The sequence below is a fragment of the Uloborus diversus genome, unplaced genomic scaffold (genome assembly GCF_026930045.1).
Source record: "Uloborus diversus isolate 005 unplaced genomic scaffold, Udiv.v.3.1 scaffold_16, whole genome shotgun sequence".
NCBI lineage: Eukaryota > Metazoa > Arthropoda > Arachnida > Araneae > Uloboridae > Uloborus > Uloborus diversus.
The window spans coordinates 2,151,783-2,223,871 of record NW_026558307.1 but is presented as its reverse complement, the minus strand read 5'-3'; positions in this window follow the sequence as shown (position 1 = coordinate 2,223,871).

Below are 72,089 nucleotides of genomic sequence, written 5' to 3'. Positions count from 1 at the left end.
TCTATTTCAATCTTCAAATTTTTTTTTCAAAAAAAAAAAATATGCACAAATATCTAAGCTTTAATTTTTATTCAACGATTTAAAAATTTTAATTCAATAAAAAGTAGAAAATATGTAAAGAAATATTTCAAATTTTTTCTGCAAAAGCTTTTTTTTCTTTTCAAATTTGCCGAATAAAAATTAATTTGTTTGAAAAAGATTTGCTCCAAATTTCATTACTTTATTTTTATCAGTTCTTGCCTTATAAGAATTTGAATGTAAAAAATAAGGAAAATTTGCATCATGGGGAAAAACGCATTCAGCGTTTTAAAGTTAAGTAGAATATTTAGTTAAATGCATGCAACAAAAATAATTACATCTTTCGTTCTAATTAAGATAGAATCGAGACTCAAACGTCCTTTTAAGCAGAAAAAAACCGAGCAGTTTTTTAAGAGATAAAAAAAAATCGCAAAATTTGACGATCTGTGTCCCGGACCACCTAAAAAATAGAAATGATTGCTGACTGTCGCCACTTTGCCTGCTTCCAAGAACCGATTCCTGCAGGTATTTTAGAATATCTCATTTTATTTCATGCACGACAATATCTATAAAGGTTTTTTTCCTTTACATGTTGAAAAGCAGATTTATCTAAACATTGTTCAACACAACTCCAAAATTATCCATTTATGGGTAAAAAAGGAGAACGCAAGAAAAGGATTTTTTTTTCTTGTCAAGCGCCATTTACTGCCAGCCTTTTTTTTTCTCTTTTTTTAATTTATTTTTTCTTTTTTTTTTTTTCAATATTTCTTTTTTTTTTTTTTTTTTTTAAATTTTTTTTTTTGTCTTTTTTTAAATTTTTTTTTTTTTTTTTTGTCTTTTTTTAAATTTTTTTTTTCACTATTTCATTTCTCTTTTTTTTTTTTTTTGAATTCTATTTTTTTTCCTTCTTTTAACTGGATTTTTTTTTTTTTTTTTTTTTTGACGCTTGACACGAATACATTGCACAACTATTCTCTCACAAAAGCTACAATCTGACTTAATACAGAATTTTTCATGTTGGAGAATGGCAAGAATAACAGCAGTTTCATTACAAATACTAAAATATACTTCTAGGCTTTTAGAAATTTAAAAATTTCACAACAAGACATTAACATCAACAACAAAATACAGGAAATGAAAAAATTTTCCAACTACACAAAATTATTTAACCTGCAGGAAAAGATCTCAGATAATCTTCAAATATTAATGTTAAAAGCTCTTATTTTAAAGTTATCAAAATTTTAATACTTTAATATTATTAAAGCTTTCATTTTAAAAATTGATTAACGTTTATTAAACGGAAATTTAAAACTTTCCAGCCACAAACGAAAGAGGAGTGTTTTTCTATAAACACCTTGCCCTAATGATTTGAAATGTAGTGGAAACGGATTGAAATGTAAACAGATGATCAGAGTTTGAAAATGATCAGACAACTTTTTTTCTTTTTTTTTAATATCTTTCAAATTTGATCATCCAATTCAAAACATACCCCTTAAAATACTTACAAATGCATTCTGGGACTTCAAAAAGTGATTTTAAGAAAGAGGGGGAATTTAATTTACGAGAACGAGGGCGAATTTAATTTACGAGAACGAGGGAAAATATTTTATCTGAAATTTATGCTCAAGAATTTCTTAAGAATCAAGAGTTTAATCCCACCGATTGTGATCAGCTCATTAATTGATACTAAGGTGCAACACCTTAGAGAAGGAATTAATAAATGGAGGGAGCAAGTTCAAGCCTCAGCGTTTGCTTAGCAAAAGCTGAGGCAAAGGCCTCAAGTCACGTGACTCTACAACGAATGATTGACTCATTTTGCGTGAAACAAAAAAAAAAAAAGAATTTTTATTTTTTCCGATGTTTCGCTTTAAAATATATCACGTGACTTGTGATCTTTGCTTCACGAATGCAATTGTTCACTCCCTCCCTCCATTTAATCCCTTCTCAATAACCTAAACTGTATGGCTGAACCACACGATTATCACACCAGTGAGTTAAACCAGTTTAATTTTTTAAAAGCTTTTTTCATTTTAATGCCTCTGCTGAACCTTAATCTGAAGAAGCAACTTTTTTAAGCACTTTTTAGTAGCAAGAGAAGAAACAGTCATTTACTATTTGGCGAATACAGTAAACTCCCGATTATCCGCCAGCGGATAATCCGCAAGTCGTCTAGCAATCAGGAACATGTTTTTCGTAGAAAAAAAAATGATTTTTTTTTTAAATTGTAAATGTAAACTCAGTTGTTTGTTTTAGCTATTGATTTATTGCTCTTTCTTCATCGTACATACTTGTTTTTTTTATTAGTGTTAAGTTCTGCTGGGTAAAAATATTTTCACTGTTTGTAGGAAGTATTACATACTTATTATAGTCAAGTTTTCGAAGGAACAACACTTTTTCTCTCATTAGTCCTTCATTTTAGCCTTTTTGCGGTTTATCCGCGATTTTTATTATCTGTGGCACTTGTGCCACTCGATATGGATAATCGGGAGTTTTCTGCAGAAAATTTGGAAAACCATCAAAAAATTTCCAATAACAAATTCCATGAAATTTCGTAAAGTCTTTGCATGATTCTAACCAGAAAATCATACGATAATGTAATAACGAAAATAAATGTAAATAAGCAGCAATAAAAAGATCAAAGTAAAACATGTTTTTTTGATGCAAAAATTATTTGCCCTGAATCCCCGTTATCGAAACATGAGGTTTTAAAGTCTGCCAAAGTTTTAAGATAAGTCGCCAAATTTATGCGAATTGCGGCGAATAATGGAAGACAGCTTTCACACGTTTTACAGATAGATGTCCTGGTGCCTTCCATTTCTCGCCATGATTTAAAATTTTGGCAGATTGACTATCTAATATCTCGGTAACGGGGGCACAAGAGAAAATAATTTCTGCGCCAAAAATTTCTAAATGTTCTGTTTCGATGGCTACCTTTTTTGATCTTCATTATTACACAGTTTGTGTGGTTCTCTGGTGAGCAGCACGCAATACTGTAAAAGCACGTATTTTTGCTTTCGGCTCAGCTCATATGAAATTCGAGCAATTTCCAGTTCTGGAATCACACAACTTTACTTTCGTGAAAAATAAGGATCGCGAAAATAGGCGATTATGCAGAAACTGGTTATTTTAAGCCATTGAGTCGAATATTCTGCAAAACTCAGATAAAGTAGCAGTATTGGGCCTGTGTAACGTGAAAGTTTTAAAAATAAACCTCCTCAAATAAACGTCTCAGCTTGAAAGTAAAGTTCAAGCATCCATAAGACCTCCATGAATTAGAGAAGTTTAACACAAGAAAAATAAGACAATGCGTTTTTTTCCCACAAATACTAATGATCAAAAAAAGTCTTATGTTCAAATATATTTATTTAAATTGATAATCGCGGTCTTAAAAAATAATTTGGCTCTTTAGAATGTTGTGTGTGTAAAGCTACGGCTTTAATCGTAGTCAACAGGTAGTAACGGATCTATAAATTGAACTAGGGGGAGGTACGATCAACATAAGTGCGGGCTCATGGCACTAACTCCGCTATTGATATTTTTGGAGAGAGTGTTTTAGGCAATTCTTTTCCTCCACGGTTGCGAGGATTCGCATTCTTGGGAGGAGGGGTGCTCCATCAATTTTGAGGGGGTGTGCCACTCTTCGTGTACAGACACCCCTGTCTAAGCAAAATGAACTTTTCTCTGTAAGAAATGATACCGTCCCCTTCCCCTACCCACAAAAAAGTTAGGACTTTAATTATTAAAAATATTTATCTAGGTTTCTTTTTTTACATATGAGACTTATATAGTAAACTAAAAAACAAACATAGTTTGGAAACGATAGTTGCATAGGAAGCTACTAATTGCCACCCCGTAGACAAAATGTCACTTGGAATTGTAAGCAAACACCGAAATAGTCATTCACAGCACCCAGATACGGCAATTGCGCTATTTCTGTTTCCAAAATCGAGTAGCAGGCGAAGACTCTATAGAACCGAGTACATCTTCACATTGGTAAGTGATAAGGTTTTTAGTACATCAGAAAGGGCATATGTGGTATAGCTCCATAGTTTTGCACCCTAGTTTAAACAGCGTGTCATTAGGAAAAGAGGATGCGAGAAGGGGGTCAAGTATCCTCTTGGGGGAAAAATAGTTCAAAATTGATGTCAAAACCGCAGTTTTAGGAGGCACATTTTGGTGGTAGCGTTGAAGGAAAGGCGTTGATGTTCCCAAAAGTGTTGAGAATTAATGTCCACTTCTGTCAATAGTTGAGGGTTGGAGGCTCCTCCCAGAAATTTGCCGAAACAAAATTTTTAAAAACGCAATTATGAGCTATTGTTAATGATGTTGAGGGAATAGAGAAAATTCTGGAGATATTGAACTTTGAACAACACAGTTGTACGCTATATTTGGTGTCATTAGGTCAGGCAGGCAGCTTAGGGGGTGTATTTTAGAAATTTTTCATAATTGAAGTCTTTAAGAAGCAATTTTACAGTAAGCTGGTAACATTAAGGGCCTGGCCTACGCATCTCTCCTTCGGAAATTTTCGACATCGACAACCCTAATTTTAGGCTATCATTCATGACGTTACAGGAAGGATAGTTCGACTGTAATTTTCGACATAGAAGTCTGAAAAATACAATTTTAGGTCATATTTTGTAATTTTTAGAGTGGCAAAGGCTTAGAGGCTTTCTTTGAAAACGTTTCAACGTTGAAGTCGTGCAACCGGAATATTTTGACTATCTTTGAGAGATTTAGAAAATGACGGAAGTTCGGAGGTTCTCCCTGGAAATCTTTTGACGTAAAAAACTCAAATGAAACTTTTATTTGAAAAACTCATCGAGTTAAAAAACCGAAATGGAAGATTTAGTTGAAAAACTCAAATGAACGTTTTATTTTCCGACGTCTCCTAATGTCACAAAAATGAAAGTTGGAGGCCTTTACTCCGGAAATGTTTCGAAATATACGTCCAAAAGAAGAGCCTTCAGGTGCAAGTTAGAGAAATATAGAGGAAACGGGAGAGGTTCCCTCCCGAATTTTTTTCGAAATTGAAGTCGATTTTATTTTTTGTATCAAAAAAGGAAAGGCTTGAGGGTTCTACCGCGAAACTTTCAAAAAGGTAATTTAAGGCTATCTGTAGTGATATTAGAGAAGGGGAGGGGAAATGCTCGGAGGTTCCTACCCGGGGAAGTTCTCCGAACGAATCGGGAGCTGTCTTCACCTTCAGTAATGTCTGTTTTTTTAATTTTTGTACTCAATTTAGGTTCTATTTTAAAGTAGTGGGTTGTATCTCTCGGAAATGTTTCGAGATTAAAAGCTTGAAAATGCACTTCTGTCTGGAAATGCAAGGGGAACGGAGAGTGTTTGGGGTCATGCTCTGGAAAATTTGGAGATTGAGTTTCTAGAATGATATGTTAGTATACTGAGTTAGAGTTTCAAAAGCTCTTTTCCCTCCTTAAAGCACATTTTGAAACTATCTTAAGCGACGTTAGAAAAAAAAAAAAAAAAAAAAAAAAAAAAAAGAGGACGGAGAGGGGAAAATTGAATCGCCACAAGCACCAAGGTATTCTATTTTTGGCTAAGTTTTACAGTGAATTATTGAACTGAAGGAATCTTGTAAGGAATCTTGTAGAAAAGTCACACAAATTAACACCTCAACAGTATGGAGTGTTTTAATGCACTTTTGTACGTTATCTATACAGTTAATGATGCTTAAAAATAATATTTTTAAACAACAGCCATTTGGTTTTAGGAAAAGAAAGCACAGTGGCACTGTTAATGAATTAATCCGTAAATTTACTGAAGTCCTACAGAAGTTGGCAGCTTTGCACCAGGGGCATGTTCATTTAAATCATAGTTAAAATTACGATTCAAATCAAGCGATTTTTTTTTAAATCATCGATTTAAATCGATTTGAAGCAAGTTATTTTTTTAACAAAATCAATTAAAATCAGTTGATTTTATTTTTAAAAATTAATTTTGCATTTTTAGAATGTGTTGCTCTAAATTTTACTACACTGCATTATACAATCTTAACTTCAACAGGCAAAGATTCCTCTTTCTGTGTGTGAAACAGATTTTTTACTCTTGCAATATTGTTTTTACTCCAAAATTACAGTTCAATTCAGCACAGAACCAAATAAAGATTTGCAGTTTTTCTTATACACCATCACTAATACAGTTAAGAGAAGTAATTACTCAACTTAGTCTTTTATACTAAAACGTGCATGATGATGAAAACCTCGTTTTTGAGCAAAGCATCAAACAAAATCACTTCTTATCTAAATATTATAACGTATTTATAAATCTTTAAAATATATTGAAGTAGAAAGGGAACTCAGTTTTAAAAGCAAGCTGAACGGACTCATCTACTGTAGAAATATATTATGTTTATAAATGTTAAAGTACTTACTAAAATTTTTGAAGATTTAAAAAACATCATTTAAATTTAAAAAAAATGCGATTTAAATTTTAAAAAATCTGACTTTTTTGATTTAAAAAAAAATTACGAATCTTGCTTTGCACATACCGTGGTCAACATACATCTGGCAAGCATCTTTAACTATTTTAAAGAAGGAAATGCAAAAAACTGTTTTACACATAAACAAAAGAAACTGTTGAACTGCTTACGTCATTGACTGACAGTTCTTTATTGACAAGTACCTTCCCACACTTATCGTGAACTTTTTGAAAAGGAATTACAGCAGATCCTCATTTTACGCGGTGGTTACGTTCCACGGAAATGCCGCGTCAATTGAGACCTAATTACTCGTGTTAAAATAGGGGTTTGGTTCCGTAGTTAACAAAATACGTCATTCTAGTGATGACTAATTGTATCATTTGTTTAATGTGTACTGATATCGACTTTTATGCACAACATGCACAAAGAAAACAAATTAATTTCGTGTTCTGTTTATAAAGAAGAGTTGGCTATGATAGTCTTTTGGCAGCCATTAACAATTTTTCTCTGTAATTCTTTGCAGAGCATTAACGCATCCATGATGCTTGCATCATTTCCATGATGGAATCTTCCTTCACTAACAAATCCGAAAAATCATTTCCATTGTCTAGGAATGACTCGACATTTTCAATGTGAACGTTTTTGGTTGTGTGTCACCGACATCGGTATCCTCGTTGGTTTTGGCCTCCTTTGTCACTCCTAAAGGCTTTTCTTCCAGTGAGTTCTGAACTGTGTGAGTTGAATAATTTTACTTCTGGGAAGAGCTCTGGAACCAATCGTCTCCAGTGGCCCAAGCTCGATGATTAGCACGCCAAAATGCAGTTGATTACGCGTCATCTGCAATCTTAAGGAGTTCAGATTTTGGGAGAGGGAAAAATGTTATCTGTTTGCATTGCCGCATCCGCGTAAAACCGAAACTGATCCGCGTAAAATAAAAGCGTATAATCGAAACCGCGTGAAATAAACCCGCGTAAAACAAGGGTCTACTGTACTAGATTGCCGGTATGTGTAAAAATTCAATTTTCCATGCTTTTTTCTCCTCGCAAAACGGAACATACAAATAAAATTGTGAATGAAAGTTTTTGATCATATTTTCACTTACTTTTTTTCGTCTTTAGAAATTAGGCGAACAATTGTTTTATTTTTTTCTCACTCTTTTAACATGTATGAAGTGAATGAAAATTGCAGAACATTTCAGAATGCAAGCGAACTGGATTAGAACTGGTAAAAGAAATAATGCAATTACGACAAGTAATGTGTTCATTTTCTATTTAGACGAGAACACCACCTACTACAGGGCATATGTAACTTTTTACAACTTATTTTTGAACTTCATCGAAAAGTGCTCCACACGCATTTGTATTGGTAAGATTCACCACGTTGGCCACTAAAAGCCTGTGACCAACCCTCTGCTTGGCCTAAAACATCATCATTTACATCTCTGCAGAATTGTATGCGATCAGTTATACAGTCAAAATTTTACTCTTAATTGAGGAGTCATTCATCAAAAGGGAACAGATCCACTTTTTAGATTGAGAAAAACTCATTTTATGACATTTTCTAACTTTTTCAGGAGACCTTAATCAAATCACTTGCCCTCAAGAAGTCTAAACGAGGAAAATCATATTTCTTTAAGGAAGGTAATCATATTTTTAATCATGAAAGGTAGGAAAATTATATTTTCATTTAAATCATATTTTTTTAAGGGGGGGGGGTATTTTAAGTTTGACTTTTTGATTAAAAGGTCAAAAACTGTCCTCTACCCATTTTATTTTGAACAAAAGAACACAGCCTGAATGAACCTGTAGTACGAAGACTACAAAAGAACACATGTCCTCAAATTTTAATCCACTAGTTTTGGGTTCAAATACGCAGCACTTCCATAAGATACGAAGGTGAAACATGAGGGCTTTGGTGAAATTTGAATTCTCAACATTCAGGTTTTCCTTCAAAAGGGTTACATATCCCAAATTAAGATGGCGATATCTTTTTTTTTTACACACAAACATTTCTTGCTCTGAGCCATGATTGGCTGTGATTTTGCACTCAATTCTAAAGAGAAGGTGATAAAACTATTTTGCTCTCCCCCTATATATATAGATATATAAATTCTCTTTTTTTTTCCCGCCTCCTGAACATTCTTAAAAAATGGATAAATAAGTCCTCAATTGCAAGTCTTAGAAGCAAGAAATATTTGAAACTGCACTTTCAAGTCTCATGGCTAAAAAAACAATAAGAAGCAATTTTTATTGTAAAGTCGAAAATGTTTAAAAAAAGTTAAGCTGATGTAGTAAGCGATTGTGTTTAAAAGTGTTACAGGTAATTGGTATAAGGTTGATGAAGAACAAACACAATTTAAATGGTTTTTTTCCCCTCTCTTTTTTTAACGCCATGGGTGTTTTAGACATCAACAAAACTCGATGTTCCAATTTCAGTTTTATTAGCTTCAATTGTAGGCTGTTAAGGAAAATTTCACTTCCAATTTTTAAAAATTTAGAATAAAATTTCCACACAATTCAGTATATCACAACTCATGACGCGTATTCACGACTACGATCTCCATCTGATAAAGCAGTAGGAAGACAGCTTTTTAGTTTTAAAAAATGTAATTAAAAATTCCATGAAGAATCTTTTTCGGTGAAATTTATTGTTTCTTGAATTTAACAAGAAGTTCTGTCTAGAACTAAACGAACCTACTTTCCCATATACCCATACTATTTTCTAGTACTTGATCAATATTCTCAAACATAGCTAAAAATAAAGGAACAAATGAAATAGCAGCACCTTTTGAACAAAGCAGCTAATACACTTTTTTCCATTAAAAAAAATTCTTTAGCAGTTTTCAAAACGAAAAAATAATAAAACTAATAAGCTCATTAAAATAAATACATCATATAAAAAAAAAGTTTCTTTTTCCCCTGTTGCCAAAAATTTTTTTAATGAATTAATCCACTTTCCAAAATAAAAACAATAAAATGTCAACTTGAAAAAATAATTTTCATTCTCAAAAAAAAAAAAAAAAATCGTCGGCGCATATCTTTATGTAGAAACATCCATATTATGCAGCCCATAATGCCTATGCAGAACCTACGATGCGATGCCTATGCAAATGCCTACTATGCAATGCCTATGCAGAAACCTACCTATGCAGAAACCATATTATGCAGACTTCGAGTTTATTCGCCGAAAACTGAATACTTAAATTAAAATTTGAGCGTGAAAATAAAAACAAATCATATCAACAATAAATATTTCAGTTAAAACCATAGCTGCGGAGTCGGAGTCAATCTCATTTTGAGATAAAGGAGTCCGAATCGAATATCCAAGAATCGGAGTCGGTCATTTGTCCTCCGTGTATAAATTTTTGCCAAAGCTACGAAGTCAGAGTCGAAGTCCGATTAATTGTCGGGCACAGGAATCTGAGTCAGGTGCCCCTAAATTCTCGGAGTTTGGCGTCAAGAGCTATTTCTAACAAAATTTGTTTGAAGTAAATCAGCCTACAAGTACGGAATCGACATTGACTCAGTTCCCCGTAGGCGCTAATGTTAAGGGATTTGAACTGTTCGAAATTGAACGGAAAATTGTTCAAATCCAAAAGATATTTTATATATAAGTTTTTCATCAAAAGCTTTTTCCTACAAAATTTGTTTGAAGCAAATTCGCCTCACAGTTCGGAATTGCCTTGAATTTCCCCGTAGGCGCTAGTGTTAAGTTTTTTTCGAACTGTTCAAAATTGAACAAAAAATAGTTCAGATCAAAAAGTGAAATATAGGAATGAGGTTTCCTCGCCGAGATCTTTCTAACAAAAAAAGTTTGTTCAAATTTCGATATTTATTTAATTATTTTATTTATTTTTGACTTTGTTTTTCGCGATATTTTTAAGATGCATTAAGCTTTCTTTCATGTTTTTTTTTTTTTCTTTCTCTGACTTTTACAGGGAAAGTAGGCTAAAAACGCAAAAATTATGTAGGTAACTTCATACAGTCATATTAGTAAGATAAAGTTTACTAACGCGAGTACGAGCAAAAAAAAAAAAACTCAACTGAAATGCAAAAGGCACTGCCTTTTAATGCATTAAATACAAAGGAATCCCCTGCACTAAAAGGCAATGCCCATCGTATTCCAGTAGATTTGCTTTTATTATCCACTATAATATTAAAATCTGTTCGCGTCCGTCTGTCTGAAGATCGATCTTTTCGAGAACCGCTGCGAAACGAGATAAGGATCAATTCGAAATTTTCCAAAGAAAACAATAGGACCAATCTCGTAATTGTGCGACTTTAATTAGCGGAGACATTAATTAAAACGTTAATTAACCTAACATTATTCAGGAATTTTTATTCCTTTCCTGTTGCCATCTTGCATATGGGTGAGCAAGTAAAATTCTAATAATCGTTTTAGAAGAGATTTCTTTTGGCTGCTGTCCAAATCTTAAAACAACGTTTCCATCTAGAATTTCATTTTAAATTAGTTTAAAATGGGTTGCCCTATTCGGACATAGCCTTTATTTTATCGTCTGTCTTTTTTTATTTTTCACATTCAACGTTCTTAACTCTTTTCAGCATATGAAAGTTGTTTCTTTAGCTATGTTTATTGATTGTAGTGTAAGTTTATCATTCACCGGCCTCATATTCTGGTACATTTAGGATGTGCGACAAATTATGTTTATTTTGTTGGACTTTTTCCCGGTCACATGGGTGAGTTTTCGAATTGTAATAACTCTTTTTCCTTCCTGTTTCTATTTTTGAAATACAGTTTGTATCGTTAAAAGAACATGTTAAATTAAGATTGTTTGGATTTCTTTAAGTGAAACAGAGTTGAACAAAAAAGATTGTTTTTAAGGATTTTAACTAAAGCTAAACTGGAATCGGATGACTTGGAATTAAATTAATGCTTACTGGTATTTATAGTCTTGGTGTTTTAGTTTCACGTAATCAACCAAAAAGTGTGTGTCATTTTATGTAAAAAGCTGATTGTAATTGTACATAAATATTTCAGATAGTCTGTAATTCATTTTAACGTGAGCACAGATTATAGTTGATAATGCATATATTTTCATCTTTTGTGCTAGTTGAAAATACTCATAACTTGTATCATTGATATCTATGATTAACGTTAAAGAGATTTTTGCCAAACGCATGCTGTAACTGGTGTTTTGCAAACCTTGCATTAAGCGTATTTATTTACTCCTTAGCGCTTTAGAAACTGATGTCAGAGTAATACAAAACCCATCAATTGGACATCTCTTATTTTTTAAGTAGCCCATGCAATGCGGGGCACGCAGCTAGTTATAATTATTATTCGTTACGTTGGCGTCTTCATCCAAAAGCTCACAATCTGCAATCAAAAAGAGGTTCCCTGAGGCCTTGAAACACTTGTATGTAGTAATCTGCTAATTTTGTGCGTCAAAACGTTGGTTGTGCACCATATACTACTCCGCACTAAAGTATTCATTTATTTCTAACATTATTTTAGTTGCTCTGACTAATTTATGACAATTATTGGTGTTAGGGCATAGAGAATTTCAAATTTATGCTCTTTTTTGGCTTTCGATAATTCTAAATACTGAAATTCTAAACTAAAAAAGATAGTTACTTTTCTTTTGAAGGGTTGGTTGTAGCGTTTGCCCATGAAAAATATCTGCTAGATATCCATTTTATTTGGATCCCTCAGAAGTTCCTGGTAGAATGCCCCCTCCCCCTATGGGCAAGGGCGCATCCCCTAAATTTTGCTACCCTCCCTCCCAAAAGCAAGAGCCCCCCTAAAATAATTTGAATACCCCTCAAAATAACCCCTCCCCCTTAAAAATTCCAATGGCAATCCCGTCTGCGCCATGACTCTCCATAGGTGGGCACCCCTGTAGAATCAATGACCATTTAGCGGACAGCCGTCAAAAGGTTCTACTATCCATTTGATTCTAGGAGCCTGAACTTTAAAATATTTCCCTGTCAGTATTATATCTTTCAAACAATTTCCGTTAAAGATGGTTTGGGTTATGAGCCAAGTTCAGTGTTTCTCCTGTCGCTTTAAGTTGGCTTCTATACTTCTAACATGTATTTTTGCAATTATTCATTACAGTTGCATTATTTTATAGTTGTGCCACGAGGAAGTGGCGGATGGACACTTCCTTTTGTAAAAGGTAGGATCAGGAAAAACGTGCAAGCAGTCAAGTTTCAAACGTTTCGCTCCAGTTCCACAACGACAGAGGAGCGTGGTGTTTATCTATTTTAATTGAAGGCCAACTTCAAATCAAGCACAATTCCATCAAATCAAACACAACTGAGCTGCATGAACCCCTAAGTCTGAAGCTTCGTCAAAATGGACCCTTGAGCTAATGATTAGTATAGCCTAAATCATTTTCCTAAACCACATTTTCACTATAAATATTAAAACATAAAATAATAACTAGGAATATTAGACTTCAACACACACTCATCCAACCAAGAACACCAGGATTGCTCAACATTTTTCAAAAGGGGGAGGAAGTACCTCTACCTCCGTTAGTGCATCAATTCTTACAAACAATAGGATCCTGCATCCACATACATGTAGAGTGAAATCCTTTACGTAAATTAAAGAAATTCTGAACTAAGGGTTTTTTTCTATCATTTCTGCATCATAGTCAAAAAATATCTGAAACAGAATGTTTGAAATTGCAGATCATAACCATTTCTCTGACGAGATCTCCATTCAACAAACTGAAGTCAATGTGGGGCATATTCGGCACACATTTCGTTTCTCTCTGCTGAGCAATCCCAGATTACCATATCAAAAACACATTCAAAACAATATGAAATTCTACAGTACGTGTCTAAGGAATATCTCGTACGTAACACTAAATCCATTTATTAATATGTTTTTCCTGCAATAGGGTGGTCCCGCGTTCAAATCCCGGCTCGGGCATGGATGTTCTTTCTCTCTCTCCTGTCCTTCCCTTGTGTGAATGGTTGCGTACCCTATAAACGGGTCCTTATGGCACTGTGGAGAAGTCTGACTTCACACCAAATTAAGGCACAGCTGGAAACGCACCCCAAATGGCCAGCCCAACTGGCAAGAGACAGTCATTTTTTCGCAATAAAATTATAGATAACTAAGTATTTTAAATCTCAAATCTCATCTGTATTTTTATAGTGAACGAAATGTAAGTACAGCGAAACCCCGATTTTACGTCTCCCGAACCTGTGTCATTCCCACATTTCACGTTCTTTTCATCAAGTCCCCGTTTTTCCATGAACTAATGATGTTAGCTGAACCAGGACTGTAAGTTTAGGGGTGCCCACCAGGGGGAGGGTTATGGCACAGACTGTGCGACTCAAGTTTTTAGAGGGGGTATTTCTCATTTTTGGGGAGGCTCTTGCTTGTGGGGAGGTCTTCACGATATTTAGGGGGCGCCCTTGCTCTTTGGGGTGGGCAACCCTGGTAAGTTTATTTATGAATTTCATACGTTTTACGTTTCCCTGGAAACAAAATATGTTCTAAAATGAACAATGAATTTTATTTGTGCTTTTCTGGAGATAATTCACGCTGTTGGAAGTTTACTTATGAAAACAGAAATTCCTTTTTTCCTTGTCCTACGCCCACCAATGAAGATGAACAAGGAGAACTGCCCGTCCCTTCTTCCAGCATTGAATTCAAGAGCTTACAAATCTTGAAAGACTTTTTATAAAGACCAGAACTTGCAAAGCATTTCAGCCTTCGAAAAAGCTCATTCACTTTGAATTCAATGACTTAAAAAACAATCTCCTATTACGGACTATTTCCAACCCGAAGGCCCGGATTCGCAATTAAATGTCCTGAAATGATCTAAAATAGTATGTAAAATACTATTTTTTGTAAAGTGTATTGCACCTTTTGAAAGAGATTTTTACTACTTTTAGGTTTTTTTTATTTCTTTTTCATTATTCTTTTTACAATGTTCCAATTTTACATTTGTTGATTCTACCTTTTTCATATTATTTTTATAGTTTACTTTGTTGCCTTTTTATATTTTACTCTCTCCATGTGCACTCTAGTTCATGAATTCATACGTTCAAGTGCTACTGCTAAAAATAAATTTAAAGGTTTTTTTATATATATATTTGATATTTCGCCTAGTTTTTTTTCTATTCTATTGTTTCCTGTTCAATGTTTTCCTGTGTATGCCGCTTTTTTCAATCCGTCCCTCGAGAAACATAAAATCGGGGTTACCCTGCATTTCGAGATTTAGTGTTAAGTACGGAACATTTCATAGCCAAATACTGTAGAATCACCCCTTTTCAACTTTTCCAATGAGTCATACTCCGCTTCGAATTTCAACCTTCATGCGTTGGACTCTTCGACTCCCCCCCCCCCCCCTTGCCGATTGTTCCATCGACTCCACCCCCCAAACCACGGCCCCGAGACCCGGACACCCACCTGTGGGCACAGCTCACCGGGTCCGGAGGGTATTCGAATCTCCATGCTTGAAAAATGTCAACCAGCACAGAAAAAAACACATCCGTTATTTTCCCGCAAATCACAAATTTGATCCCAGCTCGGCCGAAGTACTTTTTGATCCATCACGAAAAGAGGCTTTGAACCATGGCCAGGGACATTTTGCATTCACTCGCGTGTGTGATCAGTGTGCACAAATGAGAGTGTGCGGCAAAAAGGTAGAATGTAGCTTGGGATATAAGAAACGTGTTAGTGCATGTTGTGTGCCTGATATATGTTATGGCAAGGAGTGTGTAGTGATGAAGGTTGGAGAAACTGTGTAAGATACTTGTTATATATAAAAATAGGAAGTGTATGAGAATTGTTTGTGCGAATGATGCAAGATGGCTTTACGCAATGAAAGAGTAAAATGTTATTGTGAAGGGTACAGTATAAGCTTCAATGATTGGCAAGAAGTAATCAAATGGTAATGTTTTTATAAGTGGGAAAATTATTGAGTGAATAAATACTCGGAAAGCGTGTATTTTTGTACGTGTCTAGAATGTTGTATTTAGTGCCCCTTCCCTCTCTAAATGCGAATAAATACTCGGAAAGCGTGTATTTTTGTACGTGTCTAGAATGTTGTATTTAGTGCCCCTTCCCTCTCTAAATGCAAAATACCCCTGGCTCTGAATAAGCAGTCCAAACAAATGGACCCCCATGAACCTTAAGTGTAAAAAAAATGTGTTGACACATACCAGTATTAAATGTGAATGGTCGGAGGAAATCTGAATTGAACAAGCAGACGATAACCTACATTGTCTTCGAAAGTTTAAGTTCTAATATTTTGCTCGAAGCACCTTTCATGCTCTAAATACAAACTAAATAAAACTATTTGGTAAAGACGCTTTACAATAACGAATATAATACTGATGAAACCATATAATACTGATGAAACCATTAAGACACTTCATGTTACCTCAATTAGAACAACAAAAACCATTAAAGGCTGCTCAATATATCTGCACTCAGTTAAATGTTTAATGAAAAACTTCAGAAGAAATTTGGAAAGGAAGATGCAGTTGATTGAAAGTGAATTTCGAGGTAAGTCAAATGGTAAATCTTGACCATTAAGAATTTCATCGACGACAAACCGGAGACTTCTCAAAAAAAAAAAAAAAAAAACGGGGGGGGGGGGCACCTAAAGGGCGTCATGGCACAGACTGTGCCATTGAAATTTTTATGGGGTCTTTTTTTCCTTTTTTTGAGGGGGGCTATAGCTTTTGGGAAGGTTTTTGTGATATTTAGGGGGATGCGCCCTTGCTCTTAGGGAGGGGGCACCCCTGAATAAAGTTTTTTCCGAAACGGATGGATTTTCAGCCATCTAGGCGAGATATAAAGAGGCAAAGTTAGGGGAAACTAGGGAGACTTGATCCATGAGGATTTTTTCCATGAAAAGAATATTTAGGAAAAATTATATTCATATTATTGGTTGACCAATCACACAACAGCATTTTGCAGGGACAAGCCATTTCGGAATTATCAGTGCTTTTCAAGAAATTTAGTCTTTATTGATACTGCACCCTTCAAGTAAAATTTGAAGATTTTGGGATTTTTTAGATTTTAACCTCTAGTTTTGAGGGAAGTGAAGTTTAAAAGTTTCCCTGTTTTAGTCACATTTCCAGTTATATATTGATATGTAGTTTTATGTAACATTAATCCAAGTTGCTAAAAATTTAAGGTTGACAAAAGCTACCTAGGGATCTTAGACCTAAGATAAGTAGCGAAACTTTACCCAAAGACCAATTTGAGGTTTTTATTTCATTTGATGTTTTTTTAATGAATTTTTATTTTGGAATCAATATAATATTGCGATTTAGGCTTAATGATTTTATTTTATTTAAGCAATAACTCTAATATTGTGAATATGAAGGCCCTTTTAAAAAAAAAAATGAATTTACTATTGCAAACTATGCCGCTTTTCCAACCAAAATGCGTAATATTCAGCTTCTTGAACCATCGCATCCTTGTTTATATAAACTCACAGCTTCATGAATATCCCACCTTTAAAAATCGCTTTCAGGGCCTGATTACTAAATAGGCCAACTAGATCCTGGCCTAGGGTCCCCGAGATTGAGGGGTACCCAAAATGGCTGAAATTACTTTAGTCTATGGCTAAAATTGTTTTTGCCAACGGCTTAAGTTAGAAAGTTTGAATACTGGAGCCCCAAAAAAGTATTTGGCCCAGGGCCCCTCGATATCTTAATCGGGCCCTGCGCATCATTTGCAGATGACTAAAAACTACTTTTTATGGGCACTAAAAAGGATACTTTTGGTTGATTGTTTTAGTTTCCTGAAGGTTTTTAAAAACCACATCCAAGATTACGTTAGAATTTGCAGTGTATTTTTCTTCAGAAATCTAACGGCAAAATTTTTATCAACAAGAAAAGAACTGCATGCATGATTTTAATTTATTTTAGTCTTTGGGACTAAAATAGAAAAAAAAAGATCCTAAATAGTACTAAATTGTACTATTTAGTATAATTGTACTAATACTGTACTAAATTGATCGACTCATTTAATTTCGCAAGTTCAACCCCATTCACCTAAAGTAGGGTGCTTTTCATTAGTAAAGGACACAAAAATGTATGTTCCCCCTTAGGTTCGGTATCATATATATATTGAATTTCCCCTTTAATTAAGCTCTAAAATATCTTTCTCCCACATTCGTTATCTTAGAAATCGAAAAAAACTTTAATAGTTCCTACTTAAAACCGAAATTCATTAAGAATTGGCACTCACTCAAATAAAGGGTGTCCCAAAATTAACGCAAGATTTGAATTTGCCACAATTTTTGCTGTGAATTGTTGGCAGCCACGGAAAAAGAACAATTTGACAGCTGGGAGTTTAGGGTTAGTAAAAATGGAGTGTTATGCTATTATACAGCCAGCAAAACAATTCAATCACTGCATAAGGAATTTCCTGTTCGTGTACTCTCTCGTTTCGGTAACGTACCCTAGATCGTGTGATTTTACATCATTAGACTTCTCCCTATGGGGTTATTTGAAGTCAAACGTCTATGTCAGCAATCCCACAACCACCTGCGCATTACCTAATTGCGATATCGAGCGCCAATAACAGTAAACTGCTTGACCCCCCCCCCTCCCCCCAAACTTTCATTATTTTTCAAATAATTGTTCGATAATGAAAACGTATTATAGAATCGAAAACGCTCCATTTGTAATAACCCTAGACCCTCAGCTGCCAAACTGTTCTTTTTCAAGATTGACCACAATTTATTGCAAAAACGGCGGCAAATTCAAATCTTGCGTTAATTTTGGGACACCCTTTATAACATCTGACAGTGGCAGCGAAATGCAGATCGCCTCAACGTGAAGATTTCAATTCATTCTGGGTGAGGTAACACGAACCACTAACTTCACCAAATACTGTTTAAAATTTCAGTTTTAAAACTTCAATTTTAGAACTTTTTCACGAAAAAAATCCCCCGAGCACACTCCCTCCTTTCTTTAAATTCAAAAAGACCTAAATGGGTGCTTTAAAAGTCTGCAGTTTGAGGAAAGAAATTCAGGAAGAGAACGCCCCTAGATAGCGTAAAACTGCGCTTTTAAGACTCCAAATTCGGAGATCTTTTTCTGGAGTTCGACAAGGGAAGTTCAAGAAAGTTTTTAGGATTTCATCAGGTTTAAAAAAAAAAAAAAAAAAATACGGGTAGAACTTCCAAACCCTTTTGTTCCTCCTTCCTGAAATAACGTTTTAAAAGACGTTTAAAAAATGTTTTAAACTTTGCAAAATTTCTGGGAGAGTACTCCAAACCCCATGCTCTAAGTTTTACTAAAGATGGCACGTCTTTAAGACATCAGTTTATGAATTCTATTCTTACATTACCAAAGACAGTCCAAAATTCTTTGTTTACATTATTATTAATTAGACTTTCAAAAAATTTTATGCAAGCGAGCATCAACCCCCCCCCCCCCCCCCCCCGTCACTCAAGATAGCCTAAAGTAGTCTTCACCTTCCTTTTAAAAAAATGCCCCCGCACTTACAAGCCCCACTCGCCGCCTTCGACACCTGACAGTTGCAAAAGAATTTTATACTGTTTTAAATAAACAACTTCTGCAATTGTTCACTAAGTTTGTTTTCAAAGACCCGCATTAACTATTAAAAAGAAATCAAGTGAGAAAAAAGTTTACAGTCTATGTTGCTATACTACACATCTCGTTCTGAAACATCTGTTTGACCATTTAGACTTGGAACGTAACCACCAGCAAAGTCGACTTTCTAAAAACCAGCATTCATAATTTATTTGGGAATAAATATGGACTTGCGATTACATACCAACCTAATACGCTAAAATACTTCGAATTTTTAATCGCATTAACATCAGACCACCCATCGAACCGGATCCGTCTTTTAAGGGGTTAGGCGGAGGGGTGATACAAAATTCTTAAAATTCAGGCTTCTTGCCAGAGCAGAAATAATCAACCCACAGGCTTGAAAATTTTACGCAGTAGTTTGTGTTAAAAAGTTTACAAAATGCCGCACTAAAGATTAAAGTTCGATGGAATTTTAAATATTTTGTAAATTCTCTTTACTGGATCTTTTTTTTAAATCTGAAAAATTCAATTCTCTTGCCAGAGCAGAAGACATTAACTCAGAGTCTCGAAATTTTGCACAGAATTAGTGTTACGGAGTAATTTTTGGCACTAAGGCTAAATGCTCTGCAGAATTTCAATTTTTTTGGCCAACCCTACGACACACGCATTGAAAAGGAGGTAGGAAAAATGTGCTCAGAGAAAAATTTAGTATCAATGAATGAAATGTTATCTACAATTACGATACAGCTAAATAAACTATTTATGATAATAACTATATCACTTCAAAAAAACATAAAACACTAATAATTAATAAGAGTTAAGAGACAAGATGAGTTGAAAATAAAAAATTATCACGCTAAAATTGCATTAAAATTATTATAATCTATTTTAAAATATTGAGCGAAAAAAACATTCCATAGTACCACAAGATTTAAGACTAACAAAATTAAATGCTATATGCTCTGTTGACTCTACAAACTTTAGGATACAAAGTAATATACAAATCACTTCGATTAGTACAAAAATTTATTTTGGTGCTCCAAGCAAAATATAGGATAAAAAGGTTTTACCCATTCCAGTTTCCAATAAATAGAGTTTCAGTAAAAGTTGCTAAAATAAAGTATCGGATTTTATTGGTTTAAAAAGTCCCCCCCCCCTTTTTTTTTAATTATTTTTTTCACAGCTCAATTTGTGCAAGCAGAAATGGTAAGCAGCCAAGCAAACTATTTAAACAGCAATCTTATACGAAATACTTGACATGATTTAAACTTGCTGTTAATGTAAAAATTAATCTTTTAACATTTCAAAAATGAAGCTAAGTTCATGTTTGAAGCATCAGTCTGCATTTTTCAAGTCAGCTTTCCTCTTCCACGATTCGGCAATGAAAAGTAAAGAATTGATATAAAACCACATCATTTGCTGGTATAATCAAGTGTTCCTGTCTTATTACATCATCGAAACTTCTTTTTACAGTACTGTACATAAAAATATCTGTCTATTTACTACAAAAAGCTGTGGAATCGAAATTTCTGGTATTTGTTTTAAACTAGATTCCTCTCTGAAGTTTTACGGAAAAAGAAAATCTAAAAATTGCAAAAATTGACCATTGATTTTTCCGTGTAATCTATTGAAGATTTTTGCTCTTTATTTTGTAAGAGTGAGGCAAAATTGAAGATGAGATAAATGCTTTTAATTTAAAGATTCAACACTTAACCTATCAATAACACTTCAGTAAAATAAAGACCAGAAACTTACCAAGTAAAAAATATTCAAAACATTTAGCTAAACAAACTGAATCACACTTTTTGAGATCACATTCAAATAAAAGGAACATACCTTTGAATAACCATCAACCGGAGGGAGAACAACCATCATGATACGAGGACAGCAGAACCACTAATAAGAAAAAAATGATACTTTGGAAAAGAATACTTAGGCACGACAATATGTACACATTAAAAAATATTTCTATTGTTCTTAAATATACAAGCTAACCAAATGACCTCATTTTCTACTACGGGCAAAGCCGTGCAGGTAGCGCTATATAAAATAAGAGAGATGAAAATCTAAAAATTTGGACTTTTGATAACCTCGAACAGAACAATCGATGAGCCAAATTTCAAAGAAATACAAAAATGCGAGGGAAAGTTTTTATCAGATTTTGGATCATTTTGATATGAAATGACCCTATTCTAAAACAAACGCAAAAAATAATTTTAGAGAAAAAGAGACAAAAAGAAATATTTAACGACCCCCCCCCCCCCCAATAACAAAACCCAGCATGTATTTTTCAAATATTTTTAAAAATTCACTTTTCAAAACTCAATTTTAAAATGATTCCATCACAGGAAAAGCCATCTTTTCCACAGTGTTCTCCGAAAGCAGTCAAGTTCTAAAAAATGTTTCTAATTCTATAAATAAACTAAATTGCTACCTTGCAAAGGAATACAATCAGTTGATGTGACACCCCATTGAAATACTCAAAATTAAAATAGGGGACATTCCATTGGTGCCCACATGGGGGGGGGGATTATGGCGCAAGTTGCGCCATGAAAATTTGGGGGGCAAGGGGGGGAGAGGATTTTGAAAATTAAAAGAAAATATTGAATTTTAATTTACACTATTTAATTTATTAATTTTATTTTATTCTGTTTATGTTATATTTCAATTATTTTTTTATGTTTGTGTGTATGTCATTGGCACAGCACAGAACTTCTCATAAAATAATTAAAAATAAATTGAAATTGAAAAATATTTTTAAAAAGTAATTTAAAAAATATTTTTTTTTAAAGTAAATAATATTTAAAAAAGAAAGCAAAAAATGAATAAAATAAAAAAGGGAAGGAAATTTGAGTTTTTTAGGGGGGGTTGTGCCATTGAATTTGGGGCGAATGGGCACCCCTGGGACATTCCAAACAGGTTCTGCCCCCCCCCTGATTAAAAGTCAGGCACGGATCTAGAAGCGGGGGGGGGGGGGGTCCCGTTGTTTAAGACCTCCTCTTTTAAGGGACCAAAGGACATAAATCTGCATTTATCGGACTGCTATCCAAGCACCCTATCTATGTCCAGAAACGACACTTGTATTACCCCCCCCCCTCTTCCTTTCCGTAAATGACCCCTTCGAAACCCGAAGCTGAAAATCGTACGAGATATAAAAAAAACACTTATACGAAAATGATTCATGCATTCAAAACTTTAAACGAATATGCAATAATGGTATAGATAGTACAATAAAATAGTTATTTGATAATGCATATAAAACAGCAAATAAAGCAATGGACGTTTAAGAAATTTCCAAGTTAAAAGTGAGTAAACAAATAATATTTTTTTTACAACTCTACTTCATGTGCACGAATTATTTTCAACCAAACCTTCACGTACATCAAGCAACATTTTTCCAGAGACGTATTTTATTTGAATTCTACCCCATAAAATAAAACGGTGCATTTTCAACAATAAACGCACAAGCGATAGTAGCTGTGGGTCACCGTACCAACTGGGCCGCACCGAACCTAAATTTTTGGAGGGGGGGAATTATCTAATTGCAGAATGAAACTTCAAAATTTACCAAATGATAAAATGCATTTTTGTCGCTCTTATGCGTAGAAAATACAAGCCAAACAGGGAATAAAACGAAATTCTGCACGAGAATTTTCTAATTTACCGAATCATCAGAAAATGTGTCAAATAATCTCTTTGGAGGTCTCGGGGACCTCTCGTGGCCTCCCAAGGGGTTTATAGCCTTCTGGCGTATAAAACAACACATTGGCAAGACTGTGACCTTCATTTTGTGCTTCCACAACTTTTACTTAACCACAACTTTTAAGTGCTAATGAATTTCTTACAAAATTAGAAACCTGAAAATCTCAGGCCCTGAATCAAGCTGATTTGACACGCATTCATCCAAACAACATCGTATCAACATGGCGCGAAAGATAAGAAGCGGGAGTCACTTCAAGAGCCCGCGGTCATTCCTTTTCTCCTGAGATTCGACGCCAGACGCGCTTCAAGAACAACGAAGGAAAATGAAAAGCAATCCGCTTTATTGAAATAATGTTGAATTTGAACAAAGATTTCCCAAAGATTTTTTTTTTCTCAATACACGTTATTTATTTTATCTGTAACATGGAATGAAATTTTGTTCTCTCGTATTCCCGAGCATTAAATTCTTCTGCAGACTGACCTATAATAGAATCTGGAACTAATTTTCGTCGGAATTCAAGCGATTTACATAGGGAGACCAGCTCTATGGTTAGGAATGAAGCCCTGAAGCTGACTGGCGTAAACATGTAAAAAAATTCTGCTGTCACGTGGGATGACTATTCACTGAATTAAGGGTTTTGCTTTCGAGATCAGTTATAGTAGAGCAAATACGGCAAACTCCCGATTATCCGCCAATCATTTAACAATCAGGAACATGTATTTTCGCAGCAAAAAGCAAATACCCATGGCTGTTTTTTGTCGAAAAACTAAATTAACTCTTCGTTTTATCTACTCTTTATGCTTTCTTCATCGTACATACACTTGTTCTTTATTGATGTTAAGTTCTGTGCAAAATTGGAAAACATTTCAATTTTTTTACTGTACTGTAGTGTATTTTCACTGTTTGAAGAAGAAAGTATTATGCATCGATACAGCGAAGGTTTTGATTTGAAAAAGGACCATTTTTACTTTATTTGTCCCTGATTTCAGCCTTTTTGCGGTTTGATTAGCCGCGTCACACACCCGATTTCGCGAATAGTCGGGAGTTGACTGTGTAGGCAAACCCAGACCGCGTACCCGAATGAATAATAAATCGAATTCATTTGTAATTAATCAGATTAAAATTCCCTCGCAAAAGCCGAATTGGATTTTATGCAAAAGCATATCTCATCCAATTTTGAAATGTCCTATCTCTCTATCAATGTCTGTTAATGATTGTATACAATTCGTTAGCGACAATAAAGTTTGTGTGAAAACTGCTCATACAATCATAAACTCCCTTGCAGATCGAAATACAGCAGTCGTTTTTGTAATCAAGGTCATAACTCTTTGATCCCAGGGCCGGCTTTAGAAGTGTGGAGGCCCCGGGGCAACGAAGGAGTGGAGGCCCCTTATCAGCGTTCGAAAATATCATCATATTTTCGAAAATGTCCGATATTTTGATATATATTCGAATATTTTGATATCTATGTATATATCCGATATTTCCGATCCGTGAAAGTTAGGATATTTTGTAAAAATTTTATTGCGGGGCCCCTTTGTTGTGGAGGCCCCGGGGGAGTAGCCCTGCCTGCCCTCCCCTAAATCCGGCCCTGTCTGATCCACATGGAACTATTTAAAGAGTCGTAGCCTTTCGAATTTGCTTTCTGGTACGATTAAAAAATCAGCTAGTGAGTTTGTTTTTTCATCGTTAGAGTCAAATAAAACTAATTTATTGTGTACTGCGAATATTTTTATCGAGAATAGCTATAGTAAAAGAGTCAAGCTGAAGAGTCTTTTGGACAATGGATTCAGTCAAGGGCGGCCATATGCAAAATTTTAGGGGGGGGGGGGTCTCAGATATTTTCATCATGGTTTAGCAGAATATTTTCCAAATAGAAGCCAATTTCAGTACAGATTAGAAAAACTAAAATTTGAAAATTTTAATAACTTATTCATTAATGACTGGGGAAGAAATGTTTTTAGATTTTTTCCAAAGAAATAAGTACTAAAAGCAAGGAAGTTATAATTTCAAAGGGGAGGTTTGATCCCCCATTCGCCCCCCCCCCCCATATGGGCGCCCTTGGACCCAATTTAAGGTATCCGACTGCTTTAAAGTCAAAAAATTCGTAATTTTTTTATGATTAACCGACTTCAAAAAGGAGGCGGTTATCAATTCATACCGTATGTATGTTTTTTTTTTTTGTTTGTCCACTCATAGCGTCTCACCTAGTGAACCGATTTTGATTCTTTTTTTAATGGATAGGGGATGGCTCAACTTAGGTCCCATTACTTTGTTTGACCATATTTGTTCTTTAGAAAAAAAGTTATGGGCAAAAAACAGTAAATTTCCCTATTAAATGATTAAAATGATATTGTAGCGAAGTTCGCACTTTTTATCCGTGGATAACGGTGGCTCAGTGGTAGAATTCTCGCCTCCCACACGGGCGACCCGGGTTCAAATCCCGACTAGCACAAAGTGAATTTTACTTAAATTTCGTTTCTACTGTTTCCCGTAATTTCTCGAATGTTCTATTAATTTCTGTATCTTTCCAAGTCTGGAAAGTTCCAGCACTTTCTCAAGTTGTATATAAGGAGATGTAATGTTCTTTCGTGGTTCTGAATAAAGATCTCGAGTTGAGACTAACGAGTATTCGCTTCATTTGGCTTTCACATTGTCTTCGCTATCTTCATCTACGCGACAATATGAAACTCATTGTTATAAAAGTTTGGTGCCATATAACAGTAGGTAACATTAATAGTAATTGTAATGATAATTTTGAATAAAGGCTTTTCTAAAGCAATACAGTGATATAGAGCCGAACTTCTTACTAGGTAACTTCTTACTTTTACTGAAATATCTGCATTTACACTAAAAAGAATGAAATAAAAAAATTTTGAAAAAAAAAAATAGAACCGACTTCAAAATTGCTCTAAAAAGTGAAAAATAATTTTATTCTTTAAACACCATCGATAATGCTTTTAAACATAATTTTTGAAGTTGGCGCAAAAACAAAACGTAAAATCCAGTGTAACCATGCTTCGTTCATATTTTTTTTCAGAAAAGCATCCAAAATTACGAACGAAACATTTATATCGGTATTCAAATATGCTGTCATCAATGCATAATGTATGTGATAGTGAAAAAACTGGTCCTGGTTAAATTTACAGTTGTATTTGAGTTATGGCTGTGAATGATTTTATCTATCGTTTTTGCGCCAACTTCAAAAATTATGTTTAAAAGCATTATCGATGGTGTTTAAAGAATAAAATTATTTTTCACTTTTTAGAGCAATTTTGAAATCGGTTCTATTTTTTTTTCAAAATTTTTTTTTTTATTTTGTAGTAGTCTGATTCATTTGCTATCCAAAACTCTTAGTTTTTACTCTACGCAGGGGCGCCCACCTAAGTGGTGTCATAGCGCAGAATGCGCTGTTAAAATTTTTAATGGGGGTTTTTTGCTCATTTTGGGGGGTATCCTGATATTTCTTTTCTCTTGCTTTTGGGGGGTATCCTGATATTTAGTGGGGTGCGTCCTTGCTCTTAGGAGGGGGCCTCTAAATTTCTCTGCACGCCTCTACTGATACTTAGCGGTTTTAGATAATCCAGAAATATTTAAAATACTTTATAACATAAATAGTTTTCCTTTTTATTTAACGAGTGACCTTCACAAAAAAAAAAAAAAAAAATCACCAGTGTTTTCAAATGTATCAAGTATTTAATGACAAGAATAAAATTTCAACAAAAAAGCAAGTTGAAAACATAATAAATGGAAAAATAATGTAAAAACTTCATGGCTGAGGATGAGACAATGGGTTTTAGACAAAACGTAACACCAAAGACAAATGGTTAAGAATAAACTTGATCAGCAAGTTTTAAATGGGGTAGTGCAAATAAAAAGTATGAATGCTTAGTTTATAACTTGCTTTAGACGCACTAGCGCAGCCGGAAATATCTTCTGCAGGGTCCTTTTGATCAAAAATACCTACTGGAAGTTTTTTAAAAATCAAATATACCATTTGAAGGGGATTTTTTGATCAGAAAGTCCACATTTTTTGACAGCTAGGACATAACGTCCAGTTTTAGAAGTTTGTTTCTTAAACTTCTCAATTAATAACATAATTTGCCATTGAACAATAGGTTATACTAAAATAATATGCTTAACGTCGTTCATTATTCCGTCAAACTCTGTTCTCTTGTGTATGTTGTGTGCGAGGTGGGGGCTTGCTCCAAACATTGGGTTAAAGTATACTCGTTAATAGAGAGGACTAAAATTTGTCTAATAAATGTCTCATGTATTAAAAAAAAAAATTGTAGCTTTAAAAGTACTTTTTATTACGCATTAGATTTTGAAATCAAAATGAGTAGTTTATATGCACCCCGCCCCCTTTTTTTTTTAACTCTTCGGACTGCCCTTGTATTTTTCGTTTCTGTGTTTCAAATTATAATTTTAACCGACCCCTTATCTTCTATACGGAGAAATATTTTGTCGCCGGAATGGTGTACCCTTTTTTAAAAGGCTTTGTTCCTGCGCGGGAAAACTTCCTGCGCGGAATGATTGTCACCTTTTCTCGGTAGTGGAAAGATTTCCTAGCCTAGATCGTCCCCCGGGCGACTATTTTTAGTGGGCTAGTGCAAATAAAAAGTATGAATGCTTATTTTATAAATTGCCCTAGGCGCACTAGTACAGCCAGAAATACCTTCTGGAGGGGGTTTTTGGATCAAAAATGCCTTCTAGAGATTTTTTTAAAAATCAAATATGCCATTTGAAGAGGATTTTTTTGATGAAAAATAAATTCTGAAGGGTTTTTTAATCAAAACAGCCCTTCCATATGCACAAGGTACTGTATTAGAACTTGCATATGTGTTAAAACCAATGGTTTTGGGGGGTTCCCCCCCCCCCCTTTCGCTTCTCCACTGATGCACAGTAAACAGATAATCTCGCAAATGCTTTATCATTGACTGTTCAGCTGCAGTGGTGTCGAACTAACGCTCTCTTTCGTTCTTGCAATAATAATTTGAAATGATTATTTGAGTAAATATATATATATTTTTTAATTCCACAAATTTCATTGAGATAAACGGGGGGCAGAAAAACAAGGTTCTAGTGCATAAAAATGCAATAATGGAATAGGTAATTTTTCTTTAAACGTAATCTTCTGGGAATTTGATCCATCCCCCCCCCCTTCCCAGGGCCCGACTAAGAAAAAGTGAAGCCCTTAGGCCCACAATGAGTTGGAGGCCCTCTTAAGACTCTATAGCGGGATGCGGTGCTTGGTTTATTAGAGGTTTGGGCCCCATCGGAATGCATTTTTGGGGCCTCTTTGCCTACCTCAGAAAAATGTAAATCATTAACCAAGTGCATTTTAGGAATTCCCTTCAAGGCCCCTCATAGTTGTGACATGGTAAATTCGCTAATGGAAAAATTGATAAAAATTCTCTTTAAAGGAAGTTTTTTTTGCAATTAATAAGTGTTTATAATTTTTAATTATTATTTTAGAAATACATGTATTTTTGGTAATGCCATGCATAATTCTTTAAGAAATTTTAGGCCCCTTAGGAAGATGAGGCCCCAGGCCCAGACCTAGTTGGCTGTGCGGTAATCAGGCCCTGTCCCTTCCCTTCCCACCGCTTCACCCGACATTGTGATTATTAAACAGAAATGAATTATTTGACATTGTTGAGGTTTTCTGACAATGCAGAGAAGGAAAACATTAAAGCCATACTCCCTCCCTTTACGAAATAATAGACACGGGCCTGGTCAGAAAGATTCCGAAAACTTTCACAGACGAGAAATGGACAGATCGCCCCTCTACATTTTGTGGGACACATTTGAAGGGAACCTTTTAAATAATAGAGCAGACAAGAAGACACCTGCGTTGACATTTAGGATCGAAGTACACTGTACACTTCACCGCACATTCTTTTTAGCCACGTGCGAACCATGCGACCGCACTGGGACCCATCCCCCTAGGGGCCTAACAGCACCTTCTTTTCAAAAGTCAGGACTGTCAGCGGCACTACATACAAAGACTCCCGGAACACCTATTGCAAAAAGCTAAAGCCGCCTCTGTGTCTAAGGGGAGTATGGAAACGTTTTTGAATTTTCATGGGTAAACATTTATTTGTTTCACCCACAACTTCAAGCGGGGGGGGGGGGGGGGGGGAGATACCGAGTAGCCATCATTTTAACACTCATTGAAATCTAAAAAGTAAATGATATTCATCAACAAGCAAAATCTAGTTACCAAATTCTTATTGTCAAGACAATTGAATGTTTACAACAATAGTTTTCGATTGAAGTGAAGTCGATGAACTAAACGCATGCGTTACAAAATCTATAACAAAGGCTTGAAATGAATAATAGAGGCTTTAAATCTTTAAGGTCCCTAATTGATACAATGTATCCCTTTTGAAATGAAAGGAGATACTTTCTGTTACCAACTCTCAGATTCGAAGATTTCTCACTTTATTTATGCATGTTCTTGAAAAAAAAAAAAAATGTCAAACGAGTCATTATAACTGTCTCATAAAAGTCTGCTGCCACCTTTTCATCAATAAGGCGTGAAGTCTTAATTGCACAGGCAGTATGGCGCAAAAATAACTGTACAGCGTAGCACACACCCTTTGTCTCTCTTTCTTAACCTTTAAGTTCTAAATGCTTTGCACTTAATTTTCGGCATAACCGAAATTCATTATTGTGTCTTGCTTCAAAGTTTTTTCAATTTCTTTACTGATAAACTGCGCCGCAGAGAACCAAGGCGGGCCCCTAGTCAGTTGTGTCACCGGGCCCCTCCCGGCCCCCAAAAAAGATTTAAAAATAAAAATAATTTGAATTTTGACATCTTGAATTCAAATTATGTTTTTCGCAATCACGAGTGAGTGTATGTAGGCTTGTGTGTGGGGGTATGTGTTTGTGTGTAGGGGTTATGTGTATGTGTGTGTAGGCAAGTGTGTTTGTGTGTAGGTGTTATGTGTAAGTGTGTAGGCATGTGTGTTTGTGTCTTTGTGCTGGCATAAGTGTGTGGGGGTATGTGTTTGTGTGTAGGGGTTGTGTGTGTGTGTGTGTAGGCAAGTGTGTTTGTGTGTAGGGGTTATGTGTAAGTGTGTAGGCATGTGTGTTTGTGTCTGTGTGCTGGCATAAGTGTGTGGGTAGGTGTGTGTATGAATGTGTGTGTGTGGGGGGGGGGGTATGTGTATGTGCGTGTAGGCATGTGTGTGTCTATGTGCAGGCAGGAATGTGTGGGTAGTTCTGTGTATGTGTATGTTTTTGTGTGTGTATGTGTGGGTGTCTGTATGTATGCGTGTGTGTATGTGTTTGTATGTGTGTATGTGTGTGTAGGTGCATGTGTGTGTAGGTGTATGCGTGTGCATGTGTTTGTGTGTGTGTGGGGGTGTCTGTATGTATCCGTGTGTGTATGTGTGGGTGTCTGTATCTATGCGTGTGTGTATGTGTTTGTATGTGTGTATGTGTGCATGTGTGTGTAGGTGTATGCGTGTGCATGTGTTTGTGTGCGTGTGTAGTTGTGTATGTATGCGCGTGTGTGTAGGACATGGATGCAACCTGGAGACGACTTTCGATAGAGGAGCAGCATCGTGAGGAGCCGGTCGACGGTGATGCTGCGGAGGGTGGCGGTGGGAAAAATCAAAAGACGCCAAAAACAGTCAAATGAGAACAATAAGCAATCGTGATTGCTCAAAAAAAGATAAGAAAAAGAGGAGGAAAGAAGAAAAAAGGAGAGAGAGAGAAGGAAAAAAGGGGTAAAAAAGAAAAGAAAAGGGGAAAAAATCAAATCTGCTTACTGAAAAACAATTAACTCTTTTTAAGTGCCGCAACAGTAAATACCATAAGAGCAAATTTTACTTAACCTATACGTTCTTTCTCATTCGGAGTCACCCCCCCCCCCTTTTTTGTGTTTTCCTTTCTTTTTTTCTTTCCTTCTTTTTTTCCTTCCTTCTTTTTTTGTGTCACTCGCCCCCCCCCCCCCCTCTCCCCCTAAGGCCGGGCCAAGGGTGGTTCAAAAATACATGTAAGACAAAATGTTTCTCCCACCTCGATATTCTTAAGACTTGTGGATAATAATCTACTGGAATTGTTTTAGTTTCCTATTTCAACTGAAAGAGGGTGCTGAACCCTCCCCCAAACTTTATACCCATGGGGAGGAGGGCTAAAAAAATACAGTGAAACCTCCCTTAACGGACACTCCCGAATAACGGACAGTTATTTCACGAAAAATTTCCCTTGCGATCGTAGCACTTCCGTTTTTTTTTTTTTTCTTTTCACAGAATATCTTAGTAACTGCTTGCCTTACAAAGCTTTTCATCCTCCACAACTGATATCCCCCCCCCCGTCATTTCCTTATCACTGTTTCTTGGAATTAAAAGGGTGCTAATGGGCAGAGGCAGCGATTGGGGCTTAAAAGTTGGGGGCAGAAAAAAAAGGAACTAAAAGGGATGGTACTTTTTGCGGGCAGCAAAAAATGAAAAAGAAAATAAAAGTCATAATTTTGTAACGGCTAGTTTTGAGAGTATTGAAGCAGATAAGTGAAAACTGATGTCAGTCTAACAATTAACATACGTTTTTCTTATGATTTTAATGAATTTTGTACACAATAACTATTTAAAAGTTAAGATAAAAAAGAGGAAACTGGGCGCTTTTTCTAACTGGGGCTCTCAGGAGATGCAATTGAGCAGACCGGCGCCGGTAGTAGTCGGCTTTATGGCGCCGTGGTTTCGTTGGGTTGTTTAATTTTTAGATATGAAAAAGATTTGCCCATATTGAAGGTCATATTGCCAACTGTCAATCATACATCATGCAATAGTGATACTCGAGATAAAATAAATAAATTAACCATAAAAAGTGTGTGTGTGTGGGGGGGGGGAGGGTTGCTCCGCCGAATCGCCGCCGTTGGTAATGCAAAAAAGAGATGTCAAACTGTTTTAATTGATTACTTTAATTGATTAAATGCTTTTTAAGACAAGTGTGTGCAGTCAGTATACCTTTATTAAGAAAAAACAGATTAATTACACTTGACGTAAACGTAAAATGTAGTAAACCTTTCGAAATTGTTTCGATTGTGCTCTACAAAGGGAACAACAGCCCATTTTGAAAAAGGTAAATTAAGTAGTTCCTCCTAATAGCGGACACCTCCCAATAACGGACAAAACTTCTAGTCCCTTGACTGTCCGCTATTCGGAGGTCTCACTGTACTTAGAACTGAAAGAACAATGCTACATATTATAATATACACGAGTAATGTGCATTTACATTGCAATAAAATAATTATTTACAAAGAAACACCTCGGGGAAAACAATACTATGTACTTTTCTACTTTGATTGAGGAATTAAAATCTCTTTACCATTTCAACCCAATTAAACACTAAACACTGTATAATTCCATCGAGATGCTGTGAAATGAGTGGTTTTAACTAAAGCCCTCGATCCGTCTCTTAAGTGGCGACACGCTCCAGCGTCCGCCATTTTGTGTCGTTCCGCAACTTTCTCCCTATCTGAACAGTAGAAAAATACAGTTTCGCTTATTGAAAAGTACCTTTTTATCAACGAATGTTTACAGATTTTGAATCGTAACTTATGTAACTGATAATATACATACAAAAATGTTGAATTTTACCTTAGTAAAATATTTTTTTTTTTTTTTTGTTATTAAACCGAATATTAGTAAAAAGGTGTTTTGAAGATATTTTCGACCATTTATTAGTAATTTCTTTCCTCCCCCCCCCATATAGACCTTCTGAGTTACAAATTACTTGAAGTGTTTTAAATATGCGTTTCATTATTAGAAAGTTGGTGTAGTAGAACCAGGGTCGGATACAGAAAAATCTCTCGGAGGGGACCCGGGAAATTGAACAGCACCTCCTCCTTTCCCCTTCCACATACGATGTTTCATAACAAAGTTTTCATTACTTTATTTTAAAATGTCTTTTTTTTAAATTTTTTTAGGATCCCTTAAACTAATGATCCACTTCTAAGAACTTACATATTATGTGCCAATATACTTTGAATGTGGACATAAAACATCTTTAACGTTTCAAGCCAATTAAATACTAAACCATAATAATGTTACCGAAATGCTATACAATTAGCGGTTTTAATTTAAGGAACAATGTCGTAATAATTATAACACGAGGGCAAGGTTTTTCAAAAAAAAAAAACATACCTCATTTGAGGTTTTAATATTATTTTATAGTATTTTAACTATATAAAATATAATTTAATTAAGAAAATCATAGTTAGTGAACATATAAGTTTTGCTAAAAAATTCAGGACAATTTCTGTGTGGATTTCAAAGCAGTTGCTGATTGTTCTTGAAGCCATGATACAGTTGAGATAACATATTCATATTACATGTCGCCTCCATTAATATCATTGTTTTCTCAATAAACTACGATATAATTTCGTTCATTTTGCATTTTTTATAAGCTGAAAAAGAAAAAACTTTTATTTCGCAAATAGCTTCCTGGATCGAAATAATTCTTTTAGGCACGCCTGCACATTTTTTGAAGAATGCTAGTTATTGATTCCATCAAAGAAAAATTAATGGACGAATCGCGATGTTACGTTCCCTTGAATTCAAAACCAGCGAGTTAAATGTATAAATGTATTCTGCCACTTTAGGACTCCAGTATGACTTCTTTAGCAAATAAAAATGCTATTATTCAAAATATGCTCTATGTGTGTTTTGTGTTCTGTTTAATTAACTATATAAAAAATGCAATGGAGAAGTCCATTAAAAAATAGTGAATAAAATAGTTAAATAAATTCATCCTTTTGGGGGGGCACGGGCCTTCTGCCCCCCCCCCCTTAAATCCACTACTGAGTAGAACAGTAGTGAGCTAAATTAATTATGTCATAAATTATTTGTGGTCATCAGTTTGAACTTATTCCTGCAAAGCAGTATTATTTATATTACTAATGTGTGTAGTTTTCTTATGGAAAGTTATTCACTTCTAAAAAATTACAAAATTTTTTTTTGTTTTAACTAATAAGGTTTTATTTTCAGCAGGACCCTTCCATTTTTTTTTTAAACATTTTACCAACACTTTCTTGTTTCTCAGGACGATTTTACATTAAAAAAAGGTCTTTCATTCAAACCTTATTTTTAAGGATACTACTAGTTCTTAAAAATTCAACGAACTGATAATAAAATTTAACCAGTTTTAAATCAATATTAAAAAAAAATAATAATTGAATTATATGATACCAATAGGAATTCAAATAAAAGAGTGCAGATTACATCTGTGACGAACTGTTATAAACAGTAATAATGAATTTATAAATTAACAGATACTGGGATAAATCATATATAAATATATTTTATTAAAAAGGTTTTCACATCAAAATAAAAATTAAACAAAAACAGATTTTTTCCGAGCAAAAAAAAAAGAAAAAAAATTTTTCAAGTAATTATATAACTTGACTTGAGTTACATGTTACTATAATCTCAAAGAAGCTTATTGTTTTTTAATGAATAATTTCATACTTTTAATATCTTAATTTTTATGAGTAAAATAAATAAATAATTAACTTGTCAACACACTGAAACTCATGGCTATGACACAATTAAAAGCAAAACGAGGTGTTCTTAAAATAATTTTGCTATAGTTATTGAGACATTTTAAAACTAACTAAAAAATAGAAAATTTACATTAAAAATAAATAAAATAATTAATATATTTAAATTTTGACGGCTTTGTTATCTTAAACTCAGAAAAATCAGTTTTAAAAACAGGGCAAATATTTTAGTACTGCTAGCAATTTAATAGGTGCCGTTACATAGTTGAGCTTTACAATATTTAAAGGAACTATTTATGATGATTTAAGTGAATGTCCTAATTATCCCATGAAAATTAACAAACCATCAGACAGTTTCATAAAAAAGTAAAATATATTACAATTTCAACAAGAGCTTCAAAAAGTATCTGAAATTGCACAGCAGTATTGATGAAAACATTTAAAGTACATAAATAATCTTTCAATGTATTTCGATATAGTAATTTTGAACTGATAGAACATCTTAATGCATTACACCAAGGCATCTTCACATTAAAGATAACGTTTAATGAAAAATACGAATAGCAAAGAGAAAATATCTAGTATTCCGCACAGTGAAATCACATAGGCAACGACACAAAATGGCGGACTGAACTCACGTGACTGCCCGCCTCCAATCGCAGTTGAAAGCGGCGCGCAGTGCATGGATCAAAGTGTGTCGCCACGTAAGAGACGGATCGAGGGCTTTAGTTTTAACTAGGAACATTTTCATAATGACCATGACACGAGTAAGGTTATTAAAAAAATGTCAATTACTGCATCAAAATTTCTACATCAAAGAAGAATTAATTGACGAATCACGGTGAATCACGTTCCTTTGAGTTCGAAAATAGCAAGTTAAATTATTGCTCTGGTCTGTGACTATTTTTGCCGCTCTGGTCTCCAGTATTACTTCTTTAGCAAATAAAAATGATTTTATTCGAATAAGATTGGTGTCCTTTATGTTCTTTTTAAATAACCGTAAAACATTTCTTCATGTTATTGAGAGAAGTCAATTTAAAAAAAATGAAATAGTTAAATTAATTTTTCCTTTTGGTGGGAGCACGGGCCCCTGGGACCACCCCTAAAATCCGCTACTGGAGCACCCACGGCTCAGGCTCAGCCGACCGGGTTCAGGGGCTCAAGCCCCCCACAGAAGCCCACCAAAACAGCTGTAATATAATGTCGAAAGAAAGCATAAAAACTTGTGTAAATTATAGCACAGAAACCTATTTCGATATTCGCCAATCCAGCCGCGCTTTTAGATTCTCAGAAAGAAGTATCTGAAAGCACAATAGTGCGAAGATCCCGGGAGTAGATCTCTCACGGAGATACACTAGAAAAGAAGCTCCCCCGTCTGTCAACACCCCCCGGTTCGCATCACATTTCCACTCTTATTTTGGCCATTATAGGAAACTGCTAATGGGAAATTGCTTTATTTCAATGGTCCAAACCTTCCGAATATTCTCCGAACGCGGGTGGTGGAGGGGAGGGTGTTGTTGACCTCCCATAGAGAAAAAAAAAGGAAGGGGAGCTTTTTAGTTGGCATTTTATAAAAAAGTGTGCTGCTTGGATCATTATGTTGACCATTCTTATTCTTGGAAACCAAGGAAAAGAAATGGGACATCCCTTAGAAGAGTCATAAATTGCTCCAAGTGTTGGTCGGATCGTAAAAAGATAAGTCTCGTGCTCATCTTTCTTCTTCCGATTTAGTGTAACAATTTATGGCTCTTTACATTAGGATCGCGGAGATGGATTTTTTTATCTTCTCTGCTGTGCCGTTGTGTGGAAGAGATGCAAAATATTCTAGACTTGTTCAAAATATTCGCAGAGGTTGCGCAATAAATGTTCTAGGGACAATAAGGGCTGAATTGTCCATGGAAATACCACAATATGTACCAATCGTTAAGCTTAAGGCCAGTGGCGTCACTTCGGGGGGGGGGTCACCGTTTGGGGGGGGGGAGTTGACACCCATAGTGGAACTGCAAGTTTTTGAAAAATATAAAGCTAAAATCAATTTTTAAGCCTACATATTTGAAAATTTTCCGGGGAGGGGGCAGGCGGGGGACTTCTGAACCTGCTGTGTACCGTTATTTTTCTCTTGTGATTTGATAACCTACAAAATTAAGAGTGTTGACCACTAAGGTCGAGATTTGCCAGCTTAGCACTGCGGTGTCCTTACAATAGGATGCCGGAGTATCGGATGGAGAATATGATTATGTGCTACACATATATGCACATATATGCATGAGGGACGAAAAATAAATAAATGAATAAAATAAACATGAAATGTTTGGTAATGTTTTTGATGTCGTAATGTTTTTGATGTGGTTTAATACGAAATATTGATATGAAAGAATCTTTTAATTCGTTTTAGCTTGATAGAACTGAATTTCTCTTCAATTCTGCGAGAAATAATCTTTTTCCAGACATTTCCTTATTGCGGCTGAAATTCCTAATAAGGACAAATCGCTTTTCTTTGCTAAAACTGCTGAACAATATAATTGAAACTTTAAATTTTCACTTGGTTTTACTGTTTTCCTAGTTTTCATCTGATGAATGTGCAAACGTCGCAGCACTTGAATCATACAGGAGCGAGATTTAGCTTCTAAACCTTAAGGTAGCTTTATTTGGCACACTTACGCACTTATCTCAAAAAATAGAGATGGACTGGGGTGCCGTGAGAAAATTCTAATTCTTCAAACGGTGCCGCGAGTCGGAAAAGTTTGAGAACTTCTGGCCTCTAGCCTTCCTCAACAAATGGACTATACACAAAAGGAATTTTCAATTCAAACAAACACTCTTCAGCTTTATATTATTAGCATAGATAAGTAAAATAAATTCGAACATGCATTGCAGCGTATAATTTTTCTCGAAAAATCTTAAGGCTCTAGTAAAATTTCTTCGAGAGAGGTATATTTCAATTAAAAATAAAAAATATTTTTTTTCCGTATTTATAGAGGTTAAAAGAACATTTAAGGAAAATTACAGGAATGTATCTTAGTTACACGTTTTTTAAAAAAAAATCGGAAACAGAGCGGTCTCTGAGACCTTACGTCCTCTGTAATGTCCTTTTTGGATTTTTCACCGCGGGTTAAAACGAACTTCTTCTTCCCCCTACGGCACCCCTGCTGTAGCTATTATTATTTGAATGATGTGCTGGAATATTTATTTACTGAGTAGAATGCAGAAACTTTAGTAAGAGGTACCCACCCCCAAAAGTCATGCTCCCCCCTGCAATTTTTACCAAACACCCCCCCCCCCCTTTTAATGAGACAAAAATCCTTTTAAACCAACTTCTCTGAAGTTTTTTTTTTTTAATTTAAATCATAAATTATATTCTAAATTTAGTAACTTAGCTATTTTTGAATTTGCAAATTCAGACAGCTTATTTTAGCATATGGTATTTTAATTAGCTGAAATAATTCACAAGCAATTTTAATAAGGAAGTAAGAGACGCGCAGTTATTCAAAAATCCGCTTTTGACAAAATTTTACTCTACTCAAATTCTTCTGCTTTTTTTTTCCAGGAACGATGATGAGTCACACCAATTAGTGTAATGAAATATCTGACGAAATTAAGTAAATTACGAAACCATTACCGCTAACAAACTAGTTCTAAAGTTTCCATAAATCAGTTCTGAAAAAATCGCTTTCAAAGCTTTTAGTATCTTACGTAATTCAAAACCGTATGTACCTATATGAATTCAACTATGTATGCAACTATGTATGTATGTATGTCCAAGTTTCTTCTCCCGAACGACAGTGAACTATCGAAACAAGTGTCAATGAATTCGTCATCTTCGCGTCTTCATGTTTGGCTATTTAACATAATCCTCCGATAATAAATAGCCGAGATATCCATTAAAAACTATTCATTGTGACACTTAAATTTCGACAGAAAATCCCTCTTTTTCGAAGGCTTTCCTCCATTCAAATGATTATTCAGTACTTCATCTCAACTTCCTGCAACAGTGCTTTTATTAAAATTTATAGCGGTGAAGAAAATCATATTGAGAGGGAAGATCTGTCGCCATTTTTTTCTCGAATATGAACAAGTAAAATTTCTTGCAATCTGCCGCAAAATTTTACTGTTTTTTTTTTCCATGCCTGAGTGTTGAACACGCGTCACTTGACATAACATTTATTTTCGAGGTACACCAAGCAAAGCCGGGCGACGCAGCTAGTTGTATCGCAACTAATTTAGGGAAAGCTAAATTTTTGCAGGTTGTTAGTACATAAAGTATACACTACAAAATTACAAAGTCCCGACCCCACCCCTCTTGCTTTCCCCCTCCCCCCACCCCCTCTGAAACATTGTCGGAGCAGTACTATGATTATACGCTCTTCGTGTTGCAACTACTTAAGAGAAAGCCGAGTTTTGTCAGGACGTTAGTACATAATGTATTCTTTTAAAAAGTACAAAGTCCCGACCCCCACCACTCTTTCTCTCCCCCCCACTCCCTCTGAAGCACTGCAAGAACAGTACTGTGATTGTACGCTTTTCGTGTCGCAATTAATTAAGAAAAAGCTGAATTTTGGCGGGATATTCGTTATAACCGAGTGATCGCAAAAAGCGGGTTCGGCAATCCATACACACTTGCTTATTATTATTATTTCTGATTAATTTGCTTTGAACTCCCTTATTGTCTGATTGTATCTTTCTTGTGCACCCGAAACAAATGGACACCAACGCCTTTGACTTCGAAAAAAGGAGTTTTTCTGCACATCGAAAGCCGCCGACATTGAAGGTGGTTTAGTTTCAAATGTCGTCGTCGTTTTCATAACTTTTTTCATCTGAATTTGCATGAATTTAGGCTAAAATATCATTGGAAGTGGTTACGTATTGGCGTCACAAATATTTAAGTTTCAAATGCTTCTCTACTCCCCAAATTTAAAAAAAAAATGAAAATAAATTTGAATTCTGAAATTTTGAATTCAAATTATGTTTTTCGCAATCACGACAGGACCCTTATCATTGGAGTTATTGTTTCCAGAAACGGCTCCTGTACCCAAGGCCTGCCCCTCCTCCAGGGCGGTTACGTGTGTATAGTTGTGTGTGTGTGCATGTGTAGGCTTGTGTGTGTGCGTAGACTTGTATGTATGCACTTAGGCGTGTGTGTATGTGTGTAACGGCGTGTGTGTGTGAATGTGCATGTGTGAAACGGCGCGTGTGTGTCAATGTGCATGTGTGAAACGGCGCGTGTGTGTGAGCGTGCGTGTGTGTGTGTAGGACATGGACGCCACCGACCAGGATAAGCGGAATTCGGGGGACAGTGCTCAAGCCCTGGACCTAGCTGAAAACGGCCGTCAAGCAAGGGTCAAATGAGAACAATAAGCAATTGTGATTGCTCAAAAAAAAAAAAAAAGTTCCGTCACCATTTTTTTTTTTTTTTTTTTTTTTTCAAGAGGTATGACTCAACACTAACTTTTGGTTGGAAATTTTCTATGGAAATATATGCGCTGAGCTGAAAGTCATATCAATAAAAAAATTTTAAATCACAAAAATATTACTCGCTTTAATCCATGTTTCAAAAGCGAGCTATGCTCCTATAGACTTAACATTGTACCAACCAAATCTCAGAGATTTCCTCGCTAAATCCGGGTTCTCGTTAAATCAGGACTCGTTTTAAGCGAGTTTGACTGTACAAGTCTCGTATAATTCTGAAACGGCAAAATTGCTTTAAAATTTACCTTCATTCCTCGATGAGTGCAAAAACCATGTTTAAATCCCCCCCCCCCGGCAAAACGAGTTCATATTGTCCCTCCTCCCTTACTAGCTGTATCCGAGTTTTCACTGCGGCAATACTACGATTGAGGCGTAAACCGTTTTACGGTATTCACCACATGCTAAGTCAGGTTCTATATCATTAAAAACGAACAAGACTCAAGATTTAAAACCAAAAATAAGAATAAAATTTCAAAAAAAAAGGAATTTTTGAAGAACTAAAGCATTTTTAATAGAGGATTATAGTCTTGAATCATTATTAATTTCACGTTCTTTTTTCTGTTCTCGAAATTTTTGCGTTTTAAAACAGCTATTTAATGTTGTTAAAAGCGACAGCTTTGCGGAAATTTCAAAACAACCTTTCGAGTATTTTATTCACATTAAATACCATGCGGAAAGAAAAGTAATAGATCTTTCTTCTTCTTTCTTTCGGTGCTTAATTGCACATGTTTATTTTGATGAGGACTGCGACCTGAGTGCCTTAGGCGTGATATATTTTTATTAAACATATAAACAATACATGAAAGAATTTACATCACAAAGAGGGGAAGGTAGAATCGGAGCGAGGGTGGAAGTCTAACCCACCACCTCAAGTGTGCCAAAGTCAAGCAGTCACTTAAACCGCTCGGCCATTGAGGCCCCAACTAATAAATCGCCGAGCTTTAAAAGTTGCATTAGGTAATGCAGGGTTGCCAACCTTGGAGAAATAATTCGAGGAGCAATTTAAAACTTTGCAGAGCAGCTCTGAATTTTGTATGAAAATCAATTTAAATAACTAAAACCACTAATCTAAAATTGTTTTATAGAGCTTTAATAATCATTTCATGCACTGGCATAAACACGATTATTTTCAAATTAATAAAACAGCTTAAAACACTATTTCAATCTTTGAGTATAAGCATATTTAATTTCCCATATTTACATGTTTGTTACGATAAAATAGTAAAACTTTAAGCTTAAAAGCGTTCGGCCGGGAAATGCGGAGCAAAATAACTTCTTTGCGAAGCAGCGGAAAAAAAAAAAAGAATTTGTATTTTGACATCTTGAATTCAAATTATGTTTTTCGCAATCACGAGTGTGTGTATGTGTATGTAGGCATGTATGTTTATGTGTGTATGGGAGGTTTGTGTGTAAGGGGTATGTGTGTGTAGGCATGTGTGTTTGTGCCATTGTGCAGGTATGAGTGCGTGAGCAGTTGTGTGTATAAGTGTTTGTGTGTGGTGGGGAATGTGTATGTTTGTGTAGTTATATGTGTTTGTGTCTGTGTGCAGGCATGAGTGTGTGGGTAGTTGTGTGTTGGTGTGTGTGTGTGTATGTGTAGGTGTCTGTATGTATGCGTGTGTGTATGTGTTTGTGTATGTGTATGTGTTTGTATATGTGTGTAGGTATATGTATTTGTGTGTGTGCGCGCGCGTGTGTGTGTAATTGTGTATGTATGCGCGTGTGTGTAGCACATGGATGCAACCTGGAGATGGTTTTCGCTATAGGAGCAGCATCGTGAGGAACCGGTCGACGGTGATGCTGCAGAGGGTGCTGGCGGGAAAATAAAATGGAAGCACATCAAAACAGTCAAATGAGAACAATAAGCAATCGTGATTGCTCAAAAAAAAAAAAAATGAAGATGATGATAATTTATGATGCGCGATCTCAGATCGATATCAGTCTTCCCATGACAGAGCATGCGCATCAGGGAATGTTTGTGTTCCGAAAATTTAAGGTTGCTGTTTCCGAAAATTATGAGCTGGCAACACATTGTAAAACTAATAAATCATTAGAAAAAAAAAACTTTCAAAATGGCTTTTTCAATGATTTTGTAAGCATATTTGAAGAGTTTTTACGGAGATCTGAGCTTCCTCATAGTTTCCGAAAATTTTACTTGAGTCCACTATCAGACCTGATCAACGGCACCCATATAGGGGGACAACGGGGGTCTCGCCCCCCCCCCCTTGAAATTAGAACTTCCTTGCTTGTAGTACTTTTTTCTTTGCAAAAATGTAAAAACATTTCTTCTCCATCCAAAAATGAATACATTATTAAAAATGTCAAATTTTAATGACTCTAATCTGTCCTGAAACTGGTTTCCACGGGGAAAATATTTGTGCCCCCCCCCCTTGTAACTTTGAATATAGGCGCCCATGGCCCTGATGCACATGAATCAACTCGTCAGAAGATGAAAGAATTTATCTGCCTTCTACCAAAGTTATTCTGTCAAAATTTTTCGTGCTTTGGCGAGGAATTCGCGAAAACTCTAAAATTCATTGCTCGTGAAAAACTCGCGTTATAGCCATTTCGCGTAAGTCGAATCGCGTTGTAGCGCGATTCGACTGTAAACTTTGCTTGGGAGTTTCCAAAGACTCATCTATTTCTTTTCAAGTGATCTAGAACAATCAAAGTTAGTAAAGACACTTCATTTGCACTTTCCAGTCTCTGACATTTTAGTACTTGATTGTATATAGCTTCAAAGTATTGTACTTTGTAAGAATAGCTATTTTAAGTTCATAAGAAATATAAACTACAGGTTTCTCATCACAATTTTTTTATCAGTTACAAGCCGTGCCGGAAAACGAAAAGGAATAAAGGTAGTGTAATTTTTTTTGCGTGCTGAACAGAGTGACAATATGCAGTACAGTAGACCCTCGTTTTACGCGGGTTTATTTTACGCAGTTTCGATCATACGCAGTTTAAGATTTGACACTTTTATTTTATTTTACGCGGATGAGTTTCGGTTTTTCGCGGATGCGGCAATGCAAACAGATAAAATTATCCCCTCTTTCAAAATCCAAACTCCTAAAGATTGCAGATGACGCGTAATCCACTGCATTTTGGATTGCTAATCATCGAGCTTGGGGCCACTGGAGACATTTTATGGGCCAGAGCGATTGCTTCCAGAGCTCTTTCCGGAGATATAAAATCATTAAACTCAAACAGAGTTCAGAATTCACTGAAAGAAGAGCCTTTAGGAGTGACAAAAGAGCCAAAACCAACGAGGATACCGACGTCGGTGACGCACAACCGAAAACGTTTATATTGAAAATTTTGAGCCATTCCTAGACAATAGAAATGATCTTTCCGATTTGTTAGTGAAGGAAGATTCTATCATGGAAATGATCATGGATGCGTTAATGCTCTGCAAAGAATGACAGAGAAAAATTCTTAACGACTGCCGAAAAACTATCACTGCCAGCTCCTCTTTATCAACAGAATACGAAATTAGTTTATGTTTTTATGTGCATGCTGTGCATAAAAGTCGATATAAGTACACATTAAACTTATTATACAATGAGTCATCACTAGAATGAAGTATTTTGTTATCTACGGAACCTAAGCCGCATTTCAACACTAGTATTAGTTCTCAATTTACGAGGCATTTCCGTGGAATGTAACCCCCGCGTAAAACGAGGGTCTACTGTGTAAGCAGTGACGTACCTACCCTGGGTGAGACCCGAGGCGGTCATTTGCAGTGGCAACCCCTTCCCCCCTATCGAACGCAAATAAATAAATAAAAATAAAATAAGATAAATAAATTTAATATTCTATGTAAAAAAGAAAAAAAGAAATTCATACAGTTTTCAAAAACAACTACATTTTTGTTATAACGAAATTTTAAGTGGGCGAACAAGACAAATAAAAATTATGAATGCTTTTCATATAACTTGCCCTAGACGCAAATGGGCTGGGCGTCGAGAGGTCAAAGAAGTAAGGTTGCGTATGAAATGGATGGCCCCTTAATTACTTCAAACGTGTCTCAAAAAAAAAAAAAAAAAAAAATTGAAAATATGAAAATAATTCTGAGTAGAGTATTTACCCCATGACATGGGAAGGCAAAGGAGGAGCCGGGGGTTTTCCCCCGGGATATTTTCAAATTTGTAGTCCTAAAAATGCATTTTAGTCCTAAAAATGCATGCTATTCCGCATCGAGCGTGTCAGCTACATTCTTAACAAAAAAATCCTTTTCAATTTTTTACCATCCCTTTGCCTGCAACTGAAAAGTTTTTCCTATCTGTTGTAAAATCATCATACAGTCATCCCTCGCTACTACGCGCTTCGACTTTCGCGGCTTCACTACATCGCGGTTTTTTCTATTTTTCTTTTTTTGTTTTTCAAATATAGTAAATAACCTTTTTTATGCGCTCGTGTAAACTTTTTACTACAAAAGTGTATGTCTTTTAAGTAAGGTGAGCTCTTTAGAGGGGCTGCAGTCAGGGCCCGATTAACCTCTGAAGTTAGGGGAAGCTCAGCCTCATTTTGGGGCCCCCCACTTTTTCTTTGGAAATTTTTTACAGACTATATGCGCATTGATACAACAGTGACTATTGCTAAGGGACCCATTAGAATTCAGAGTTAAGTTTATTTCACCTTACCAACTGACTGAAATTTTGCTTATCACACATGTTGCATTTGAATCTCAGCAAATATGGGTAGCAACATTTTGAATAATATTTGACACTTCACAAAGGGAAGTAAATGTCATAAAAGTACATTGTAATGGAGTTGAATCAAATCCCACATTTAGAAATCTAGCTTGTAGGTATATTTTTTATCAAATGTGTTGTCACTTTCAATCATTTAATTCTTTCAAACACTTTTGTTTTGCAAGTTCAAATGTTTGCAATCTCTTTAAAAAATGCAGTTAAGAGCAGAAACTGGAATTGTTAAGCAAGGTTTTATAGTCATACCAGCTGCATCGCCCGGCTTTGCACGGTCCACCTCGAAAATAAAAGTTATGTCAAGTGACGCGAGTTCTTCAGCACCCAGGTTTTAACCAAAACAAAACAAAAAAGTCAGTGACATTTTGCGGCAGATTGCGGAAAAAACCCCAAAAAGTAAACATTTTAAATCCCCTGATTACAGGAAAAGCCTCAAAACAAAAACAAGCAACCCCTAAAAATTCTGAAGGGAAGCTCAAGCTTCCCAAGCCTTTTGGGTAATCGGACCTTGGCTGCAGTTGAACTACTTGAAGGAGTGGAGGTATGAAATCTCCGAAGAAAGTGAAGGGAATCGCTATCTCAATTTAACTGACAGAAAAGTAGAAATCGCTGTATTATTACTAAGTGATAAATACATCTGCAGTGTAGATGGTGTTCAACAATGTACTAGCTTTTTAAGTTGTATACGTAATAAATAATATGAGGATGAATGTTGAGGAAAAACGGAGGCACATACGCTCACTAACTGGCAATTAATTCATCATCAAACAAGTTGGACTATTTTCATAAATTAGTAGTGTGTGTAAGAATTGCATGTGTAAATGTAGTTTTATTTCCCAATAATTAACAATGTGATATCTTTTTAGTCTAGTGTATTATTATGTGCAATATATTGAATACTACAAATTTAATGGTGGCTAAGGGTGATGTTTAATGTTTCTCTAGGGTGCTGTATCTTAAAAACCTATTTAAATGGTCGTAAGTTTTATGTGCTCAAAAAGGAAAATATTCGGTTTATAAATACAGAATCTTACTTCGCGGAAATTCAGTTATCGCGGTAAAGTGTGGAACGAATTAACCGCGATGAACGAGGGTTGACTGTAATGTGTCTAACGTTCTGGCTCTGGGGTACAGAATTTTCAAGTGTGGCTACACAATTCAAGCTTTTAAAATCATCGGAAGGTGGTGCAGTTCTCACTTAATATGTCAGTTACTTTTGTCAATTTTTTAGGGACCGTGGTGAGACGCCCCCCCCCCCCCCAGATTTTTTACTTAGTCGACCTTTTTAACAAAACAGTCGGCAAATTTTGGAAAAGTACTTGAAAGGGATTTTTTTCTCCCAGGTATCGCCTTCAGTTGAAAACTGATTGCGCAGTCAGATAACACGTTCAATATCTCACGTTAGATAGCCAATCGTCATTTGTCAAAGCAATAGCAGTCCTCAAAATTTATAGTGCCAGACGTTTGAGTGGTACAACATAGGGGTCAATCTCTTCGAATCGTCACTTTTCTTGACGGACTTTGCCTTACATAAAAGGGAAAGAAAATGGGGTTCTAACTAGAACGCTTTATTTATGGTCTTCAAAACTGATCCTCCCTGAAAACTCTGATTGATAGGGATCGTTACGACTGAAAGAGGGGGGGGGGCTTTTTATTACGGTCATCTTTTTCGGCTGTTTGGGAAGAAGATGACACTCCTGCCTTGTTTTATCACGCCATGGGTCACAGCTGCGTTTTCTTTCTTTTATTTTTTAAGTTTCCCACCATTGACCAGGGAGTAACCAGATAGTTTCATGACGTGTTAAAAGTTAAAGTAATTTAGGAAAGCCCGCGGATTTTCTTTTTCTTTCTTTTTTTGTGAAGAAACAACATAAGTGCTTTGCTCTGTCTCTCAATCTTTGATCAATGACGAGACCATTCCATATGAGCATACGTTTAATCTGTTTTAATAACCTTTTTTTTATTCTTCAATAATCCTGCATTCATTGTGTTAAATTATAAATCTTGAAATAGTAAAAAAGATTAAAATTAAAAAAGTACAACAGCATAGCTTTAGGAAAAAAAAAATTTTCTTTCTTCTTTCATTCTTGTTTTTTTTTTTTTTTTTTTTTTTCATTTTCGGAAAAGGAACATTTGTCAATTTATTGCAACTACGTTTTATTTTTTTTAATGCTTCTGCTGAGAAATGAGTTGATTTTGAGTTGTCTCCTTTTTGCAGTGGGGCTATTTGTTTGAACAATATTTTGCAATTTCGTCTTCATTAAGTTTGATTTATTAATGAAAGGTAAACGTTTTGTATATTAACTAGAAGTGTTTCAGTTTTTTTTTTTTTTTTTTTTTTTTTTTTTTTTTTTTTTACAGGAGCGAAATTATGGTTTTACTATACAGGTACAGAAAATATTTTAATGCTTCGATTTTATTTCTAACATTCAAATTATTATTTTAATCATTCGATTTTATATTTAAAAAAAAATAGTAACCGTAATACTAAAACTAAAAAACCGTAAATCAAACTTAGTTGGAAAACTTTGTATTGGTTCTAGGGCTCCCTAAAACCCTAGAACCTATGGACGTGGAACCCCCCGTTTAAGATATCGGGGGCACAATGCCGGACTTTTTTTCGGGGCCCTCTTGTACGCAAACATTTCAATTTTTGCCATTTGCTAAAACAGTTTTAGCCAATTTGGGGCTCCCAAATAGCAGGATCCCTAGGTCATGGTCAATTCAGTAATCGGCCTATTAGTGGAAAAAGGGGGGCCCCGGCCCAACTTCTTTGTGCGAAAACCAAGCCTTGAACCGGCACTGAACAAAAAGTGGAGAAAAGGGAAAATCCCCGAAAAAGAAAGGGAAAAGGAAAAAGTCCTGACCGTAAGGAATCCTGAAAAAGAGTCAAGAGAAGTTCTTAGTGTAGGATCTGGAATGGGAGGGGAGGGGGAGGGCGGGAGGGCAGTCGGCAAGGGTCCGAACACAAACACACATGCCTACACACACATACACATACCCCCCACACACAAACACACACGCCTACATACACACATCGTGATTGCGAAAAACATAATTTGAATTCAAGATGTCAAAATTCAAATTTCTTTTTCTTTTTTTATTTATTTATTTAAATTTTTTATTTTTTATTTTTATCGGTGATCATCGCCCTACAGCGCTCCATTCCTCTTTCTGTCAAAGATATCCTCCCCACAATGTATGTTTGGGGTTGTAATACAGTCGTTATTTTCTAATTAATAACCGAAGTATTCACTAGAAAATATTGACATGGCAAAACAACGTTTGCTGGGTCCACTAGTAAACTATAGATTGTTCAACACAAAGGAACGAAGCAGAGACTACATTTTAGCTCATGGGAACAAACATTTCGGTTTCCAAGAAATGCAGCTGTTGTCAGGCTAACAGAAGTGAACAAGTCACTACACTGCGGTCAAGTGGCCGCTTTTTAATCTTGTCCCCAGAGTAACATAACTGGCCGCCATGTGGTTTTCAGCGTTGACAATAGAGGAGTTGAATAGGTTGTTCTGTGTCAGTATCTTTTCAAGTCTTATGGAAGCTTTCTGCCGCTCTTCATCGGCTTATTACTGTGGATCGGACTGATGATGTGTGTAAGTATATAAATTAACGCCTTTTGCACAAAAAAGCGTCTAGCTGTCTCGTCGTAAAGTGCCCCAAAGAATAGTAACTTTTCTTTTGTGTGAGACTACGGTTGTTTAAATTGTCAAGGACAGCAAGATATGGAGCAAAAGAAAGGCGAACCAGTCTTAAAACATCTACTGATAGAAAGATAAGAACCTGATAGAACCTTTTCTGAAAAATTTTCCTTGGGAATCTTTGAACCCCAGTCCATTTTATGGAAGATTCGAATTTTGGAACTTTATCCCCCTCTCCGGAGACTAAGCCCCCCCCCCTCCTCCATCTTAGCCCATTGAGAGTCTCAATAATGATTAACTTAAATTTTATTTTTAAATCATGTCAGTGTGTGTGGGGGAGGGGGGGGACCTATACAGACTCATTCTATATTAAATTCTCGTTTTTTGCTCATGATTGCATCACATATCACACAAACACAAATATATTCAACAAAATTGGTTAAGACAAAGGATAAACTTCGAAATCCGCACGTTTTGTCTAGCCAGCTCAGAAAACTGGACGTTATGTCCTAGCTGTCCAAAAATGTGGACATTCTGTTCTTGGACCTTTTGTCCGTCGGCCATTGTGTCTGTTGGACGTTCTGCCCCTCGGATGTTTTGTCCGTTGGACGTTTTGGATCTGGACGTTAGGTCCGTATCCCGTATATCATACAAACATACACATAATAGTAAATGATTAGGGGCACTAGCGCAGCCAGAAATATCTTCTGGAGGGGCCTTATGGATCAAAAATACATCTGGAGGGGTTTTTTAAATCTAAAATAATTTCTGAAGGGGAATTTTTGATCGAAAGTACTTTCTCAAGGGTTATTTTGATCAAAGCAGCCTTTTCACATGCGTAAACTACTGTATTATGTACTTAGCATTTATATTGAAACCAATGTCTCTGGGGGGAAGGGGTCCACTCCCAGAGCTTTTATCCCCCCCCCCTGGCTGCGCCACTGACTACGGGTACCACGAGAAAATTTTCAACTCTTCATGATTTGGAAAAAGGTTTGGAACCACTGGTCTGGGGCAATAACTCATTTTTTCCCATGAAGAATTTAATTGTTTCAAGCTTTAAACGTTGATCTAGTTCCCAAGACTCAATTTCCTTTTTAAATTGCCATTTCAAAGTTTCCGACAAACGAGCAACAAAAATGCTTCAAAAACGGCAGAAGAAGCTGGAGACTATTTCCCCTGAACTTTATCAAGAAACTGGGGAAAACGTTCCCATAGCAGCAGTTTTTTTCTATACACAGGGGGAGGGGGACTGAAAAGGGGAGGGGGCAGAAAAAGCAAAACGACAACTGAAAGCCATAGAATTTTCAGCGGCAGGAAAAAAATGGAAGGAAAAAAAAACGCACAAAATTTTGCTAAGGCTGGTTTTGAAAGCATCTACTTGATGCAAATCTAACAGCTTAACTTGCGTTTCTCTTAAGATTTTGATGAATTATGTACACAATAACTTTCCCCGAGGAAACATGCCATTTGCCATTTTAAACTCATTTGTCCCTCATTTTAGCCTTTTTGCAGTTTATCCCCGATTTTTATTTTGTGCCACCCAATTTCTCGGGAGTTGGCTGTAGGTCAACTCAAACCGCGTACTCAAATGAATAAATCGAATTCATTTGTAATGAATCAGGTTAAAATTCCCCCGCAAAAGCCGAATTGCATTTTATGCAAAAACATATCTCATCCAATTTTCAAACGCCCCATCTTTCTTTTAATGCCCGTTAATAATGATTGTATGCAATTCATTAGCGATAATAAAGTTTGTGTGAAAACTGCTCATCTTTACTCTTTACTAATAATAAAGCTGAAAGTCTCTCTGTCCGGAGGATGTCTCGATCATTGTGACGCGCCTAGCGCCTAGACCGTTCGGCCGATTTTCATGAAATTTGGCACAAAGTGTGTAGCATGGGGGTGTGCACCTCGAAGCGATTTTTCGAAAATTCGATGTGGTTCTTTTTCCAATCGAATTTTAAGAACAAAAATATCATAAGATCGACGAGTAAATTACGAAATTATCATAACGTGGAACCGTAAGATAACGCCATTAAGCCAATTTGCGAGAAAATTCACCATACATTGTTTGTAAATATACAGGCAAACCAAAAGACCTTTTAATTTTCTATTACGGGCAAAGCCACCACAAGTACAATCAAACTTCCTTGCAGATCAAAAAACTGGAGCCGTTTTTGTAATCCAGGTCATAACTCTCTGATCCACATGGAACTAATTAAGGAGTCGAAGCCTTTGGAATGTGCTTTCTGATACGCTTAAAAAATTAGCTAAAGAGTCGGTTTTTTCATCGTTAGAGCCAAATAGAACTAATTTATTGTGTACTGCGAATATTTTTATCGAGAATAGATATGGTAAAAGAATCAAGCTAAAGAGTCTTTCGGACAATGGACTCAGTCAAGGGCTCCCATCCCATAGGCACAATTTTAAGCGGGGGGGGGGGCAGATATTTTCCCCATAGAAACCGATTGCAGTACAGATTAGAATTATTAAAATTTGACATTTTTACTAACTTATTCATTAATGGCTGCAGAAGAAATGTTTTTACATTTTTTCAAAGAGAAAAGAACTAAAATCAAATTTTAAAGGGGAGGCTTGAGCCCCCACTTGCCCACCCCCCATATGGGGACCACTCTTTACTTGCGTGTGAGCAGATTTGTATCTGCCCAACGGCTATCGAGTGGGACAGTGAGTAGGCAATGGGCACCACCGGAGTCAGGTCCGTACCTGGGTCCACGGTGTCTAGAGTCGTAAGTGGTTTAGATCTCGTTCCCTTACGGGTAAGGGAGCCCCGGCCGAAAGGTCCGTTCTCTGGAAGCCCCAGATGGCATAGCAGAGCGGGGTTCCCTGTTTCGTACCCCCCATATGGGCGTCCATGGATCCAGTTTAAGGTATCTGACTGCGTTAAAATCAACATCTTCGATGAAAAATTCGTAATTTTTTTTAATGATTTTATTTTGTGGTAGTCTGATTCATTTGCTTTCCAAAACTGTCTTAGCTTACTTACAGCAAAACTTACTCTACGCAGGGGTGCCCACCTAGGGGGAAGGGAGTGTCATGGCGCAGAATGCGCTGTTGAAATGTTTAGGGGGGATGGTGTTTTGCTCATTTTGGGGGGCTCTTGCTTTAGGGGGGTACCCTGATATTTAGTGGGGGTGCGTCCTTGCTCTTAGGAGGGAGCACCCCGACAGACTCATTAACGAAACTCGGGACCGACAATTCTATTTAAATGCGCTTTATGAAGAATATTTTTGAAGAAAGTTTCATGCATTTAATCACTTAAAATTTTAAATCACTCGGGTTAACTCTTTAAAAATTCCCAAATAAAAATTCTTGTTGCGTGTGTGGAACTAATTGGAAAATGAAACATATTTTTAATCTAAAACTGAAAACTGAGCCTTATCGCACTACAGTCATTAGAAATAAACTTTTTTTTTAAATCTAACTTAAATACGTTTGCTGTTCGCGAAGTTATTTATATTTATTTTTCTTTTCATTACGCAAATTTCGTAAACTACTTAAAACTTTATTTTGTTTACAAATTTTAAGAAATAAAGAAGGTTATAAAGAACTAGCTGCGTTGCCCGGCTTTGCCCGGTCTATTTTGAAAACAAAAATTGTGTCAAGTGACGTATATTCATCAATCAGGCATAAATAAAAGAAAAAAAAATCATCATGCAAAATTCCCCCTCCAAACAATGACGACAGATATTAAAATACTTTTAAGAAATTAAAATAAAATGAGAACGATGGATTTAAAAAGCGTAACCATGGAAACACAGAATAAAACAGGTTTCAGAATTGAAAATGAGAAAGATGGAAATAATGGATTCAAAAAGCGTTACCGTGGAAACGCAAAATAAAATGGTTAAAAACTTGAATAGAGAAGAGATTTTTGAACTTCATTTAATTCGCTTGTAACTTTTTTTCTAATGGAGATAGAGGGTTAAACTTCCAACCATAGGTCGAGTTAGATCGGAGTAAACAGGTAGCCCTTTTCAATGGTGTCAAAAAGAAAACTGTAGGACAATTCCTTCACTTTTTATCGATAAATTTAATGAAGAAAGAAGTGCCTAAATTTCAGCTAAGCCTAAACAAATTCGAGCTAAAAACGTCCCGCCGCAATTAAGTTAGAGCGTTGGAACAAATTGCGTAAAACGCGGAAAATTCTTCCCTTTCCAACGATATATAATATTACTAATTGCGAGTCATTTTTCACCCCCATATTTGGGAATTTATGTGAAAATTGAGCGTAAATTGGAATAAAAAAAAGAACTAATCATCGAATTGTTTTCGAACTGGTCTGCAAACTTTCTCAGGACTTAAAGAAACAAAATGTGAAAATTTCAGCGAAATCGGCCAGGTAGTTCTCGAATTTTGCGAGTTCAAACACACAGACGCTTTTTGGACACTTCATTTTATGCTATGTGGAGAAGTCGACTACATAATTCCATGGCAAATCCTTACTGGAGACCATAAGGCCTCCAGTAAGAAATATTTATTCAATCAAGGTTTAAACTTTTCTGGGATACAAGTAGTGAAGATTAAACGATTTTCTCTCCTCCGCCCTCAAAAAAAAGTCCCTGCTCCTTCTGCAACTTTAACAGCAGAAAAAGACCATGGAACCCATCAGACGGCAATAAATCACATTATCGAGCATTTCACTGAAGTCTCTTTTTGTTTTGACAGTCTTAACCAAGGAGTTGGCGAAAATAAGACACGTGCCTAGGGGTTGCCATAGTTGTTCTGCTCTGCCCCGGTTTACAAGGTGGCTAGTGCACACGTGCAGGGTTACCAGAATTAAGAGCATTAAATACGGGACAGGCTTCTAGGAGTGCAGGGGGGGGGGGGAGATTTTCGAGACTTCTATTCATGATAAATGTGAAAAATTCAATCGCAACAAATTATTAAACCTCAAAATGTTGCCTATCGAAGTATAAAAGTCGTTTTCATTGCGATTGACGACGCATGCACCGAGATATATTTCCAACATTAGTCAATGAGCAAAGAAGAAGCAACCATTCGGTTCCTCGTGGTCTGTCGCCAGAACAAAAACAAATAAACCAAATCAAAAGGAAAATAATTTTTGCGTTTGCTGCCACATGATTTTCTTATTGTTTATTTTTTTACATTTTTTGCTTTTCTCTCTTTAAATAATATCTCGTTCTGTAAAAATGTTAGCTAGATACGGGACTTTAGCCGTCCCGTATGGAAGTTCCCCGGGACAATTTTTCAAAATACGACCCTTGAAATCCGGGACGTCTGGCAACCCTGCACACGTGCGTACGGTGTCGAATTAACTGTTTTGCGTGTAATAAATGGAGGATGACTCCTGGCATGAGGTCAAGGTTATCTTCTCAGGTCCATAGCGGGTGGGCGGGATCTGTTAGTACTTGATCGTGAAAGGGTGTTTAGAGAAATCAGATGGCTCTCTCCCCACCCCTCTGCCTACTGCTTTCTACTTTTCCGGGCTTCGTCCACATCCTATTTTGTAAATAAAATTAGGACTGCAAATAAAAGTGCACTCAAACTCAGGGGCGTACACAAGGGGGGAGAACGGACATCTGTTGGCCGGATCCGAACTTGAAGAAGGGCCCGATCATTTTCGCTCTAAAGTACATCCCACCACCCCTATTTCATTTTCAGTCCGATTGAATGGTTTTTCCCCAATAGCTTTTTGACCTTGAACGCCTTGCTCGTCAGTATCTTTTTTCAAGTGCATCTGCTTTCAATTTCATGGCATTCTTTTCAGGAGCGGTCTGTCAGACTGAGAACTCCCCTCCCCTCTCCCCCTTCAGTGTTTCGGCAGTAGACTCGTTACGTAAGGGGTTGGCAGGAATGAGTCTCTCCAGGGGCGCAGCAGTCAGGGGGGGGGGGGCATTTCGACTGACTGAAAAAAAAAGGGATTTTATTTTTCGAATTTTTTTGAAATGTTGATCATATAAGCAGTGGCGTAGCGAGGAAAAATACTTGGGGGGGGGGTGTTTTTTTTCTGAAGTTTAAAGTAAAGCTATGCCCTCGAGTTTATACACACACACACACACACACACACACAAGGGTGCACATATAGGGGGCAAGGGGGGCTGAAGTCCCTCCCCTTGGAAATGAGAACTTCCTTGCTTTTAGTGCTTTTTCCTTTGCGAAAATGTATAAAAATTTCTTTTCCAGCCATTAATGAATAAGTTATTGAAAATGTCACATTTTAATATCTCTGATATGTACTAAAATCGCTTTCCATGGGGAAAATATTCTGCTAAACCATGGGAAAAATTTTCGAGCCCCCCCCCCCCCCTTAAAATTTTGCATATGGGCGCCCTTGCACACACACACATATATATAAATGGACTTTGGTAATTTTGTTCCCTAAGATCTCAGAATCTACCCGGCAGATTTGGCTGAAACTTTCACCGTTTGTTCTTTTTGGTACTGGGGAGGTTTGTAGACCAGTTCGATAAAAATCCGATTAATAGTTCCTTTTTTATTCTAATTTGTCCAAATTTTCGCATAAATACCCCAATATGACGGTTGAAAAATACGTGCACACATTAAAATTATGTGTCCATCGAAAGCGCTTATTTTTCTGCTGAAGATGGCATCTGTTAGAAAGTTCTAAGTTGCATGAAAAACGAGTTATGGGATTTTTTTGTTCCATGTTCGAAGGCTTTCCTCAACACAATTCATTATTTAGTGTATCATCTCAACTCCTAGTCGATAGCTAGAATTGTTGTATTGTTGAATATTTTTGTATTTCGTCTGACTTTTTGAGGCTTTTCTCAAGTCAAATCTTAAAGAAACGTTTTTCCACAAGATTGGCTAAAAATAAATGGATTTGGCTGATCATTTTCCATTCAAATGGAACTTAAATGTAATTAACGGTTTCTTTATTTTTTATTTATGCGGATTGGACACTTACTATCCAATCAATCAGCAGAAATATCGCCAAAATTTTTGCAGAAAGATTCAGTAGCTGATGCATTTGGTAGTTTTTTCAACTGTCGCTGTTTTTGAAGCCAAAGGCTACGTAATAATGCTTCTCAGCTTACACCATGTAAACCAAATCGCCAATATCGTCAATCAAAGAATCTTTAAAAAGACTTTTCTACTGCGTAAAATAATCCAGCAACTAAATAAGGCAAATCCATAAAGAGCAAAAAAACTTCCATAAATTTTTATTTTGCACAATTTCAAACAATCGCCAAATTTTACTACTTATTTTAAAAACATTTCAGATGAAACCGTTTAGCGCCATTTTATTTTGACCAAAAGTATCTCAGCATCTGGCGACAATATTTCTATAATAAAAATTAGTAAGAGGGGGGAGTATTATCGAAGGTGTCCCAAAATGATTCTCGCCAATTTGGTAACATTTTAAACCGCACTAAGTGCCCACAATAATTGAAATTTCTCAAAAAAACTAAAGCAAGTGTAAGGGGAACACGGGCTGATACATTTTTTACAACAGTTCATACATCAATAGCCATACAGAGATGGTTTTAGATGTAGAAAAAGTACTAACAGATAAATCTTTTTAAACATGTAAAATTTAATTTCATGTTTCGAAAATTCTTCAAATTTGTATACGCTTAATTGTAGTGCTTTCGTTTCTAAATGAATACTATTTTGTTCTTTATACTTATTGCTATTTTAGTTTTATGAGTAAAGAAGAAACTCGATTTTTAATCACGTCAAAAAGGTTTGGTTTGAATTCTTTTGCTTAAAACAGAAAACAAGGGCAAGTAACTATTGTTTTTCATAACTATTACTGACCCGGGCAACGCCGGGTATTTTTGCTAGTATATATATAAATTTTTGGAGCTCATAGGAGGGTTCTAACCCCCCTATCCCTCTCGCATGGCCTACGCCACTGCATGTAAGAAGAAAAATTCTTTTAAAAAACTCGCCAGAAAAAGAGCTAGAGGAGACAATGAAACAATCCTTCATTTTCAAAAACAAAAAGGGGGCCGGGGGGGGGGGGGTTCCCCGTGACATCAGATTTTATTCCGATTCATTGAATTAGCTAAAGATTTATTTTTTCGGGGAGGAGGTGACATTTTGTCGTTTATAGTTTGTCTTAGGCTAAGTATTTCTTCTCCTTGCAATAAATATATAAGTAATAAAAGTCTTATTTGTACGAAATATTTGGAGGCTTTAATTAGCGAATATATAGTAATTTCATTTTGCCTGTATATGTAAATGGTCGTGTTTTGTAGCCAATTTCAGATTAACAATGCTTTTTCTATCTGCTTTGCTTCCCTGATTATAATGCTTTGATTTTTATTTGAAATAAAAAAAATTTTGAAAAAAAAATAGAACCGACTTCAAAATTGCTCTAAAAAGTGAAAAATAATTTTATTCTTTAAACACCATCGATAATACTTTTAAACAAATTTTTTGAAGTTGGCGCAAAAACAAGAAGTGAAATCCAGTGTAACGATGCTTCGTTCATACTTTTTTCAGAAAATCATCCAAAGTTAGGAACGAAACATTTATATCGTTACTCAAATATGCTCTCATCAATGCATAATGTATGTGGTAGTGAAGAAACTGGGCCTGGTTAAATTTATACTTGTAGTTGAGTTATGGCTGTGAATGATCTTATCTATCGTTTTTGCGCCAACTTCAAAAATTATGTTTAAAACTATTATCGATGGTGTTTAAAGAATAAAATTATTTTTCACTTTTTAGAGCAATTTTGAAGTTGGTTCTATTTTTTTTTTCCAAAATCTTTTTATTTCATTCTTTTTAGTGTAAATGTAGGTATTTCAGAAATAGTAAGAAGTTACCATCACGAAACTTCACTTTTTTCTTAAAAATGCTCCATACTAAAAAAAACCTTTGACACGCGTTAAACTTTAAGCGATTGGCACTAAAAACTTATCTTTGTTCCTCTCTGGAAATCATATGTAGTTAATTTAATTATAACCACTTAAGTATTGCGTTTTTCCTAACTAATTTACATTTCACAGCATCTAAGTTGCTCATGATGCAATCCTGTATTTTCTCTATACCGATCATCTGTTATCGGCATAGATGATAACGATAAAAATACTAACATAGTAGTTGAGGCAAAACTAATGGTAGCATTGTGAAGGCTAAGCAGATCCTAATCACTGCATCACCTCGCTTCCAGGTTAGGTTTACCCCTACTATGGAGCAATAGCACTGAAGAAAGGAGGATTTTGATAATTCACATAGGGTGACTATAAATCAGCAGGGTTGCTAAAATAAAATTATTTACGCCAAAAATGAGACGACAGCGCCAGATTCCCCATTATCGAAATATCCCTTGAAGAAATTTGATGCTTGCTTCAGAGAAGCCTTCATTCAAAATTAGCATTACTATTAATGTTACTGTCGTATGGCACCAAACTTTCATAACAATGGGTTTTAAATTTAATAGGGAAATTGCATGAAATTTATTGTTTTTTTGCCCATAACTTTTTTTCTAAAGAACAAATATGGTCAAACAAAGTAATGGGACCTAAGTTGAGCCATCCCCTATCCATTAAAAAAAGAATCATCAAAATCGGTTCACTAGGTGAGACGCTGTGAGTGGACAAACAAAAAAAAACATACATACGGTATGAACTGATAACCGCCTCCTTTCTGAAGTCGGTTAAAAAAAATTAAGGTTTCTCTTTTTCTTACAGTAAATGTGTAAGTTATGTTTATTGTACATTCTCCTAGTGGTTTGGAACTAATTCTGCTGAAAGTTAAAACTGTTTTGGAAAAAAGAATAAATACATTGCTACAAACGGAACTGAATAATGTTCATTCTCATTTGGTTCAAGAACGTACATTATTTACATTTATTAATGAATTGCAAATACTATTGGTTTCATTGAATTTATGCGAAGAGGGGGGGGGGGGGGGAGAGAATTAAAGTTTTTGGGAAGGGGAAAATGCTCAATTTGCAGAATGAAATCCCGAAGATTGCCGCTTCGTACTTGTTGTGGACTCATCAGTTTGGGAAAGGGAATAACCGAGCTTATTTCCAGCTCGGGTATTCACTATTCCTGACTGATGAGTCCCCAAACTGTAGCCTTCGGATGGGATAATCTTACTGTCACTATAATGCGTACTGTTAACGTTGTTTAAGAATTGTGATCGCTCAAGTGGATTTTGAACGACTGATGTCCTCATTCTAAAAAGAACGTTTCAGGAAGATTGCATGGACGCCCATATGCAAAGTTGCGAGGGGGAGGGGGCTCAAATATTTTCTTCGTGGAAACTGATTTCAGGACAGATTAGAGTCATTAAAATTTGACATTTTTAATAACTTTGTCATTAATGGCTGGAGAAGAAATGTTTACATTTTTGCAAAGAAAAAAGTACCAAAAGCAAGGAATTTCTAATTTCAAAGGGGGGGGGAGGGGGGCTCGAGCCCCCTATATGGGCGCCCTTGGAAGATTGTCCTTTGCACAAGTGGGGTTCTCTGGGGGGGGGGGGGTTGTTTTACCGGTTTATCCCCAGTTGTGCCGACAGTTCAAATTTCCTCCCCTCCCCCTCTTCTTTAATTTATCAAAAGGTATGATTGAGACTAATAAACAGTGGGGGTTGAGACCGTTTTACCTGTTCTGACAAAGGTTTGGAAGATGTTTATTTCGTATGGAACAGCTTCCTTCCAGTCTAGTCCTAAAATCCAGATAGGCAATAAAAGTTCCATCTACATTAGGAACGGTTCACGAAATCCTATTGGATCAGGGACCGGTTTACTCACCTGGGTGCCCCGGGCACTGACAGATATGGTGCTTCCCCCCCCCCCCCACACACACACAAAAAATATGAAGGTAAGTGTTGGACATTATTTTGATAGAAGGAAAACTTTAAAATATCGATTTCATACGAAAAAAGTTAATAATTATGATGTTTTGCAAAGAAATCATTTAATATAAATCTAAAAAAAATTTTATGGTTTTCATGTTAGAAAATTTTTTACAGTTGCTGATGGAAAAACTGTGATACAAATGGCATATGTAAATCATAATGTGCTTTCTGATTCTTTATGTATTTTCTCCTTTGTTTTCTTGTAGTAAATTCATCTATAATGTCCTCATAATCAAGTTTTAGGCCAAACTTCCTTCTATTGATAACAGAGCTAATAAAGATAATTTACCATCAGAAATGAGAGTACGCAAAAGACACTTAATTCTCTTCAATAGCGAAAATGATCGTTCTCCACAACAATTGGCTAATATGCTTTCATTTAATAAAAAATATTGCCAAATGACAAATTTTTTTTGTTTCCTTTAGTTAGAGGCCCTGAACACTGGTCCCTAAAAAAAAATGATGACAGAAATTTGGTGCCCCTTTCCTTTGGTGTCCCGGGCCCCGAATGCCCTGCCGTAAATCAGTCCCTGTATTGGATTATACACTTTAGCCGCCGCTGTCTGCAGAATGGCAGACTGATTCTTTTGGTAGCTTCTACATTGATATTTGACGAATTTTCTAAACCCGCACAGTTTAGTTTGACCATGTGTGATTCAGAGTTCCAGATCATTTTGTCTTTTGATATTCCTCACTCATGGCCCTTTCTAACATTTTTTACCCTTCTAAATTTGAGTTCATTTACCTTTTAAAGTGAAATTTTAGGCTCATTGCCAGAATCGCGGGACTACAACGCAGCCCGAACGGGAAACAGCGAAAACTTAAAACCTTACAACTTTGTTCACTGTTTTAGAAATTTTAGATGGTTTCGATCCTTTTCTACAAGTTCTATCATTAAAAATGCTATGGCGATATCTCCGCTAAAAGCAACTTCGTACTGGCGAAACGTCAAAGTTAGGTCCAAAATTAAAGGGGATAAATGAGGTCCAATATCTAAATAAACATTAGGCACCTTTATCTCTAGAACAACTAGCCAAACAATTCTAGAACTTCAAGCTCCATTTGGTTTTATTATTTCCCGGTGCGGCATGAAATCAGTGTTGGTTCCTTCCCTTGAGCATCCCTCAATAATACCCTCTTTACGTTGTTCTTCTGTAACAGCTTTATATTGCTGAAAAATTTCTGAACGTTTACTCGATTTATTTTTAAGAGACTCTATTTATTTCTAACCGACTCCGCACAGGGCATGCACATTGCACAAGGGACACCGGTTGGCCGGTCCCGAGCCAGAATGGAGCACGAGATTTTCAATATGAGGGTGAAATATATGTAAGAGCGTAGGAGTAAACAATATGGAGAGGGGGGGGGGCTTAAGAGTCATTTGTGACGGATTGAATTGAATTCCATAATAAACCAATGGAGAATCTGTTATCTTCAAAACTAATCTCCTGCTCAAAACTATTCATCATTTGCCTCCCTTCAATGGGAAATTTCGAGTCATCACCAATGCCCATCAAATCTTAATTCCACAACGACCTCCATGATTCATGTTCAGAAGCAGAGCTGTTACATCCAAACGAAGTCGAAATTGCTCGCAAATCATTCCTTATCTGTACTTTCTCCCCTCCCCTTAACCATTTAGTGATCTATGTCTATGAGAAAATCAACGCTTCAATGGTTAAAAGGTCGCAACTCCCTCTTGTTTACGATTTCCTTTGCTCGGATCGAAATCTGTGCAGCTGTCTTATGTTAGTTACCAGTTGGCGCACTTTTGTTTTTTGCTTCTGCTTTATGTCAGAAATGAAGAATTCCACAATGGGATAAGTTTTAAACGCGCTCGGTTCAATCCTAAAGAGAAAACGTAAAAAGTCTTTCTACTTCACCAATAAGTCTCAAATTTAGTTTTTTCGCAAAATTCACATATGAACAAATTCACATCAAGAATTAAATGAGTTAATTCGGGTTACCACTCAAAATAAGCTAGTACTGAACATGTTTCTTACAAAGCACTTTTCTTGTGGGTGATATTTTTTTAACACATGGGAGAGAGAAAGCGTATGGTCATTTGCGGAGTTACGGTTTCCATTGGTTGAAGTTTGCGGGGATTTTCTAATTCTTTGGGGCCATTCATTAATTACGTAAGGGTCCCGACGGAGAGGGGGGCGGGGGGGGGTTGGAAAATCGCTGCGTACCCTAACTTGGGAGGGGGGGTCAAACTCATTCTTACGTAATATTTTCGAAGCCGATATTTTACATTACAAATTGCACGGTCAAGTGTTTTGGAGAGATTATATTCCATTTGCGTCTGGAAGGTAAGAAACGTGAGTACTCAAGAAACGTATTAGGATAAGATGTTTTTCATTTGTTTTACAAATACTGTTTGACCGCGGATTGTATGTAATTTGGCAATCTGCCAAGTAAAGACTATTTCATCTGAATTAATCTAGCAGGGGAGAAGGGAAAGTAACGATGGGATTTTGCTGCACACTTTTTACAATCTAACTAGTGCCTTCTTCATTCATTGCATTCTCTAAAATAAAATAAGTGAAAACAAAAATAGTTATAATGGAAACAACAAAAAAAAAAAGAAAATATTTTCATTTTGTTCAGGAACATAAAAGCAAAATGGTAAGCTCAAAACTTGGTTGTGAATAAAGAAATCAATTAATTTTTGCCGCGAGAATATAGCTCGAATATACTTTAGATTTAAAAAAATGTTACTGTGAGCAAATTTTCATTTTTACAAAACTAAGGCTAAATAATAGAGAGGCAAAAGTGTACGTCTGAAACAAACCAACCAACACCCCTATAAACTAATAGATACGTCCATTTCCGCCTATAAACCGGATATCAGCCTTTCCATGTAATCGATGGTCAAACAGTAATGAATAGTGTAAAATATAATAAAAGAGTAGCACTGTGAATGGCATGTTTTATTTTTAACTAATATTGCATCAAAACAAAAAAATTTCGAAAAAACATTCAGTCTAAAAACTTACTTATCAGTAAATATTTATTTACGCAAAAAGTTCAATTTAATAATGTGAATTTAATAACGATTTCAGGAATGTAACGATTTCAAAATTTGCTATTTTATCATTTTGAAAAACGAAATGGAATCTTATGTAAGAATAAGGGCGGGGGGGGGGGCGGTGAAAAATCTTACGTGATTAATGAATGTCCCCTTTCGCATTTTGAGTTGGAGCCGGTCACACTCCATTTTACACACTTTAAACAATCTTTTGTAACATTAAAGAAGTTTAACTTATGGCACTGAAACAGATGTTAATATTTTCAAAAGACTTTCAAATTACGCAATTTCCCACCTCTAAAATCAAATTGAATTTCTTGTTTAATTCCGAGCTATGTATTGCATATCCAAGCAGTGGTACACAGTCTAAATTATTATTTTTATGGCATTGAAACAGTGAAATTTATGACACTGAAAAAGATATTCATACTTTCAATTTCGAAACTTGCCGCTTCTAAAATCTGCCGCCCTAGGCAGCCGCCTAGGGCGCCTACCCCAGGAGCCGGACCTACCCCCTGCACCAGTGGCGCACTCAGGACTTTTTTCTGGGAGGGGCTAGTTTTTTTTAAGGGACTCTGGGACTCTGATTCGTGAACAGAGAGGCAAAGTTAGTGGTTTTTCAACCTTTCCCAGATGTATGTAGATTTCATTTTTAAATTTCGTATCAGTAAAGTTATATTGCACAGTTTTTATTCTACTTATATACCCATTTAATAAAATTTCAGGGAAGGATAAATTGCACTGTTCCGTTCTCAGTGCGTTCTCTCTCTATCTATCAAACCACTTCCGCGAAATCCGTTTAAATTTGCAAATCATAAAAAAATCACCAACTTAATTATTCTTAAATTAAGAGAAAACACTGAAAAAAGAAAGCTGCAACAAATACTTTCTTTTTAAGGAAAGAGACTGCTTTCTCTGTGGAGAGAAAAATTGATTGTTAGGAAAAGAGTTTTAGAGAGAGCAGCCGTATTTTAAGAAAAGTAATTTTCAAATATTTTGTAAAAGTCCCAAAATTATAGGCCAAAAGACGCAATTTTAGACATTCTCATAGGTCTAGTCAAGGAGGTTATGGCCATTTCTGAATTTCATCTGATCTCTGGGAGGGGCTCAAGCCCCTTAGCCCCCTCCGTGGGTGCGCCACTGCCCTCCCCACATCCCGCGACAAGGGGGGGTTTATGGCGCAAGTTACATCAAAATTTTTGGGGGGGATTTTTAAAATTGCTTTTTATTATGTATTTATTGATTTATTTTTAATTTATTGATTTATTTTTAATATTTATTTTATTTTATTCTGTTTATTTTTTATTTCATTTATTTAGTTTGTATGTGTGTGTGTGTATGTGTCATTGGCGTAGCACAGAAATTTTCTAATAAAATAATAATAATAATTAAAAATAATTAAATACATAAATAAATAAAAAAATATTTAAAATAATAAATGAATAAAAAATATATTAAAAATAAAAATAAATAAAAATAATTTTTAAAAAATAAATAACATAAAAAAGAGCTAAAAACAAAAGGGGGGTGGGGAGAGAGAGTTGAGGAAAATTTTGAGGGGGAATTTGCGCCATTGAACTTGGGGGGATGGGCACCCCTGTCCCAAGACCCCCTGGGGATCGCGACTACCGATGGAGAATCCTGGGGGAAAAAAAGGCCACCTTTTTGGTCAGTTGGTTGCCTAAAGTGCCGCCCTCTACAAACGCGACCGCTTCATCAAGTTGAATGGGACGGGTTGTAAATGGCATTTTCTTTTTTTTTTTTTTTGTAAATGGTGGCGCCGGAAATCCGCTTGAATGAGCTCACACTGGAAAATCCCAGAGGGCAGGCTGTAAATGAATGTGATCTTTTGCTTTCTTTTCGGTTCTAAAAAGTAAACGTTGTAATCTGCAAGGGGTCCGATGAGCTCTCGCGGACATTCTGTGGGATTCGTGACTCAGTTCCGCGGGCAATGCCGGCGTCCAGTTGAATTGTGACGTTGACAAGTGTCAGATACTAATTTGAAGTCACGACTCCGGAATGGCGAATTCGTTGGAAGGATCAGTTGCCATGGCACACAAGGGGGTCCGGACCCCTCCCATACCGATAGCTCTTGCTTTTCCCCCCGAATTGATAACGAGTCTATGTATTTTGTACGCATAACAATTTCAAGCAAAGGAAACAATAATTTCAGTGGTAAGAAGTGAAAAATAAAACCCTCATGTTAAAAGATTTTTAAAAATAATGTGCACTTTTCCTATAACGAATTGCCTAAAACAAGCAGAATGGTGATTATAAATGAATACACTAATAACAATGTTTTTAGTTTTGTAATTAAAAGATTAAAATAAGATTCTATGAACTTCTATACTTATATAGTGCTTCTACAACGATGAATTTGATTTGCTGATTTTTTTTTTAATTACGAGAAAACTAAATGCATAAATTATTTTGCTTTCTGGTTAATTCTTTAAGTAATGCTAATTGTTTATTTAATGGTTTTTTTTTACTGTTTTTCGTTCTCGATAATTGATAAAATAAAGTCAATATGTTTGACGGCATATTGGGGTATGAGATGAGAATGAGATTTTTGATCTTGGACCCTCCCCTTACAAAAGTCCTGTGTGCGCCACTGCCATGGCGAGTGCACTCCCCCCCCCCTTGATTTTGAAAAAAGAAAAAAAGAAACACCTTTTAAGGAAGACGGAATTTTAATATTTTGTAATATAAAAATATTTAAAAATAATTATTTACACTAAACAAAAAAAAAAAAAATTCATTTAAAGCAAATGACAAACTATTAGTACCTAAACTACACAGTACATTACCAAAAATATTAAAATTATATTTGTGTCAATGGGTGCAAGGAGGGTGCCTATCACGTCCTGGCTTTTAAAATAAATTTAGTTAATTAAGAAAGGACCAAAAAAAAAAAAAAATGCAAGTTGAAATTATAGTTTGGGACACCGAAAGGAGTAGTACAAGGGGGGAGTAAAAAAGGGGGGGGGTATGGTTATAAACTACTCATATAGATTATAACCATCAATTATGTAATAAAAATTTATTTTTAAGCTATGATTTTATTACTTTTAATACATAAGACATTTCTTAGACAATTTTTTTCAGCACTACTTATGAGCACTTGAATCCAATGTCAAAAATAGCGTCCCACCTCGCACACACACACAAGGGAACATAGTTTAACGGATTAATGAACGACGCTAAGAATAATATTTAAGTATGACCTATTGTTCAATCAATGCAAATCATGTAATTAATTGAGCACGATAAGTTTAAGAAATATACTTTCGAAACTAAACCTTATGTAACTGATGTCGAAAAATGTGGACCTTGTGTCCGCTGGACGTTATGCCCGCCGGACGTTCTGTCTCTCGGATCTTGTGTCCGTTGGAGGAGCCGGACAGAACGTCCAGGTTCAAACAGGGACCGATTTACACACCAGGGTGCCCCTGGCACTGACGAATATGGAGCCCCCCCCCCCCACACAAAAAATATGATGGTAAGTGTTGGTCATTATTTTGATTGAAAGAAAACTTTAAAATACCGATTTCATACGAAGAAAGTTAATAATTAAGGTGTTTTGCAAAAAAATCATTTAATATAAATCTAAAATAAATTTATGGTTTTCATGTTAAATTTTTTTTTACAGTTGCAGATGGAAAAACTAGGATACAAATGGTAAAGGTAAATCAAAATGTGCTTTCTGCGCATCATTGATTCTTTATATATTTTCTCCTTTGTTTTATTGTAGTAAATTCATGTATAATGTCCTCATAATCACGTTTTAGGTCAAAATTCCTTCTATTGATAATACAGCTGATAAAGATAATTTACCATCAGAAATGAGAGTACGCAAAGGGCACTTAATTCCCTTCAATAGCGAAAACGATCGTTCTCCACAACAATTAGCTAATATTCTTTCATTTAATAAAAAAAAAATGTCAAATGACAAAATTTTTTTGTTTCCTTTACTTAGAAGCCCCGAACACTGGTCCCTAAAAAAAATGATGACAGAAATTTGGCGCCCCCTTTCCTTCGGTGCCCCGGGCCCCGAATGCCCTGCCGTAAATCAGTCCCTGGGTCCAAAACGTCCTAGGGCAGAACGTCCGACGGACAAAAGGTCCACGGACAGAACGTCCACATTTTCAGACAGCTAGGACATAACGTCCGGATTTCTGAGCAGGCCGGACAAAACGTCCGGGTTTAAAGTTTTCCCCTTGACTCAACTCATTTTGTGGAATACATTTGTGTAATAAGTGGTACAGTTACCAGCAAAATACAAATTTTTAACATTGAGTGAGTCCTGAATAGATCCCCCCCCCCCCCCCCCGCTATGGCCGGCTCTAGTAGTTTTGCCGTCCCGGCGATATTGACAAGTACCGGCACCTCCCATTAAATAATAACAGAAAAGAATCTGCTAATTCCATATTAGCTACCAGTTTGTTTGGCACTCTTGGCTTCCTGAAGAGGTTTTCCATCTCCAGCTCAGTCACTTTCCTATGCCGGGCTGATGAGTGCCAATAAGCACGAAACTGCAGTCCTCGGCTGGAAATGACTGAGCTGGCGGTGTATTTCATGTATTTCTGCGTTAGCCCTGGCTAATGGGCGTTAATTTACTGAATACAACATTGTTATGGTTTTTTTTTTCCTTCTTGGGTTTTTTCTTTGCCGATAGAAGTAGATTGATTACAGGTGAAGGTCTGAGAATACTGTGATGCTTTAAACTTTAATGGTTTGTTGTGTGTTGGTTTAAAATGTGTGTGCACATACGACCACATCTGGAATGGGTTTGCGATAACCTATAACGGACAGGAGCTTGTGTTTTAATATAGCAAAGGCTTTAATCTCCTAATTTGTCAATACAGTAGAACAGGGCCGTAGACAGGGCAGGGACCGTCGGGACAAATCCTCCCCCGAAATTTTAAATTATCTCCAAAAAATAAAGAAACGAAGACAATCCAATCAAAACTCTTCCTTCGATTCCCCCTTCACTATCACTTGGCCTCGTTGTACAAATCTTCTTTCATTCAGATCTCTTCTTCTTTTCGCCCCCCCCCCCTCCACACCACCGAACAAATTTTTTTTAACATTTTTCTAAAACTCCTCACTTTTTTGACACTTTGGTCCATTACTGATTGCTAATGACTCTTGTTACGGATAACATTTTAAAAACATTCTTTGATATACATTTCAACAAGAGACGTAATAGATTTACATGACCAAAACTCATTTTTAATCCTGCCATATTTTTGATTACATGCTTCATTTTGTAGACTTTAATCAAGTAAGTCTTTAAGAATATTAATTTATTTTTTGAGGTGGTGAGCGTAGATTATTTTTCAACTGTGACTATTTTCATTTATTTGGGTGAAAGTTATTCTAAAAGCCCCCGACGCATGCATTTGTAACTGCAAACATGTAATACACACTGTATCAAGTGTCAGTGGCGTAGCGAGAAAAAAATCCTTGGAGGGGGTTAATTTTTTCTGAAGTTTAAAGTAAAGCTATGCCCTCAAGTTTATACACACACACACACACACACACACACACACACACACATATATATATATATATATACAGTGAAGCACCGTTTATACGTTTTTGAAGGGACTGTATGAAAAAACTTATAATTGGTATAGGTTACTGAGTATTAGACTATGCAGGAACCGATTTGAAAAACATATAATTGATAAAAACGTACAAAAGAGAAACGTATAAACGGTGCTTCACTGTATATATATATAATATAATTTTTGTGGGGCTCATGGGGGAGTTCTAACCCCCCTATCCCCCCCCCCATGGCTATGCCACTGTCAAGTGTTATAGACCGTAAAAGCGTGAGCAGACCTCTTATTTTGTAAACTCCCTAATAAATAATTTCGATTGATTATAAATTAGTTACAAAATATTAATGAAGTAATTAATTAAAATAATTATTTGTTACGATTTTTTTTAAATGCATTGTTGTTTAATTTTTGCAAACAACATAATAAACATCATTTTTAAATGCTATTTTCCCACTTGATGACATGTCCTGGAACCACCTTTGCCTCGACCATGTCCCTCCCCGAAAAAGTATCCTGACCACGGCCTTGGGGTACTTGAAGGTCACTGATTGGAGTGGGGGCGTCGTCAGGGGGGGGGGGCTGGTTGTCGCATCTGTGATCCCCTCTAGTTCTCAGAAAGTGTCCAGAAACTTCCCACGACGTTTAGATGAATGGGATAACAGAACGCCTCAGATTACACCATTAATTGCTAGCAGGTGCAATCACATAATAAAGGGAAGGGAAAGCGCCGGACTGTCCAAATGGTTATTTATGAAAAGTGGTCGTGAAACTATTCTGAAGCTTGGCCACACGCAGCTGGGAAATGGTTTAAAAATTGAATCCGATTTTTTTTTCTCATTTCCCGTACAGAAAAGATGTTCGGATAAATTTACATGGCAACTTTAACAATGAAAGGGTTGAATCACTGAAAGTCATGCCAAGGCCGTAGACAGGGTGGGAACCGTCGGGACAAATCCCCCCCTCCCGAAATTCTAGGACACATACTTTTTGGTCCATCCCTTTTTTTAGTTAGGCTTTCCTTCTCCACTCCAAAAAAGATGTGACGTTCCGTCGGTTTCCCAAATAGGATGGTTTTCAAAAGCAATGGGTGAATATTTGCCATCGTCAAGATCAATTTTTACTTGGCAATGCAAGAATTTATATAAAAAATATCATATAAGCTTTTTGCTACAATATGATTATAGTGACAAACCAACGTCAATGAAGAACAAATTCCGTAGAAAATACAGCATATAGCTATTTCTAGGCTACAATGGAGCCTCTTCGTCAGTGTAAAAAAATAGTCAGTGCAGTTTGCACTGATTTGAACTTGAAGATGATGCTTACATGAGGGACTTAAAACCAGGGGTGGATTAATCCGCCGGCCCATTGACTCACGGGTCGATGCGCCCTTGCAACTTAAAACCTGAGCAACTTTTTTTATTGAATTTTTTTTTTTTTTTTTTTTGAGCAATCACGATTTGCTTATTGCTTTCATTTGACTGTTTTTGGCGTTCCTATGATTTTATTTTATCGCCAGCACCCTCCGCAGCATCACCGTCGAGCGGCTCCTCACGATGCTGCACATCTAGCGAAAACCGTCTCCAGGTTTCGTCAATATCCTACACTTACACGCATTCACGCATACATACACGCACCTACACATATATACATATATACACCTACACACATACACAAACACTTACACACAACTACCCACACCCTAATGACTGCACACAGACACAAACACATATGCCTATACACGCATGCACATACCCCCCCCCCCCACACACACAACTACCCACACACTCATGCCTGCACACAGACACAAACACACATGCCTACACATACATACATACCGCCCACACACAAACACACTCGCTTACATATAAACACACACTTGTGATTGCGAAAAACATAATTTGAATTCAAGATGACAAAATTCAAATTAATTTTTTTTTTCAATATTTTGGGGCAATTTTCCTTTTTTTTTCGCTCATAATCCTGTGGATCTTCCCTTCGCTTTTTTTTTTCTTCTCTTTAAACTCGTTAACCTGTACCATCGTTTTTTTTTTCTTTTTTTCTGTTCGATGAATCATTCGTTTCCTTTCTTTTTTTTATTGCACCTTTTTCGAAAAATTTTTATTGCACCCCCCTCCCTTTTTCGCACTTTGTTTTGCACCTCCCCCCCCTTTGGAGGCCAAGGTCCCCTTTTGCGGGACCCAGTCCGCCCCTGCTTAAAATTTGAGCTTTTGGGAAGAAACAACGGTTGAAGCCAGATGCGCTGCCAACATCGCATGTGCGATCCAAACAAAATTCATGCAGTAATGATGTAAGTTCCCGGACGTTTGTGGGGAAAAAAAGTTCGAGGAACGTTTGCAAAACAACGTCGCAGTTCATTTTGCCCTTTCTGATGTTTTAGATGAAATTCCAAGTATGCAATCAAACGGAGACCCTAAACCAGGACTCTCCAACCTGCAGCCCGCGGGCCCGGTCCGGCCCGCCAGAAACTTGTAAACTGGTAACATTTTTTTTTGAGCATTCAAGATCAGAGCCTGATTACCGCAGGGGCATGTGGGGCACAGGCCCTTCCTCTTAGATTTCAGGGGGGGCCCAAAATACCCTTAATTTATCATGCTAATTAAAAACAATTAATGACTTCACTCAGAATCTAGAGTACAATGATATCATTGGTAGTTTTGCAAATGCCAAAACAAGGAAAAAATCTATTGGTTGATAAAAATTCCCCTTCAAAAAGTGATCTCTTTGCAAATCAGAGAACCACTCCAAATTTAGTCTGTATTTACTATTAAAAGTTATATGATAGATCATTTTGGTATTTACGGTTTATTGCAAAGTTTAACCACATTTATATATTTATCGTATACTACTACATATCTTCTACTTTTTAAATGTATATATTACATTGTGATATGAGGTACCACCAAATTTAGTACGGTTGTGTAAAAATGCAAGTATCGAAAGAAATATTTTATTGCTTCAACATGTAAAAAAAAAAGCTGGAATGGGGGGGGGGAGGCACAAAATGAATTTCCTGAAATAGAAATGTGCCCCATGTCCAATGTCAGGATGATCAGGCTCTGTTCAAGATTGTTTATTGTTCTCACTTGACTTTTTTTTTTTTAATGTCCTTTGATTTTATTTTCCCCTTCCTCACCGTCGACCGACTCCTCAGGATGCTGCTCCTCTAGCGAAAGCCGTCTCCAGGTTGCATCCATGTCCTACACACACGCGCATACACAATGGCGCACACAAGGGAGGGGTCCGGACCCCTCCCATAAGTCTTGATATTTTTCCTGATTGATTACGATGTTATGTATTTTGTACGTAGAATAGTTTCAAACAAAGGAAACACTATTTTCAGTTCCAATAAGTGAAAAAATTAAATCCTCATGTTAAATGTTAAAAAAATATTGTGAACTTTTCCTGTAATGAATGGGTCTCTAAGAAGCAGAATGGGGGTTATAAATGAATACAGTGTAATAACCGTATTTTTAGTTTTGTAATTACAGATTAAAATTACATTCTATGAACTTGAATCCATTTTTTAATTATAAAAAAAGTAAAAGCGTAAATTATTTTGCTTTTTGGTTATTTATTTGAGTATATTTTATTAAATAATGTTAATTATTTATTCAGTAGTTTATTTTTTACTGTTTTTCCTTCTCGGGAATCGATTAAATAAAGTCAATATGCTTGACAGCGAATTGGGGTATGATATGAGAATGAGGCTTTCGATCTCGGACCCTCCCCTTGCAAAATTCTTGTGTGCGCCACTGCGCATACACACACAACTACACACACACCTACACACATATACACATACACACATACAAACACATACTCACACGCAGACATACAGACACCCAAACATACACACACAAAAACATACACACACATACACACAACTATTCACACACTTATGCCTACACACACATACACAGGGGCGTAGCTAAGGGGGGGGTTGGGGACAAAACCCCCCCCCCCCCGAAACGTTAGTCTCAAAAAAAAAAAAGAAAAAGAAGAGAGATGAGAAAGAAAAAAAAAGAAGAAAAGGAAAAAATTCCAAGCGATTATATATATATATATATATATATATATATATATATATATATATATATATATATATATATATATAAGAAGTAACCCCCCCCCCCCCCGAAAGTCGGGTCTAGCTACGCCACTGCACATACACATAACCCCTACACACAAACACGCACGCCTACATACACACACGTGATCGCGAAAAACATAATTTGAATTCAAAATGTCAAAATTCAAATTATTATTATTATTATTTTTTTAAATCAATAGCAAATTTCTTTTTCAGCATTTTGAAAGAAAACTAAACCGATAGAATCTCAAAACCCACTACTAAGCAGGATCGTAACCAGAGTTAGCTGAAAGGGGTCACTGCCTGTCTAGAGGGGAGTCATTTAAATGAGTGGATGAAAATTGCGTTTTTTTTCGGTCAAAAAAGTTTAAAGTGCAGAAGCGTCAATTCCGTTTAAGCAAATACATACATATTACACTCACATGCACACTGTAATGCACACAAAAACAGCTTTGAGTGTATGAAAATTGAGTTTTTTTTTCGGTCAAAAAAGTTTAAAGTGCAGAAGCGTCAATTCCGTTTAAGCAAATACATACAT